The following is a 72089-nucleotide window of genomic DNA, read 5'->3' on the forward strand; positions in this document are numbered from 1 at the left end:
GGAACACGGGTCCCACAAGGGTGGAGGGCGCGCCCCCCTGCATCGTGGCCGCCTCGTTGACTGCTTGACGTCCACTCCAAGTCTCTTGGGTCATGTTTGTTCCAAAAAAACGCTCCCGAAGGTTTCATTCCATTTGGACTCCGTTTGATATTCCTTTTCGGCAAAACTCTAAAATAGGCAAAAAACAACAATTTGGGTTGGGCCTCCGGTTAATAGGTTAGTCCCAAAATATAATAAAAATGTAAAACTAAGCCCAATAACATTCAAAATAGATAATATAATAGCATGGGGCAATAAAAAATTATAGATACGTTGGAGAGTATCATAATGCAATAAGAATGATGACATGATATAGACAAGATCCGTTTATCTATTGCGTAGATATAGATCCCAACTTTTTATCCTTAGTAGCAACGATACATACGTGTCGGTTCCCTTTCTGTCACTAGGATCAACCACCGTAAGATCGAACCCACTACCGGGCACCTCTTCCCATTGCAAGATAAATAGGTCAGGTTGGCCAAACAAAATCCAAATATCGGAGAAGAAATACGAGGCCATAAGACATCATGCTTATAAGAGATCAAAGAAACTCAAATAACTTTCATGGATATAAAAAGATATGGCTGATCATAAACTCAAAGTTTATCAGATCCCAACAAACACACAGCAAAAAGAGTTACATCATATGTATCTCCAAGAGACCATTGTATTGAGAATCAAGAGAGAGAGATGAAGCCATCTAGCTACTAACTACGGACCCGAAGGTCTACAAAGAATTACTGACGCATGATCGGAGAGGCACCAATGGAGGTGGTGAACCCCATCCGAGATGGTGTCTAGATTGGATCTGTTGGTTCTGGACTCTCCAGCGGCTGGATGAATATTTTGTCGACTATCCTAGGGTTTCTGGAATATTTGGGTATTATAGAGCAAAGAGGCGGTCCGGGGGCACCCGAGGTGGGCACAACCCACTAGGGTGCGCCTGGGCCTTCTGGCACGCCCTGGTGGGTTGTCCCCTCCTCAGGACTCCCCCCGGTTCAACCGGGGCCCAACTTATTCCTTCTGGTCCATAATAAATCTTCGTAAAGTTTCATGGCATTGGGACTCCGTTTGATATTGATTTTCTTTGATGTAAAAAATACGGAAAAAATAGGAACTGGCACTTGGCACTATGTCAATAGGTTAGTACTAAAAATGATATAAAATGACTATAAAATGATATAAAACATCCAAGATTGATAATATAACAACATGAAACAATCAAAAATTATAGATACGTTGGAGACGTATCAGCATCCCCAAGCTTAACTCCTACTCGTCCTCGAGTAGGCAAGTGATAAAAACAGAATTTTTGATGTGGAGTGCTGCTTATCATGTCATGTCATATTCTTTTGTTTATAGCATGGACAATTGGACTTTTATGTGATTCAAAGAAATACTCTAGTTTTGACATAATAATTTAGATACTCAAGCATATCAACAAGCAACCATGTCTTTCAAAATATCAATGTTAAAATAATTTATCCCTACAAAATCATATAGTCTTGTCATGCTCTATCTTCTTAACACAAAGTATTTATCATGCACAACCCCGATGACAAGCCGAGCAATTGGTTCGTACTTTTTAACGCGCTTTAGATTTTTCAACTCCTACGCAATACATGAGCGCAAGCCATGGATATAGAACTACGGGTGGAATAGAGTATGATGATAGGGGTAAATATAGAGAATACAAAACGGTAAGAAAGTCTCACATCGATGCGGCTAACCAACGGGCTATGGAGATGCCCATCAGTTGATATCAACGTGAGGAGTAGGGATTGCCATGCAACAAATGCACTAAGATCTATAAGTGTATGAAAGCTCAATATGAAAACTAAGTGGGTGTGCATCTAATCCTATAATGAAAAATTCCCACTAGTATATGAAAGTGACAACATAGGAGACTCTCCGTATGAAAAACATGGTGCTACTTTGAAGCACAAGTGTGGTAAAGGATACTAGCAATGCCCCTTCTCACTTTGTTTATTATTATTATTTATTTTCCTTTTTTTCTTTTTTTTCTTTCCTTTTTTCCTTTTTTCTTTTTTCTTTTTCTTTTCTTTTTTTTCTTCTCTCATTGTCCGGTGTCTCATCCCGACTCGTGGGGGAATCATAGTCTTCATCATCCTTTCCTCACTGGGGCACTGCTCTAAAAATGCATAATGATGATCATCACAGTTCTATTTACTTATAACTCAAAAGAAATAAAAATTACAACTCGATACCTATGACAAAATATGACTCTATATGAATGTCTTTGGCAATGATCTAGCGTAACATGTATGAAAAATGATGAATGGTGGCTGAGCCACAAACACTATGTCAGCTATATGATCATGCAAAGCAATATGACAATGCAATGTCAAGTCGTCAAACGGAAGCGGTGAAGTTGCATGGCAACATATCTTGGAATGACCATGGAAAAGCCATAATAGGTAGGTATGGTGGTTGTTTTGAGGAAGATACAATGAGGCTTATGTGTGATAGAGCGTATCATATCACGGGGTTTGGATGCACCTGCGAAGTTTGCACCATGTCTCAATGTGAGAAAGGGAAATGCACGGTACCGTAGAGGCTAGAAAATTGTGAAAAGGTAAGAGTGTGTATAATCCATGGACTCACAATAGTCATAAAGAACTCATATACTTATTGCAAAAGTTTATTAGCCCTCGAAGCAAAGTACTACTACGCATGCCCCTAGGGGGATAGATTGGTAGAAAAAGACCATCGCTCGTCCCCGTCCGCCACTCATAAGGAAGACAATCAAAAATAAATCATGCTCCAACATCATAGCATAACGAGAGACTATACGTGCATGCTTCGGGAATCACAAACCTTAACACCAATATTCCTACTAGAGCATAATTACTCATCAACATAACTCACATATCACATCTTCATATCTCAAAACTATTACTAAGAATGAAGTTATTTTGTCCAATGATCTTCATGACATTTTTATTTTCTTTATCCTTCTTGGATATCTATCACTTTGGGACTAATTCTCATCCGTTGCTTTTCATAAGCTCAAACAAATATAAGTGAAGATCATGAGCATAATATTTCTTTCTCTCAAAATAATTGAAGTGAAGCAAGAGAGAATTTCTTCAAAATTTTACTAACTCTCAAATAAATCTAAGTGAAGCAAGAGAGCATTTCTTCAAAAATACTAAGCACACCATGCTCAAAAAGATATAAGTGAAGCACTAGAGCAAGTCCTAGCTCATAAAAGATTTAAGTGAAGCATAGAGAGCAATTCTAACAAGTCATGACATAATTTTGGCTCTCTCAAATAGGTGTGTCCAGCAAGGATTGATGACTTAAAACACAAAATAAAACAAGCAAAGACTCATATCATACAAGAGTCTCCAAGAAAAACACATATCATGTGACGAATAAAAATATAGTCTCGAGTAAAATACCGATAGTTGTTGGAGGAAAGTGGGGATGCCACTCGGGGGCATCCCCAAGCTTAGTTGGTTGCTAATTTTTGTATAATAGCTTGGGATGCCAGGGCATCCCCAATCTTAGACTCTTCCTTCCTTCCTTCATCCATCGTAAGATAACCCAAAACTTGAAAACTTCAATCACACAAAACTCAACAAAACCTTCATAAGATCCGTTAGTATAAGAATAATAAACCACTACTATAAGTGCTATATAAAACCAGTTCATATTTTGTTATTGTATTATATCTACTACATTCCAACTTTTCTATGGCAAAAACTCATCAAAGAAAGCCATTGAGCCATCAAAATAAGCACACAACACAAAGAAAACATAATCTGTCAAAACAGACCAGTCTGTAGTAATCTGACTATTTCGAATACTTATGTAACTCAAAAAATTCTGAAAAATTAGGACTACCTGAAAAATTTGTATATTGATCTACTGCAAGTGGAATGGGTATTTTAGCGTTCTCTGGTAAAAATTGAAAATTAATTTCGTGAGCATAAAAGTTACTGTTTTTTCAGCAAGATCAAACAACTATCTCCCAAGAAGATCCTAAAGGATTTACTTGGCACAAACACTAGTTAATACATAAAAAAATCATAACAGTAGCATAATTGTGCTGACACACAGGAACAGGAAGCAAAAAGCGAAAATAAAATTTATTCATTGGGTTGCCTCCCAACAAGCGCTATAGTTTTACGCCCTTAGCTAGGCAGAAGATTTCAATGATGCTCACACAAAAGATAATAGTTGAAATGAAGAGAGCATCATGAAGAACATGACAAACACATTTAAGTCTAACATACTTCCTATGCATAGGAATTTTATAAGCAAACAAATCATCAAGACAAGAAACATCTAACATATGCAAAGAAGAGGAATAAAATGCTGACGATCTCAACATAACGAGAGGTAATTCAGTAACATGAAAATTTCTATAACCATATTTCCCCCTCTCATAATAATTACATGTAGGATCATAATCAAATTGAATAATATAACTATCACATAAAATATTCTCTTCATGAACCACATGCATGCAAAGTTGACACTCTTCCAAAATAGTGGGATTATCATCAAATAAAGTCATGACCACTCCAAGCCCACCTTTATCAAATATTTCACAAGATTCAACACTCTCCAAATATGTGGGATTATTTTTAGCTAAATTTGACACTCTTCCAAACCCACTTTCAATATTATTGCAAACATATTCATCATTTGGCTTAAATAAATTTTCAAGATCATAAGAAGAATCACCCCATGTCGGTGTACTAGAATAGGGGTATCCTAGTACCCCGAACTTGTGCACGGGCAGTTGCAGCACCCCGCGGCAAGGCTTGCCAGGCGAACGCCAAGATCCTCCGTGGTTCCCTTGGAGCCATTCAAGAACAAAGTATTTAAGCTCATGAGACAAGGCCCCGGCAAGAGGAGCTTGCCGGGAAGGCCAACCAAGACACTCCAAGGAACTTGCAACGACGCGCCACGTGCTCCGGCAAGGCAACAAGGCCCCGGCAAGAGGAGCTTGCTGGGAAGACCAACCACTCGAGGCCCGATGAGCGACAAGCTTCTGGACCCGACAAGATAACAGCAGCGGCAAGGCGCTTGCCGCGGCAGGTGGCCACTCTGTGCCCACGCTCCAGCGCATCCACCAATGTGTCGCTCTGGGGGCCTCTCCAGGCGCGCGTGGCGGGAGGCTGTGCAGCCAGCGGTGCGCAGTGGCATGCGAAGCTGACAAGATCGCCATCGTGGCGAACGGTGGCGCCCCTAACGGTCCTTTTCTGCACTGTTTGGGCGACTCAGATGGGCATTTAATGCCCTTGTCCCCTGCCGTCAGGGTTAGGTAGGGTGCACTATACAAGTAACTGTACCAACCACCTCACTTTTTACATTTGTACCCTTATCTGCGTTGCCACCTGTCGGTGACCCCTTTAGCGTATAAAAGGAGGCCCATGCGCAACGTAGGGGGGGTTCGACTGGTTCGGAACCCAGAAAAACACTACGCTCTCTCTCTAGAGCAAGAACACAAGATAATCAAACAAGCAGCAGTAGGAGTGTTATCTCTCCGGAGAGCTCCGAAGCTGGGTAAACTGCTCGTGTGCTTCGTCTCGATCTGCTCTTCGTGTGATCTCCGCCCCCCGCCGAACCGAAAGGGGCTCGGTCCGCCGGCCCCATAGATGTTCGTGGATCAGTTTCCCCGACAACCCAATCATGATCATTGCAAAAAGTAGTAGACATAGCAAAATTAGCATCCCCAAGCTTGGGTTTTGCATATTATTAGCACAATTGACTTTAATAGAATTTATAGTAAAATCATTTTGCATACTATCATGAATCACTTCATAAATTTCTTCATCACAATTTTCAGATTCATGAATCTCAAGCAAAACTTCATAAAGATAGTCTAGTGCACTCAACTCACTAGCAATTGGTTCAACATGATTGGATATTTTAAAAAGATTAGCAAGTGGATGGGGATCCATATCAATAGATTTTTAGCAAGCGAACATGCAAGCATGTAGAAGGCACATGACAACACAAGCAAACAAAAGATCTGACGAGAAAAAGGCAAATAAAAAAGAGGGAGAATAAAACGACAAATTTTTGTGAAGTGGGGGAGAGGAAAACGAGAGGCAAATGGCAAATAATGTAAATTGCAAGGAGATCAAATTTGTGATTAGGAACCTAGTTATGAAGAAGATCCTCCCCGGCAATGGTGCCAGAAATTCCTTTTGATTGCTCTCTGGCTATAGCACCAGAAAAGCTCATGTCTGCTAGGACTACGTCGGTATTTCCCCAAAGAGGAAGGGATGATGCAACACAATGACGGCAGGTATTTCCCTCAGTGAAGAAACCAAGGTTATCGAACCATTAGGTGGACCAAGCAACACAATGTGAACAACACCTGCACACAAATAACAACACCTCGCAACCCGACGTGTTAAAGGGGTTGTTAATCCGTTTCTGGTAACGATGCCAGAAAATTGTAGTAGATTGAAATAATAGATCGCAAATAAAATAAAGTGCAGCAAAGTATTTTTGTATTTTTAGTTTAATAGATCTGGAAAAAAATGCAAAGGAAAAGTAGATCGCAAGCAAATATATGAGGAAGAAGACCCGGGGGGCGTAGGTTTCACTAGTGGCTTCTCTCGAGAAAGATAGCAAACGGCGGGTAAACAAATTACTGTTGGGAAATTGATAGAACCTTAAATAATTATGATGATATCCAGGCAATGATCATTACATAGGCATCACATCCAAGATTAGTAGACCGACTCCTGCCTGCATCTACTACTATTACTCCACACATCGACCGCTATCCAGCATGCACCTAGTGTATTAAGTTCATGGGAAAACGGAGTAATGCAATAAGAACGATGACATGATATAGATAAGATCTGTTTATCTATTGCATAGATGTAGATCCCATCTTTGTATCCTTAGTAGCAATGATACATACGTGTCGGTTCCCTTTCTGTCACTAGGATCAAGCACCGTAAGATCGAACCCACTATTGGGCACCTCTTCCCATTGCAAGATAAATAGATCAAGTTGGCCAAACAAAACCCAAATATCGGAGAAGAAATACAAGGCTATAAGAGATCATGCATATAAGACATCAAAGAAACTCAAATAACTTTCATGGATATGAAAAGATATGACTGATCATAAACTCAAAGTTCATCAGATCCCAACAAACACACCGCAAAAAGAGTTACATCATATGGATCTCCAAGAGACCATTGTATTGAGAATCAAGAGAGAGAGATGAAGCCATCTAGCTACTAACTACGGAGCCGAAGGTCTACAAAGAACTACTCACGCATCATCGGAGAGGCACCAATGGAGGTGGTGAACCCCATCCGATATGGTGTCTAGATTGGATCTGGTGGTTTTGGACTCTGCGGCAGCTGGATGAATATTTCGTCGACTCCCCTAGGGTTTCTGGAATATTTGGGTATTTATAGAGCAAAGAGGTGGTCCGGGGGCACCCGAGCTGGGCACAACCCACCAGGGCATGCCTGGGTCTCCTGGCACGCCCTGGTGGGTTGTCCCCTCCTTGGGACTCCCCTAGGTGCAACCAGGGCGCAACTTGTTCCTTCTGGTCCATAAAAAATCTTCGTAAAGTTTCGTGGCATTTGGACTCCGTTTGATATTGATTTTTAGTTATGTAAAAAACACGGAAAAAACAGGAACTGGCACTTGGCACCATGTCAATAGGTTAGTACCAAAAAATGATATAAAATGACTATAAAATGATTATAAAACATCCAAGATTGATAATATAATAGCATGAAACAATCAAAAAATTATAGATACGTTAGAGACGTATCAGCATCCCCAAGCTTAACTCCTACTCATTGTCGAGTAGGTAAGTGATAAAAACAGAATTTTTCATGTGGAGTGCTTCCTATCATGTCATATCATATTCTTTTCTTTATAGCATGGACAATTGGACTTTTATGTGATTCAAAGCAATAGTCTAGTTTTGACATAATAATTTAGATACTCAAGCATATCAATAAGCAACCATGTCTTTAAAAATATCAATGCTAAAATAAGTTATCCCTACAAAATCGTATAGTCTTGTCATGCTCTGTTTTCTTAACATAAATTATTATCATGCACAACCCCGATGAAAAGCCGAGCAATTGGTTCGTAGTTTTTAACGCGCTTCAGCTTTTTCAACTCTTATGCAATACATGAGCGCAAGCCATGGATATAGCACTACCGGTGGAATAGAGCATGATGATAGGGGTAAATATAGAGAAGACAAAAAGGTAAGGAAGTCTCACATTGATGCGGCTAACCAACAGGCTATGGAGATGCCCATGAGTCGATATCAATGTGAGGAGTAGGGATTGCCATGCAATGAATGCACTAAGAGCTATAAGTGTATGAAATCTCAATATGAAAACTAAGTGGGTGTTCATCTAATCCTATAATGAAAAATTCCCACTAGTATATGAAAGTGACAACATAGGAGACTCTCCATATGAAACACATGGTGCTACTTTGAAGCACAAGTGTGGTAAAGGATACTAGCAATGCCCCTTCTCTCTTTGTTTATTATTTTTCTTTTTGTTTTTTGTTTTTTATTTTTTCCCTTTTCTTTCTTTCCTTTTTTTCTTTCTTCTTTTCTCGTTTTTTTCTTTTTTCTTTTTTATCTGTTCTCTTTTTCTTTTCTTTTTCTCTTGTCTCATTGTCCAGAGTCTCATGCCGACTTGTGGGGGAATCATAGTCTCCATCATCCTTTCCTCACTGGGGCAGTACTCTAAAAATGCATAATGTTGATCATCACACTTCTATTTACTTATAACTCAAAAGAAATAAAAATTACAACTCGATACCTATGACAAAATATGACTCTATATGAATGCCTCTGGCAATGATCTAGTGTAACATGTATGAAAAATGATGAACGGTGGCTGAGACACAAACACTATGTTAGCTATATGATCATGCAAAGAAATTTGATAATGAATGATCAAGTCATCAAACGGAAGTGGTGAAGTTGAATGGCAATATATCTCAGAATGGCCATGGAAAAGCCTTAATAGGTAGGTATGGTGGCTGTTTTGAGGAAGATATAATGAGGCTAGAAAGGGCAATGCACGGTACCGTAGAGGCTAGAAAATTGCAAAAATGTAAGAGTGTGTATAATCCATGGACTCACATTAGTCATAAAGAACTCATATACTTATTGCAAAAGTTTATTAGCCCTCGAAGCAAAGTACTACTACGCATGCCCCTAGGGGTATAGATTGGTAGGAAAAGACCATCGCTCGTCCCCGACCGCCACTCATAAGGAAGAAAATCAAAAATAAATCATGCTACAACATCATAGCATAACGAGAGACTATACATGCATGCTTCGGGAATCACAAACCTTAACACCAATATTCCTACTAGAGCATAATTACTCATCAACATAACTCACATATCACATCATCATATCTCAAAACTATTACTAAGAATCAAGTTTTTTTTTGTCCAATGATCTTCTTAACATTTTTAATTTCTTTATCCTTCTTGGATATCTATCACTTTGGTACTAATTTTCATGTGTTGCTTTTCATAAGCTCAAACAAATATAAGTGAAGATCATAATCATAATATTTATTTCTCTCAAAATAATTTAAGTGAAGCAAGAGAAAATTTCTTCAAAATTTTACTAACTCTCAAATAAATCTAAGTGAAGCAAGAGAGCATTTCTTAAAAAATACTAAGCACACCATGCTCAAAAAGATATAAGTGAAGCACTAGAGCAAGTCCAAGCTCATAAAAGATTTAAGTGGAGCATGGAGAGCAATTCTAACAAGTCATGACATAATTTTGGCTCTCTCAAATAGGTGTGTCCAGCAAGGATTGATGACTTAAAACACAAAATAAAACAAGCAAAGACTCATATCATACAAGACGCTCCAAGAAAAACACATATCAAAAGGTAAGAAAGTCTCATATCGATGCGGCTAACCAACGGGCTATGGAGATGCCCATTAGTCAATATCAACGTGAGGAGTAGGGATTTCCATGCAACAAATGCACTAAGAGCTATAAGTGTACGAAAGCTCAATATGAAAACTAAGTGGGTGTGCATCTAATCCTATAATGATAAAGCACTAGGGGTGCAAGATTGAACCCAAAGCTAAGCACTTCTCCCATTGCAAGAAAAACCAATCTAGTTGGCCAAACCAAATAAATAGTTCGAAGAGACTTGCAAAGATATCAAATCATGCATACAAGAATTCAGAGAAGATTGTAATAATATTCATAGATAAGCTGATCAAAAATCCACAATTCATCAGATCTCGGCAAACACACCGCAAAAGAGTATTACATCAAACAGATCTCCAAGACCATCGAGGAGAACTCTGTATTGAGAATCAAAGAGAGAGAGAAAGCCATACTGCCACTAGCTATGGACCCGTAGGTCTGTGGTAAACTACTCACGCTTCATCGGAGAGGCAATGGTGTTGATGTACAAGCCCTCCGTGATCGAATCCCCCTCCGGCAGGATGCCGGAAAAGGCCCCTAGATGGGATCACACGGGTACAGAAGGTTGCGGTGGTGGAAAAGTGGTTTCTTGGCTGTCCTGGAAGCTTTTGGGATATAAGAGTATATATAGGGGGAAGATCTAGGTCATGAGGTCACCGAGGAGCCCACATGGTTGGGGGCGCGCCTCACCCCCTTGGGCGCTCCCTCCACCCTTGTGGCCACCTCGTGGCTCTTCTGACTTTCACTCCAAGTCTCCCGGGTGTCTTCTGGTCCAAGAAAAATCACCGCGAAGGTTTTATTCTGTTTGGACTCCATTCGGTATTCCGCTTATGTGAAACTCTAAAACAATGAAAAAAACAAAAACTGGCACTGGGCTCTAGGTTAATAGGTTAGTCCCAAAAATCTTATAAAATAGCATATTAATGCATATAAAACATCCAAAATAGATAATATAATAGCATGGAGCAATCAAAAATTATAGATATGTTGGAAACGTATCAGTGATCAACAAATATAAATCCCAAGTGGCTCAGAGAATAGAGCTATGCTCCTCGGCAACGGCGCCAGAAAAAGGTCTTGATAACCCACAAGTATAGGGGATCAAAACAGTTTTCGAGGGTAGAGTATTCAACCCAAATTTATTGATTTGACAGAAGGGGAGCCAAAGAATATTCATGAGTATTAGCAGTTGCTACCTCCTGAGCATGGTTGGTTTTCCCTTGAATAGGAAAGGGTGATGCAGCAAAGTAGCATAAGTATTTCCCTTAGTTTTGAGAACCAAGGTATCAATCTAGTAGGAGACAACGCACAAGTCACCTAGCACCTGCACAAACAATCAAGAACATTGCAACCAACGCGATAAAGGGGTTGTCAATTGCTACCTCTTGAGTATGCGTTGGTTTTCCCTTGAAGAGGAAAGGGTGATGCAGCAAAGTAGCTTAAGTATTTCCCTCAGTTTTGAGAACCAAGGTGTCAATCCAGTAGGAGACAACACTCAAGTCACCTAGTACCTGCATAAACAATCAAGAACCTTGCGACCAACGCGATAAAGGGGTTGTCAATCCCTTCACGTCCACTTACAAAAATGAGATCTGATAAAGATAATAAGATAAATATTTTTGGTATTTTTGTTGTATATATTGGAATGTAAAGATTGAAAAATAATAAAACGAGATGCGATGTAAATAAAAGAGATGCAATATAATAAGAAAGAGACCCGGGGGGCATAGGTTTCACTAGTGGCTTCTTTCGAGATAGCATAAATTACGGTGGGTGAACAAATTACTGCCGAGCAATTGATAGAAGAGTGCATAGTTATGAGAATATATAGGCAATGATTATGATTATAGGCATAACGTCCGTGTCGAGTAGATCGAAATGATTCTGCATGTACTACTATTACTCCACACATCGACCGCTATCCAGCATGCATCTAGAGTATTAAGTTCATAAGAATAGAGTAACGCACTAGCCAAGATGACATGATGTAGAGGGATAAAGTCAAGAAATATGATATAAATCCCATCATTTTATCCCCGATGGCAAAAATACAATGCGTGCCTTGCTGCCCCTACTGTCACTGGGAAAGGACACCGCAGGATTGAACCCAAAGCTAAGGACTTCTCCCATTGCAAGAAAGATCAATCTAGTAGGCCAAATGAAACTGATAATTCAAAGAGATTTACAAAGATAACAAATCATGCATATAAGAATCCAGAGAAGAACCAAATAATATTCATAGATAATCTTGATCATAGATCCAAAATTCATCGGATCTCGGCAAACACACCGCAAAAGAATATTACATCGAAAAGATATCTAAGAACATCTAGGAGAACTTTGTATTGAGAATCAAAGAGAGAGAAGAAGCCATCTAGTTAATAACTATGGACCCAAAGGTTTGTGGTAAACTACTCACGCTTCATCGGAGAGGCTATGGTGTTGATGTAGAAGCCCTCCGTGATCGATCCCCCCTCCGGCAAATCGCCAGAAAAGGCCCCAGATGGGATCTCACGGGTACGGAAGGTTGCGGTGGTGGAAAAGTGGTTTCGTGACTCTCCTGGATGTTTTAGGGTACAAGAGTATATATAGGCGAAAGTACGTCGGTGGAGCCCCGTGAGGCCCACGAGAGTGGGGGCGCGCCCTCCTACCTCATGGCCACCTTGTGGACTTCCAGACTTCCACTCCAAGTCTCCTGGATTGCGTTTGTTCCAAGAAAGATCCTCGCGAAGGTTTCGTTCCACTTGGTTTCCGTTTGATATTCCTTTTCTGTGAAACACTAAAATAGGCAAAAAAACAGAAACTGGCACCGGGCCTCCGGTTAATAGGTTAGTCCCAAAAATAATATAAAAGAGCATATTAAAGCCCATTAAACATCCAAAACAGATAATATAATATCACGGAACAACCAAAAATTATAGATCTGTTGGAGACGTCTTAGCCACCCCAAGCTAATTCATACTCGTCCTCGAGTAGGTAAATGATAAAAACAGAATTTTTGATGTGGAATGCTACCTAACATAATCATCAATGTAATTTTCTTTATTGTGGCATGAATGTTTATATCCGAAAGATTCAAGACAAAAGTTTAATATTGACATAAAAATAATAATACTTCAAGCATACTAATAAAGTAATCGTGTCTTCTCAAAATAACATGGCCAAATAAAGCTATCCCTACAAAATCATATAGTCTGGCTATGCTCTATCTTCATCATGATACGTCTCCATCGTATCTATAATTTTTGATTGTTCCATGCCAATATTATACAACTTTCATATACTTTTGGCAACTTTTTATACTATATTTGGGACTAACATATAGATCCAGTGCCCAGTCCCAGTTCCTGTTTGTTGCATGTTTTTTGTTTCGCAAAAAATCCACATCGAACAGAGTCTAAACGGGATAAAAACCGACAGAGATTTTTTTTGGAATATATGTGAATTTTGGGAACTGGAATCAATGCCAGACGATGCTCGAGGGGGCCACGAGGCAGGGGGCGCACCCCTGACCCTCGTGGACACCCCGTAAGACAGTTAGTGCCCTTCTTTCGCCGCAAGAAAGCTAATATCTGGATAAAAATCATGTTCAAATTTCAATCCAATCGGAGTTACGGATCTCCGAAAATATAAGAAACGGTGAAAGGCGAGATTTGGGAAGGCAGAAACAGAGAGAGACACATATCCAATCTCGGAGGGGCTCTTGCCCCTCCCATGCCATGGAGACCAAGGACCATAGGGGAAACCCTTCTCCCATCTACGGAGAAGGTCAAGGAAGAATAAGAAGAAGGGGGCTCTCTCCCCCTCTCTCCCGGTGGCGCCGGAACACCGTCGGGGCCATCATCACGACAATGATCTACACCAACAACTTCACTGCCATCATCACCAACTCTTTCCCCCACTATGCAGCGGTGTAACCCCTCTTTTACCCGCTGTAATGTCTACTTAAACATGGTGCTCAATGCTATATATTATTTCCCAATGATGTATGGCTATCCTATGATGTTTGAGTAGATCTATTTTGTCCTATGGGTTAATTGATGATCGTGATTGGTTTGAGTTGCATGTTTTATTATTGGTGCTGTCCTATGGTGCTCTCAGTGTCGCACAAGTGTGAGGGATCCGTGATGTAGGGTTTGCAATATGTTCATGATTTGCTTATGGTGGGTGGCGTGAGTGACAGAAGCACATACCCGAGTAAGTAGGTTGTTTTTGTATGGGAATAAAGAGGACTTGATACTTTAATGCTATGGTTGGGTTTACCTTAATAATATTTAGTAGTTGTGGATGCTTGCTAGAGTTCCAATCATAAGTGCATATGATCCAAGAAGATAAAGTGTGTTAGCTTATGCCTCTCCCTCAAATAAAATTGCAATAATGATTACTGGTCTAGTTATCGATTGCCTAGGAACAAATAACTTTCTTGTGTGACAACAAGCTCTCTACTAAAACTAACTTAGTTGTGTCTTCATCTAAACAGCCCCTACTTTTTATGTACGCGCTCTTTATTATCTTGCAAACCTATCCAACAACACCTACAAAGCACTTCTAGTTTCATACTTGTTCTAGGTAAAGCGAACGTTAAGCATGCTTAGAGTTGTATCAGTGGTCGATAGAACTTGAGGGAATATTTGTTCTACCTTTAGCTCCTCGTTGGGTTCGACACTCTTACTTATCGAAACAGGCTACAATTGATCCCCTATACTTGTGGGTTATCAAGACCTTTTTCTCATGCCGTTGCCGAGGAGTTATAGTGTGGGGTGAATATTCTCTTGTCTTCTTGTTTGCTTTATCACTAAGTAGTTTTTATTTTGTGCTCTTGTTTTTAATCTTTAGTTATTGGTAGTGTCGGGGATATACCCCGCGGTATAAACCGCCGGATGTATGACCCGGCTAGAGCTTGGTGACTCACTGGCGACCCGCTTGGATCTGGCGGTTTACGATTCATCGGAGACCCGGCGGGTGGGTCAGGTGGACGACAAGGCCCAAGGCCCAGTAGGCCGGTTCATGTGATGGTGGACCGACTTTAAAGGAAAGCATAAAGAATATTCCCTTACAAGGGAAGCAAGACTATGACTCCACTTGTAATAAAGTAATCCTAATCCTACTAGGACTAGTCATGTAAACCGCCCCTTCAACATATATAAGGAGGGGCAGGGCAGCCCAAAAGGGACAAACAATAATCTCTAGGGCTAGACATAACAAAGGGGAGCTATCTTATGCGGCGTCTCCCTCATGAGTATAATGAGATCTAGCCACAAACAACATGTAGGGTTGTTACGGATGATGTTTCCCGAGGCCCGAAGCTATCTAAATCATTGTCTTATTTGTTAATCCTCCACGCGTCTCTCGATTCCGACCAACCCCTCTCAAGCTACCACATAGATGCGTTGGCCTCACGACTAAGTCCTCACACTAGGACATCTGCCGTGACAAAGCCACGACAGTTGGCGCCCACCGTGGGGCTTGCGCACGGTGGTGTTGAGTTCTTGAAGGGATTTCTCTCAGGGATCGAGAAGCTCACAATCAATTGAACAAAGAAAAAGTTCAAGAGATTAGGGTGTATGTCGGCGAAACCGACTGGATTTCAGTCGAGGAACGCCATGAGCCGGCGGAACAGCAGCCGCGTGTGAAGAGATTATTTTCATACAGCCGGGGACCTAACATCGCCATCGTTCCTTGCCTGGGTGTTTTCTGTAGAATTAACAGAAACTCGCCGAGATAGATGCATCCAATCTGAGGATAGACCAAAATCAAGTCCAAAGTGTTGTTTCCAATCAGAATTGGCATACACGATGATTCATAGTTTAATCAAACAATTCATAAGGGGCCACTTTCCTCCCCTGAAGTAGAGGGTCAGCTGTATCTTGAAAAATATGGAAAGAAAAGCCAGCTGCCTCATCAATTCCCGACCTATTCCATCACCACAGCTCTGAGCGCGACCCGGGCTGCTATGACCCTAGCGCAGCCTCGATCCGTCGGTGCCTCGTTGACCGTCTACCATCGTGCTGGCCGCCTCCACCTCCGCTGGCTCGCCCCAATGGCCTAGCTTCGCGTACGACTTCAAGTCGTTGTCGTCTTGGTCGCCAAGCGCCCTGGCTTATGCTCCAAGCCGTTGACACCCATGGTTCCAAAGTTCGCGTCGGCCTCCAATGCATCTTTACTGAGACGCCTGTGAGCCGCCCCGGCCACCGTCGCCTCAGTCTTGTTCCTCCCCAGTCGTGTCTAAGCCATTGCCGACCTGTATCACCAAGCTACTGTTCCCCGTCCGGGCCGAGCCGCCCATGCATCACCGAGCCGCCAAAGTCACTGCCGCTGCTTCGGCCGGTTCGGGCCTCTGGCTTTGGCTTGCCACCCGGTTGCGGTGCCGTTGTCCGAGGGCCCGTCCGCCGCTGTCCCGCCTTGAGCCGCCCTCACGGGGGCTCGCGCCCGGGGCTCTGAGCCACTGTGTCGTGCCCCTGTTGGTTTTAGCCGCTACTGGGGGCCCTTCGTCAAACGGTGCCTTGCCGCTTTTGCTTCTTCGCCGAGCTGCCCTGGCCCTGCCTCCGGGCTGCTGCTGTGGATCAACGGCCGGTTCGACCCCCGCATGGCCTCTGTTTCTCGGTCATCGCTGCAGATTCGAAGCACCTCTGCCGCTATTATTCCTTCAAGATCCCTCGGCTCTGGGTCACTTTGCCATCACACACTGCTGCTAGTTGCCGTCATCTTCTTCACCGAGCTGACCCGGTCGCGCCCCGTGATTTGGTGGTGCTGCCTCTCCTGCACCGCCTCACGCGGTTCTGCACCAACGGGTCATGACCCGTGGCTCTGTCGGTAAGCCGACCTCCTCTACGTAGAGCCGGCATCGCTACCTGCCGTGCTAGACTCCATCCCTACTTGTTTCTGCTGAGCCGCCGTGCCCGCGTCTAAGTTGTCCGCAGAATCCGTTTTTAAGCACTCCCGCTGCAGCTGTTTACCAAAGCAGAAAAGAAAGAACAAGGAGAAGGAGAGCGAATCCGAGACATGAATATGGTATGGCAGGAGGTGTCTCTGTGGACGGGGACATTTCGGTCAGGCGCATGCATGGAAAACAGAGAATGCAAAAGATCTCCACTACATTGTTTATTGGCACACAAGTCTCAAAATTTGACAATCACTAGAACCACTAGATGGTGGTACGAGAACTCCATGAAACCAGAGTACCACCAGTTGGTGACAATCGTTATGTATGACCAAAGTAAACCTGGCCAAAACCATTTGGTCAGAAGAAATACAGAGAAGAAGAGAGCAGCTGGGTTGGTTAAAGCAACTACGACCCGAAGAAGAACGAGGACTCGATTTTGCCGTAACTATGGTCGTACCACGCCAGCATATCTCCGCTACCGGGTCTCGCCTCATTGACCCGCCGGTGCGCCTTCTCGGTTTGGCCGCACCCGGATTCTCTTTGGCGCCCATGCGCCTGTGACGCACACACCGGTGGCTTCGCTGCCGGTTTTTGCACATACGTGGAGACCAAGTGCGCGTTAACGGCCGCACCCACATACCTGCGAAAAATACAAGGTGCTATTTACCCTATTTATTTTTCAGTACATATTGCTACCTCTTGAGCAGTGCGTTGGTTTTACCTTGAAGAGGTAAGGGTGATGCAGCAGAGCAGCGTAAGTATTTCCCTCAGTTTTTGAGAACCAAGGTATCAATCCAGTAGGAGGCCACGCCCGAGTCCCTCGCACCTACACAAACAAATAAACTCCTCGCAACCAACGCGATACAGAACCAGAAAACAGATCTTTCATGACAAGATTCAGCAAAGCAGCATTAATTTCACAAGATTTGACATCGGTAAGAGGAGCAATCGGAGTGCTAATAAAATCATTGTTGTTGGTATTGGTAAAGTCACATAATTTGGTATTATCTTGAGCCATCATGACAAGCAAGCAATCCAACACACAAGCAAACAAGAAACAAGCAAAAAGAGGCGAATAGAGAAAGAGAGGGAGGATGGGGAGAGAGGGCGAATAAAATGGTAAGGGTGAAGTGGGGGAGAGGAAAATGAGAGGCAAATGGCAAATAATGTAATGCGGGAGATAAGGGTTTGTGATGGGTACTTGGTATGTTTACTTTTGTGTAGACTCCCCGACAATGGCGCCAGAAATCCTTCTTGCTACCTCTTGAGCACTGCGTTGGTTTTCCCTTGAAGAGGAAAGGGTGATGCAATAGAGCAGCGTAAGTATTTCCCTCAGTTTTTGAGAACCGAGGTATCAATTCAGTAGGAGGCCATGCACGAGTCCCTTGCACCTACACAAACAAATAAGCTCCTCGCAACCAACGCAATAAAGGTGTTGTCAATCCCTTCAGGTCACCTACAAGAGTGAGATTTGATAGATATGATAAGATAACATTTTTGGTATTTTTATGATAAAGAGAAATAAAGATGCAAGTAAAATAAATGGCAAAGGAAATAACTAAGTATTGAAAGATTAATATAATGGAAAATAGACCCGGGGGCCATAGGTTTCACTAGAGGCTTCTCTCGAGAGCATAAGTATTACCGTGGGTGAACAAATTACTGTTTAGCAATTGACAGAATTGAGCATAGTTATGAGAATATCTAGGTATGATCATGTATATAGGCATCACGTCCGAGACAAGTAGACCGACTCCTGCCTGCATCTACTACTATTACTCCACACATCGACCGCTATCCAGCATGCATCTAGAGTATTAAGTTCAAGAGAATAGAGTAACGCTTTAAGCAAGATGACATGATGTAGAGGGATAAACTCATGCAATATGATATAAACCCCATCTTGTTATCCTCAATGGCAACAATACAATACGTGCCTTGCTGCCCCTACTGTCACTGGGAACGGACACCACAAGATTGAACCAAAGCTAAGCACTTCTCCCATTGCAAGAAAGATCAATCTAGTAGGCCAAACCAAACTGATAATTCGAAGAGACTTGCAAAGATAACCAATCATACATAAAAGAATTCAGAGAAGATTCAAATATTGTTCATAGATGAACTTGATCATAAACCCACAATTCATCGTTCTCAACAAACACACCGCAAAAGAATATTACATCGAATAGATCTCCACAAGAGAGGGGGAGAACTTTGTATTGAGATCCAAAAAGAGAGAAGAAGCCATCTAGCTAATAACTATGGACCCGTAGGTTTGAAGTAAACTACTCACACTTCATCGGAGAGGCTATGGTGCTTATGTATAAGCCCTCCGTGATCGATACCCCCTCCGGCGGAGCTCCGGAAAAGGCCCCAAGATGGGATCTCATGGATATAAAAAGTTATGGCGGTGGAATTAGTGTTTTGGCTCCGTATCTGGTAGTTTGGGGGTACGTAGGTATATATAGGAGGAAGGAGTACGTCGGTGGAGAAACATGGGCCCCACAACGGTGGAGGGCGCGTCTAGGGGGGTAGGCGCCCCCCTACCTTGTGCCTTCCTGGTTGATTGCTTGACGTAGGGTCCAAGTCCTCTGGATCATATTCGTTCCGAAAATCACGTTCCCGAAGGTTTCATTCCGTTTGGACTCCGTTTGATATTCATTTTTTGCGAAACTCTGAAATAGGCAAAATACAGCAATTCTGGGCTGGGCCTCAGGTTAATAGGTTAGTCCCAAAAATAATATAAAAGTGTATAATAAAGCCCAATAATGTCCAAAACAGGATATAATATAGCATGGAACAATCAAAAATTATAGATACGTTGGAGAGGTATCACATATTAATTTATCCAAGCAAAACTACTTCGCCCTGCTATATTTTTTATGTGGGAGAATTATTCATTACAAAAGTGGCATTATACCGCGGAGATGGAGGCACGCTGACATCATTCAACACAGGTGGTCGTTGTTACTCAACGGACTCCCGCACCGGCTTACAAACGCCGTGGCCGTTTCTCGCGACCGCACCGTCTTACAATGTCGCGGCCGACTCTCCCACCATGCCGGCTTACAACGCTGCGGCCGACTCTCCCTCGTGCTGGCTTACAACGCCGCGGCTGACTCATCTACCTGCTCCCGTGGCCGACTCGGCCATGATTGATTTTAGCTTCACAAAGGCGATTAGCAACTCCGCGGTGGACAATTACTGGCTTAGCGTATTAGGTGAAATCCAACCAGTATATTTTTATATTAAATATTGCTTTCTTTAAAAGAGCAATTACTATGGCTTGCAAGTTCTCCCATGCAGGACTCAAACCGGTATATATCACGGTCAACTGTGGAGAATCTAAGGTCATCTCATTGAGTCGTCTTAAAGACTCGAGGGCTACATGGACATAGCTCAATAAATGTTGCCAGTTTAAAGGCCGTCCGGAAAAATTCTTGTTTAAGAAGAATTTATCTCTCGCAAATCTCGAGTTCTCAGGAAAAATTAAAGGGGCCAAAGAGAGTCTGCTGCAAGGAACAACTCAAACATAGGTACCCTGCTTCAAAAGACCATTGGGGGTTGATTGTATTTGAATCTAGCTTAACCCCTTTTGTGTCCGACTTTGATCGTATTCGAATCAGAGTCATTAAAAAAGTCTCAAGCTCATTTGGGGGCTTCTTGTTCAAACATAGGTCGTATTCGAACCAAAGAGAACATAGCTGTCAGTACCCTCTTGATCGACGCAATGCCAAACCCATTAGGGGGCTTCTTGATCGTATTCGAATCATTGCTTAACCCCTTTTGGGTCTGACTTTGATCGTATTCGAATCAGAGTCGTTAAAAACTCTCAAGGTCATTTGGGGGCTTCCTGTTCAAACATAGGTCGTATTCGAACCAAAGAGAACATAGTTGTCTGTACCCTCTTGATCGGCGCGACGCCAAAACCATTAGGGGGCTTCATGATCGTATTCGAATCCTAGCTTAACCCCTTTTGGTCCGGTTTACTGATCGTGTCCGAATCAGAAGCCTCATTTTTTCTCTGTTTGGCTTAAGTTTTTTGAAAACAATCTTTGGTTTTGTCTTGAGACCTTTTTGTTCATATCTGAAGCATATATGTGGTTTTGATTAACCCGACTTGACTTTGGATGATAAAGTCACCATATATGACAATCATAAACATTTGGAGGTTTTGGCTTCTAAAGATTGGGTTATCACCCTTACTGCATAGGTATCCTAAACCGGCAGTACGATTCAATATCACAAGAACTGGTTTTCCAAACCGGATTATATTATTCAAATCTGTAATAGCCAACATGGTTAGATTTTTATTATCGTTATCAATAGCCAATATTATGATGGAGGTCTTCAAAGTCGCTTCAGCGTAATGTTTATTATTTTATTAATGGACATGATTTATTTTTACAATGGAGGGAATAGTCCCGAGTCGTTGCAGGCTTACGACCCGGCACTTGGGGGCTACATTATTAAAATTGAGATAACATCAAATATGCAAGTCCCATGTCACTGCCAGCATGCACCATGGCACTTGGGGGCTAATGTAAAGTCATTTTTTGATCAACTTATTAAAGACCCGACTCATCCCGTTGTAATGAGCTGGCCCTTGGGGGCTACCAATTGCTCCTGTCGAAAATTCAAGGTACACAAGCCTTAATCCATTATATTGAAAGATCCACTACTCAGTTGGTAGAGTACAAAGCTCTTAACCTTGGGGACGCGGGTTCAAGCCCCATGGTGGAGATTACATCATATGATGTTATTATCAATGAATCATATACAAAGTTCCAGCTCAGTAATATCTTACTGAGCCGGCCCTTGGGGGCTACACGTTGCTGCTCAAGTTTACATGATCATATTTACAAAGTCCCTACTCATTATTGCACAATGACCCGGCCCTTGGGGGCTACACTGGTTGAAATTTTTATGAGCATAAGGCAATTACAAGTCCCAGGTTGCTGCAAGCATGACAACTCAACACTTGGGGGCTACAAGTGATATTCATATAAGGGAGGAATAACTTCAAATTCTCAGTTTTGAGCAAATCAGGTATTATATTATTATCGAAGAAATCTACAAAGTTTATGACCTGGTGTCATCATAAGATTAACCCGGCATCAGCAACAATTACATGACCCGGCATCATTTGTTTATAACCCGACAATTTTTCCCAATCATAAATCAGCAAGATCTACATCTTTAAGTCGGCTGAATATCAGTCGAATATTTGAAGACCAATATTTTTGTCAAGTCAGAGCATTGAAGGCCGACTCAAATGGATTATTTCTTATAATATTTCTTTAAAAGAGCCAATGTCAGCAAATGGATTATGAAGCTGGCCTATTGACCCGGATTTTCCAGGAGAAAATGTCCAGGACTTAAGGATGATCAGGTGCCAACTTACAAGAATATTTAACCCGGAGCACAACATGTCAAATTTGTTCTTGTGTTTATGTTGCAGATCAGTTTAACATGGATAAATCCAAATTAAACTGGGGGCTAATATCGAGGATATACCCCACGGTATAAACCGCCGGATGTATGACCCGGCTAGAGCTTGGCGACTCACTGGCGACCCGCTTGGACCTAGTGGTTTACGATTTATCGGAGACCCGGCGGGCTGGTTAGATGGACGACAAGGCCCAAGGGCAAGTAGGCCGGTTCATGTGATGGTGGGCCGGCTTTAAAGGAAAGCATAAAGAATATTCCCTTACAAAGGAAGCAAGACTAGGACTCCATTTGTAATAGAGTAATCCTAATCCTACTAGGACTAGTCATGTAAACCGCCCCTTCAACATATATAAGGAGGGGCAGGGCACCCCAAGAGGGACAAGCAATAATCTCTAGGGCTAGACATAACAAAGGGGAGCCGGCTTATGCGGCGTCTCCCTCATGAGCATAATGAGATCTAGCCACAAACAGCATGTAGGGCTGTTACCGGATGATGTTTCCCAGGGCCCGAAGCTGTCTTAATCCTTGTCTTGTATGTTGATCCACCACGCGTCTCTCGATTCCGACCAACCCCTCTCAAGCTACCACATAGATGTGTTGGGCTCACAACTAAGTCCTCACACTAGGACATCTGCAGTGACAAATCCACGACAGGTAGGAAACGCAAAATAGCAAAAATTAGTTGTACCTACTACACCAATGATTAAAGAACCACTCAAAATCTATCACACTCCTGAAGCTTTTTACTTGGATCATCTTCGATCCCTATGTCCTCGTGCTGAAACCCCAACTAGCTTAGTTGAGGGCAAATCTTTAGATGAGCATGCTTGTTATGTGCGACACCGCATATTTGAAAAAAGGAAACTTTTACTGGATCAATGTAACATCCCAAATTTCCAATTTCGAATATTATACACTAGATCATCATTGCATATCATATTTTATTGTATTTTGGTTGATCCTAGAAATTCTACGCGACTCAAGGACCCTCGGAGAGACTTGGGGATTTCATTATTTTCATATTTGAGTTTTCTCAAATTTTGAAAATAGGATCATTTGATTTTATTTATTTTATCTTCAATTATTTCTATCATCAAAATATGAGAGAGGGAATAAAATGACTTTCCCAAAACAAAGAAATATTGAGGATTTAATAATAAAATCAAATAAGATTTATTTTGGTTTTATTTGCTATTTTATTTGAATTTAGGAAAAATGCACGTTTTTCAAAATTGCATTTAGGCCCCAAATAAATGCTCATCCAATGCGGCTTGATTTTAGAAGCCGGGGAAAATTTATTTCGGGATTTTTGGAGTCCGTTTAGTATTCCTTTTGTTTTTTTATGAGTGTAATGTTTAAAAAAAAAGTCGAACAGACCTACCGGGCCGTGTCCGACCAGGACACCTGGCCCGGCCGGCCTTTATAAGCCGGGGGAGCCCAGCCCGAGCCGCCCCAAACCCTAGCTGCCCGAGCCGCCAAACCCTAGCGCCGCCGCCGCCCGCGCCGCCGCTGGACCCGCACGCCGAGGTTGCCCCACCGCCGTTTTTTAGAAAAACCGTTCGATTTTTCCGTTGGTTTTTTAGATCCATTTTTGTTAGATCGGTTTTTATTTCCGGTTCAGTTAATTAGCGAGCATTCGCTCGTTCGTTCATTTTAACGAACGCGTTCATCGTTTAGATCCAGATAACGAACGTTCGTTCGTTAATCTGTTCGTCGCTTTTCTTTTCTCGGATTAAATCCGCGATTTTTCTGATCGTGATTCCTGATCCGATTTTCGTTCTAGTATAACTTTCCGCTCGTTTATCGGAATCAGGCGATTCAAGCGCCTAAAGTTTCGTCTCGAAACCCTCTTTCTGTTTAACCAACTCAAACAAGTTTTTGCCTCTGTAAAAATTTCCCTAGATCCAGAATAGTAAACGAAGCCTGTTTCTTTTGCCATTTGTCTTTCATTGCTTCGTTTGATTTGGTTCTTTTTGCCAACCGGAGTTCTTAAGTTGAACTTTCTGGTTAGATCTCTTATTTGAGTTTTACCTGTGCATTAGTTGAGTACTTATTGTATGCTTGTTTGTTTGCGATAGAGTACCCAGAGTGCTCCACTTGCTACTTCGAATCGCTAGGTTTCCCGGATCATCAGCAAGGCAAGTAACACTTTGATCATACCTCCTACTACCCAGTTTTTATTGCATTAGATCAATCCTCACACATTGCATGATTAGGATCTAATTAAATTGTGGGTTTGGGAAGTAGATGAGGTAGTACCTTTTACCTGTTATTATCAAACCTTTGGGAGTTACTTCTACGTTTGCTTATTATGCCATGCTATGCTAGTATACATGGATTGGGTGAGTGAAATCCATGACAGATGTGAGTTTGTTAAATCAATGGTTTTATCTAAGGTGACAACTTAAATACACATCTGGGTGGATTGAGGCACCTGGGTATTCCAGCGATTGCCTATTTTCTTTTGGACCGCCACCCAGGCTCAAAGGGATCATGAGATTATTCATGCTAGAAACTTCCGTGTGCAGCCACAAGCTACTATGGGCTCTAGCATAGTTGACTAAGTTGTGCGAACTCTTACAGTGGTAGACTAGCAGATGTAGGGGAAAGTAGGTGTAACGGTCTACCCGGTCGTAAGGTGTTAGCGCTTCTGAAAGACTATGTCTCGGTCATCCGTTTCTCAAACACCATGTAGTGCGAGAATCCCAACGAAGGAGATCGAGTCTTGTGGGGAAAAGTGTGCAAACCTCTGCAGAGTGTATAAACTAATCATGGTTAGCCGTGTTCCCGGTTATGGACATCTTGAGTATCTAGTACTTGGATTATCATGTGAATCTCATCACGTTGCTCTAATTAATTTGTTGGGCTTTAATGTTGATGTTTAATTGGGATTGAGAGCGTGTCTACACTCTTAATGTTTAACAACCACCATGATAGTTAAGTAAAAAAAATTCCTTTGCAGTAGGGAAAATTGGCTTTACACAAAATTGTAACCATAGAGCTTTCCACCAGCCAAATATGCATGTAGTATAGCATTACTCTTTCATTGCTCTCTATGTGTTACATTGCCAGCATATTCCATGTGCTGACCCGTTTCGGGCTGCAAAGTTCATGTTGCAGACTTTTCAGACGACGAGTAAGGTGCCTTTTAGGTCGTGGTTCTATACTCAGTGATGCCGTTGGAGTTGATGGACTCACTTATCTTCCAAGCCTTCCGCTGTTATCGTTATTAGATGGCCTTAAGCCATATTTATTGTAATAAGTTCTCTTTTGAGACACTCGATGTAATAAGTGTGTGATTGCTGCTCTGTTATAAATCCTTCAAGTACTGTGTGGTGTCAGCATTACTGATCCAGGGATGACACCTGAGCACAGAGATTGGACCGTTTGAGGTCTGGTCGCTACAAGATGGTATCAGAGCACACGCTGACTGTAGGACACGACCAGTAAGTTAAAGCCCTAGATCACTACTCACTCTCTTCGCATTCTGACTTCTCATTTGTTCTACTCTTTTAGGATGGCGGATGCAAGGAACAAGTTCACGCAACCGGATGAAGATACACCCTTTGGACGTCACTTGAAGGAAGTCACTAGATACCTGAACATATGAGTACCAACCTTCATCGGGACCTACAATGCCACTTTACCTGAAGAAGAGCGCTGGATGATTCAAGTTCAAGTTCCAGGAAGGACGTTCATGCCAGTCACTGAACCCATAGAGTTTTCTTTTGATGCACCAACCTGGAGTCTAGGAAAGAGCATGGCAGCTCACATCGTCATGGGACACAATGGAGAAGTTTACCGCAATGATCTCAAGGATACTATCTACCAGATTTGTGGGCGCCAAGATGAGCACTGGGAGATGATCAGCACCAGGAAGGATAGATCAATTGCAGCTTTTATCCAGGTGTTAAACCAGCACATTCGAGGTCAGGAGAACCAGATGCGTGCCAACATGATAGATCTGAAGAAGGCGAGGACAAGAATCAAGGAACTGGAGGAAGAACTCAAGGCTACACGTGAAGATTATGAAGAGGAAATCAAAGTATTAGTGGAGAAGAATGACGAACTGATCAAGAAGATTGCAATATTTATGGGAGGCCCTACACCAGTAGAAGAAGACGAAGAAGCCAAGGAGATTCGCCCGGAAGACTACATCATCATCGACGACACCGACTCGGATCCAGATGATGACTATGTTGATGAAGCTGGAGCAGATATCATGGAGTCTGCAACCGAAGAATATTTCTAGTAGACCACCCCAACAGTAGTAGTAGTCCACCATGTAAATATAGTAGTCCGAGCACTTTTGCAATAGTTAGATCGATTGTATGCCCTTGTTTGATTGAATGAAGTGAATTGTTTGCTTTTGCCTCATGTGCATATGGGTAGTGTTTTCTCTCTAGACCCCTCTCTATTCTTAAATGTCATCTTTTCTAAACCCTCAGATGCCTCCGAGACGTGACCCCGGATTTACCTTCCCATCGGAACTCACCCAGTTGATCCAGCAGCAGAACACATTGATGGAGTTGCTAGTCCAGAATCAGAATCAGGGGAACAACAACAACAACCCACCACCACCACCACCACCACTTGTTGATCACTTAGCCCGTTTTCTTAGGCTGAATCCGCCGGTGTTTTCCAGTAGCACCGAGCCAATAGTAGCAGATAATTGGCTCCGCGAGACAGCAAGGGAGTTGACCACAGTAGGATGCACAGATGCGGAAAAGGTGAAGTTTGCCGCACACCAGCTTGATGGACCCGCAGCATCATGGTGGGAGAATTTCACCGCCACTTTCCCTATTGACACTGTCACATGGGACCAGTTCCAGCAGGCTTTCTGTACTGCCCATGTTTCAGCAGGAGCTATGGCCATGAAGAAGCGAGAGTTTCGCAACTTGCGCCAAGGAGGACGGACAGTTGGCCAGTATGTGGAGGACTTTAGTAAGTTAGCACGTTATGCCCTGGATGATGTTGCTACGGATGCATCTAAGCAGGAGAAGTTTCTGGAAGGACTGAATGATGAGTTGAGCATGCAGTTGATGGTAGCAACTTTCAATAACTACCAGGAGTTGGTAGATCATGCTCTCATGATTGAAGGGAAGCAGTAGCAGATTGAGAACCGCAAGAGGAAGTATGGACAAGGGAAGTACAATTCAGGAGCTCAGTAGAAGCCATGTTTTACCCCTAGACCGGGAGGACATTTTCAGCATACCCATGTAGGAGGTAGCTCGCACAATCACAATGGCACCAAGAATGGTAATGGGAATGGAGGAAGCAATGGCCAAAACCGCACCAACCCATCAATCCTAGCCAAGAGAGTCCTGAGCCAAGTCACTTGTTTCAAGTGCCAGAAGACCGAACATTATGCCAATGAATGTCCTGAATCCCAGAATGGAAATGGCAATGGAAGCTCTGGGAAGAAGCCAAACCCTTTCAACAGGGTACAGGTGAACCACGTTAACGTGTAGGAGGTTGAACAGCAGCCGGATGCAGTAATCGGTAAGTTTTTGGTTAATTCATTTACTGCACTCGTTCTTTTTGATACTGGTGCATCGCATTCATACATATCAAGGGGATTTGTGGATAAGTATAACCTGCCCACCAAAGTTCTTAGAACCCCTATGTTAGTAAGCTCGCCAGGAGCGGAGTATATGGCTAGCAAGGGATGTTTTCAAGTGCCATTGAGTATAGGTAGGCATGTGTTTCCCTCGGATTTAATCATTTTGGAATCACAAGGTTTGGATGTAATCCTGGGTATGGATTGGCTGTCGATGTATGGAGGAAACATCGATTGCGCCAGTAAGTCAATTTTGCTTACCACCCCAGAAGGAAGAATGATCAAGTATGTATCCCGGCATGTGCCAAAGAGGACTCAAGTAAATTTCTTAACAGGAGTTGTGCAGGAGGAAGTACCAGTAGTGAAGGATTTCTCAGATGTATTTCCAGAGGAGTTGCCAGGCATGCCACCGGATAGAGATATTGAGTTTTTGATTGAGCTTTTGTCAGGCACAGGGCCAATATCTAAGAGACCATATAGGATGCCCACAAAGGATTTGGAAGAGATTAAGAAGCAGATTAAGGAGTTACTGGATAAAGGTTATATTCGCCCAAGTTCTTCGCCTTGGGGATCGCCAGTACTACTAGTGGAAAAGAAGGATGGATCGTTAAGGATGGTTGTTGATTATCGAGGATTGAATGAAGTAACCATCAAGAACAAGTACCCACTATCGATGATCAATGATCTGTTTGATGGATTGCAAGGAGCTAAGGTAGTTTCCAAGATCGATCTGCGATCAGGATACCATCAGTTGAAGATTCGAGAACAGGATATACATAAGACAGCTTTTACCACCAGGTATGGATTGTACGAGTATACGGTTATGTCATTTGGTCTGACTAACGCACCTGCCTATTTTATGAACATGATGTACGAAGTGTTTATGGAGTTGTTGGATAAGTTCGTCGTGGTGTTCATTGATGATATCCTGGTATACTCAAAAAATGAAAAGGAGCATAAGGAGCATTTGCGTTTGGTACTTGGTAAGCTCAAAGAACATCAGTTATATGCCAAGTTTAGCAAATGTGAGTTTTGGTTGAAGGAAGTTGGATTTCTCGGACACATTATATCCGGAGAAGGTATAACAGTAGATCCCACCAAGATTGACACTATGACAAATTGGGAAGCGCTAACAACAGTTGGAGAGATCCGGAGTTTTCTTGGACTCGCAAGATACTACCGGAGGTTTATTGAAAATTTCTTGAAGATTGCAAAGCCTATGACGGAGTTGTTGAAGAAGGATACCAAGTTCATATGGACTAAGGAATGTGAGGCCAGTTTCCAGGAGTTGAAGAAATGTTTGGTTACATCACCAGTGTTGATTCTGCCAGATCAGACCAAGGATTATGAGGTGTATTGCGATGCTTCACGTCGAGGACTTGGAGCAGTGCTTATGCAGGAAGCAAGAGTTGTTTCATATGCCTCATGATAGCTTAAGCCTCATGAGTTGAATTATGCTACGCATGATTTGGAGTTAGCAGCCGTAGTGCATGCATTGAAAACCTGGAGACACTTTCTCATTGGAAACCATTGTGAGGTATACACGGATCACAAGAGTTTGAAGTATATTTTCACGCAGAAGGAGTTGAATCTCAGGCAAAGGAGATGGTTGGAGCTCATCAAGGATTATGATATGAGATTGCATTATCACCCCGGAAAGGCTAACGTAGTAGCTGATGCGTTGAGCCGTAAAAGCCATGTCAACACTTTAATGACGGGAGATTTACCAAGAGAGTTAGCCAAAAATCTTCGTGAGATATGTTTAGAGATAGTCCCGAGAGGCTATGTAGCAACATTGGAGATTCAGTCTACTTTGATGGATAAGATCAGAGAAGCCCAGAAGACTGACAAGGATATTGCTTCTATTAAGGAGAAAATAAGCAAAGGAAAAGCTAAAGGATTTCGTGAGGATGAGCACAATACCTTATGGTTTGAAGACCGTGTTTATGTGCCCAATGACCCGGAGATCAGGAAGTTGATTCTGCAAGAGGCCCATGATTCACCATATTCGATTCACCCAGGAAATACCAAGATGTATTTGGATTTGAAGGATACTTTCTGGTGGACCGGAATGAAGAAGGATATTGCGGAGTACATAGCAGTTTGTGATGTATGTCAGAGAGTAAAGGCAGAACATCAGAAGCCAGCAGGATTGCTACAACCATTGCCGATACCCGAATGGAAGTGGGATAAGTTAGGCATGGATTTTATCACAGGATTGCCCAGAAATCGTTTAGGCTACGACTCGATATGGGTTGTAGTTGATCGTTTGACAAAGGTAGCTCATTTCATCCCAATTAAGACTACCTATACTAGTGCCAAGTTGGCAAAGATATACATGACCAGGATCGTATGTCTGCATGGAGTTCCAAGGAGCATTGTGTCAGATAGAGGAACCCAGTTTACCTCAAAGTTCTGGAATCAACTGCATGAAACTTTGGGTACTAGGCTAGAGTTTAGTACAGCTTTCCATCCGCAGACAGATGGACAGACCGAGAGAGTCAATCATATTTTGGAGGATATGCTGAGAGCTTGTGCGCTAGATTACGGATCTAGTTGGGACGAGAATTTGCCATACGCAGAGTTCTCTTACAACAACAGTTATCAATCCAGTTTGAAGATGGCCCCTTTTGAAGCTTTGTACGGAAGAAGGTGCAGAACACCATTGTCATGGGATGAAATTGGAGACCGACAGTTGTTTGGACCGAATCTGATTAAGGAGTCTAGATAGAAAGTGAAATTGATTCGCAATAGGCTCAAGGTAGCCCAATCCAGGCAGAAGAGCTACGCAGATTCTAAACGCAAGGAGACAGTTTACGAAGTCAGAGACCGAGTTTATCTTCGAGTATCTCCACTTCGAGGAGTTAAGCATTTTGAAGTTAAGGGAAAATTAGCGCCACGTTTTGTACGCCCATACAAGGTTTTGGAGCATATGGGAGAAGTAGCTTATAAGTTGGAATTGCCCGAAGGATTGTGAGGAGTTCATATTTTATTGCATATCATATTTTATTGCATTTTGGTTGATCCTAGAAATTCTACGCGACTTAAGGACCCTCGAAGAGAGTTGGGGATTTCGTTATTTTTATATTTGAGTTTTTCAAATTTTGAAAATAGGATCATTTGATTTTATTTATTTTATCTTCAATTATTTCTATTATCAAACTATGAGAGAGGGAATAAAATGACTTTCCAAAAGCAAAGAAATATTGAGGATTTAATAATAAAATCAAATAAGATTTATTTTGGTTTTATTTGCTATTTTATTTGAATTTAGGAAAAATGCACGTTTTTCAAAATTGCATTTAGGCCCCAAATAAATGCTCATCCTGTGCGGCTTGATTTTAGAAGCCGGGGAAAATTTATTTCGGGATTTTTGGAGTCCGTTTAGTATTCCTTTTGTTTTTTTTCTGAGCGTAATGTTTAAAAAAAAAGTCGAACTGATCTACCGGGCCGTGTCCGACCAGGACACCTGGCCCGGCCGGCCTTTATAAGCCGGGGGAGCCCAGCCAGAGCCACCCCAAACCCTAGCCGCCCGAGATGCCCAACCCTAGTGCCACTGCCGCCACCGCCCGCCGCCCGCGCTGCCGCCGCCCACCGCCGGACCCGCACGCCGAGGTTGCCCCGCCATCGTTTTTTAGAAAAACCGTTCGGTTTTTCCTTCGGTTTTTCGTTGGTTTTTTAAGATCCGTTTTTTCGTTAGATCGGTTTTTATTTCCGGGGAGCCCAGCCCGAGCCGCCCCAAACCCTAGCCGCCCGAGCTGCCCAACCCTAGCGCCGCCGCCGCCCCCCGCCGCCCGCGCCGCCGCTGGCAGACCCGCACGTCGAGGTTGCCCCGCTGCCGTTTTTTTAGAAAAACCGTTCGGTTTTTCCGTCGGTTTTTCGTCGGTTATTTTAGATCCGTTTTTTTCGTTAGATCGGTTTTTATTTTCGGTTTAGTTAATTAACGAGCGTTCGCTTGTTCGTTCGTTTTAACGAATGCGTTCATCGTTTAGATCCAGATAATGAACGTTCATTCGTTAATCTGTTTGTCGCTTTTCTTTTCTCAGATTAAATCCGCGATTCTTCTGATCGTGATTCCTAATCCGGTTTTCGTTCTAGTATAACTTTTCGCTCGTTTATCGGAATCAGGTGATTCAAGCGCCTGGAGTTTCGTCTCGAAACCCTCTTTCCGTTTAATCAACTCAAACAAGTTTTTTCCACTATAAAAATTGCCCTAAATCCATAATAGTAAACGAAGCCTGTTTCTTTTGCCGTTTGTCTTTCGTGGCTTCGTTCGATTTGGTTTTTTTTGCCAACCGGAGTTCTTAAGTTGAACTTTCTGGTCAGATCCCTTATTTGAGTTTTACCAGTGCATTAGTTGAGTACTTATTGTATGCTTGTTTGTTTGCGATAGAGTACCTGGAGTGAGACGCTTGCTACTTCGAATCGCTAGGTTTCCCGGTTCATCAGCAAGGCAAGTAACACTTTGATCATACCTCCTACTACCCAGTTTTTATTGCATTAGATCAATCCTCACACGTTGCATGATTAGGATCTAATTAAATTATGGGTTTGGGAAGTAGATGAGGTAGTATCTATTACCTGTTATTATCAAACCTTTGGGAGTTACATCTACGTTTGCTTATTATGCCATGCTATGCTAGTAGACGTGGATTGGGTGAGTGAAATCCATGACAGATGTGAGTTTGTTAAATCAATGGTTTTATCTAAGGTGGCAACTTAAATACACATCTGGGTGGATTGAGGCACCTGGGTATTCCAGTGATTGCCTGTTTTCTTTTGGACCGCCACCCAGGCTCAAAGGGATCATGAGATTATTCATGCTAGAAACTTCCATGTGCAGCCACAAGCTACTATGGGCTCTAGCATAGTTGACTAAGTTGTGCGAACACTTGCAGTGGTAGACTAGCAGATGTAGGGGAAAGTAGGTGTAACGGTCTACCCGATCATAAGGTGTTAGCGCTTCTGAAAGACTATGTCTCAGTCATCCGTTTCTCAAACACCATGTAGTGCGAGAATCCCAACGGAGGAGATCGAGTCTTGTGGGCAAAAGTGCGCAAACCTCTACAGAGTGTATAAACTAATCATGGTTAGTTGTGTCCCCGGTTATGGACATCTTGAGTATCTAATACTTGGATTATCATGTGAATCTCATCATGTTACTCTAATTAATTTGTTGGGTTTTAAAGTTGATGTTTAATTGGGATTGAGAGCGTGTCTACACTCTCAATGTTTAACAACCACCATGATAGTTAAGTAAAATTTATTCCTTTGTAGTAGGGAAAAATTGGCTTTACGCAAAATTGTAACCATAGAGCTTTCCACCAGCCAAATATGCATGTAGTATAGCATTACTCTCTCATTGCTCTCTATGTGTTACATTGCCAGCATATTCCATGTGCTGACCCGTTTCGGGCTGCAACGTTCATGTTGCAGACTTTTTAGATGACGAGTAAGGTGCCTTTTAGGTCGTGGTTCTATACTTAGTGATGCCGTTGGAGTTGATGGCCTCACTTATCTTCCAAGCCTTCCGCTGTTATCGTTATTAGATGGCCTTAAGCCATATTTATTGTAATAAGTTCTCTTTTGAGACACTCGAAGTAATAAGTGTGTGATTGCTACTCTGTTATAAATCCTTCAAGTACTGTGTGGTGTCAGCATTACTGATCCAGGGATGACACCTGAGCACAGAGATTGGACCGTTTGAGGTCTGGTCGGTACAATCAAATTCATCGTTTGCAATGTTATGCTTGGAATTTATGTGAAGTATATGATTTTACTTGTTGTTCTGAAGACCCTAAGAAACACCTTCCCTACCAATGTGAGTTTAGTGATAATGGAATCGTATCTTCGTATACTAAGGGTGTTTATAATTACTATGATGTTCAACAAATTGAAGAATTTGTTGCCTTCAGAGGTACTTGTGAAATTGATCTTTTATTGAAGAGTGTGATGCTACTCTCTACAAATCTGAAAATTTGGCCATACTTAAATATTGCTATGATAATTATGCTTCTAATCCTTATATTAAACCATATATTGAGGACTCCTCCACTATCTAAGAAGAGACTAATATTTTGCAGGAGTCTATGGAAGAAGAAATTAATGACATTGTGAGCTCATTGGATGAAAAGATGATGAGGAGAGCGAAGAACAAAAGGAGGAAGAGCGCATTAGCTACCCGTGTCCACCTTCTAATGAGAGTAACTCTTCAACTCATACATTGTTTAATTTCCCTTTGTGCTTACCATAGGATTATTGCTATGATGATTGTTATGATCCCGTTGATTCTTTTGAAATATCCCTTTTTGATGATGCTTGTTATGCTTGTGGCCAAGATGCCAATATGAATGATGCTTATGGAGATGAACTTGCTATAGTTCCTTATGTTAAACATGAAATTGTTGCTATTGCACCCATGCATGATAGTCCTATTATCTTTTTGGATTCTCCTGACTATACTATATCGGAGAAGTTTGCCCTTATTAAGGATTATATTGATGGGTTGCATTTCACCACTACACATAATGATTTTGATAAATATAATATGCATGTGCGTGCTGCTCCTACTTGCAATTATTATGAGAGAGGAACTACATCTCCGCCTCTCTATGTTTCCAATATGATAAAATTGCAAGGAACTTCTTATGCTATGCATTGGCCTTTACTTTGTGTGCATGAATTGTTCTTTTATGACATGATGATGCATAGGAAGAGAGTTAGACTTCGTCATTACATAATATATGTTGCTTTGTGCTCACTACTAAATGCCAGATCATTGCTAATTCAAATTGGCTTTGATATACCTTGGGATCCTGATGGATTCATTACTTGAGCACCTTATGCCTAGCTTAATGGATTTAAAGAAAGCGCTGCCAGGGAGACAACCCGGAAGTTTTAGAGAGTAATTTATTTCTGTTGTGTGCTTTTATAAAGTTTAAAAACAAAAAAATAAAGAGGGGAACCTAAAACTTTTTAAAAAAGAAAAGGGAAAGTGAGAAAGACGAGCATTGTTAAAGTGAGAGCTAGCCTTGAACTTTGTTCATGCCCATAGAAACTTTGTGAGCCTTGATTACAGAAACTTTACAACAAAAATACTTATCCACTTGAACAAATCCATTGTATCATAAAAATAATGTGCCAAGATTTGCCTTTAGGATGTTTACATTGCTTGTTGGTTTGTGTGGTGCAAGACAGAAACTTTGGCTGTAGTGCGCGATTTTACATTTTTTACTGGAACGTCAAACGGTTATGAAACTTTTTGCAATATCTTTATATACAAATTTTTTATTTTTGCTAATTTTGGCAGAATTTTGGAGTATAAGAGGTATTGTGAATGTTCAGATAACTACAGACTGTCTTGTTTAAGACAGATTCCGTTTTTGATGCATAGTTTGCTTGTTTTGATGAAACTATCGATTTCTATCAATGGATTAAGCCATGGAAAAGTTATATTACTGTAGCTACAATGAAAAAACAAAATATGAATTGGTTTGCAACAGTACTTAGAGTAGTGATTTGCTTTATTATACAAACGGATCTTACCGAGTTTTCTGTTGAGTTTTGTGCGGATGAAGTGTTCGAAGATCGAGGAGGTCTCGATGTGAGGAGAAGGAGGAGAGGCAAGAGCTCAAGCTTGGGGATGCCCAAGGCACCCCAAGTAAATATTCAAGGTGACTCAAGCGTCTAAGCTTGGGGATGTCCCGGAAGGCATCCCATCTTTCTTCAACAAATATCAGTATGTTTTCGGATTCGTTTCGTTCATGCGATATGTGCAAATCTTGGAGCGTCTTTTGCATTTAGTTTTCACTTTTCTTTTATGAACCATGCTGGTATGAGATAGTCCTTGGTTGATTTATAGAATGCTCATTGCACTTCACTTATATCTTTTGAGTATGGCTTTATAAAATGCTTCATGTGCTTCACTTATATCATTTGAAGTTTGGATTGCTTGTTTCCCTACACATAGAAAACCGCAATTTGTAGAATGCTCTTTTGCTTCACTTATATTTGCTAGAGCATGGGAATATCTTTTGTAGAAAGAATTAAACTCTCTTTCTTCACTTATATCTATTTAGAGAGATGACAGGAACTGTTCATTCACATGGTTAGTCATAAAATCCTACATAAAACTTGTAGATCACTGAATATGATATGTTTGATTCCTTGCAATAGTTTTGCGATATAAAGATGGTGATATTAGAGTCATGCTAGTGGGTAGTTGTGGATTTTAGAAATACTTGTGCTGAAGTTTGTGATTCCCGTAGCATGCATGTATGGTGAAGTGTTATGTGATGAAGTCGGAGCATGATTTATTTATTGATTGTCTTCCTTATGAGTGGCGGTCGGGGACGAGCGATGGTCTTTTCCTACCGATCTATCCCCATAGGAGCATGTGCTTAGTACTTTGTTTCGATGACTAATAGACTTTCGCAATAAGTATGTGAGTTCTTTATGACTAATGTTGAGTCCATGGATTATACGTACTCTCACCCTTCCATCATTGCTAGCCTCTTCGGTACCGTGCATTGCCCTTTCTCACCTTGAGAGTTGGTGCAAATTTCACCGGTGCATCCAAACCCCGTGATACAATACGCTCTATCACACATAAGCCTCCCTATATCTTCCTCAAAACAACCACCATACCTACCTATTATGGCATTTCCATAGCCATTCCGAGATATATTGCCATGCAACTTCCATCATCATCATATACATGACTTGAGCATTTATCATCATATTGCTTTGCATGATCGTAAGACAGCTAGCATGATGTTTTCATGGCTTGTCCATTTTTTTATATCTTTGCTATGCTAGATCATTGCACATCCTGGTACACCGCCGGAGGCATTCATATAGAGTCATAGCTTTGTACTAGACATTGAGTTGTAATATTGAGTTGTAAGTAAACAAAAGTGTGATGATCATCATTATTAGAGCATTGCCCCAGTGAGGAAAGGATGATGGAGACTATGATTCCCCCACAAGTCGGGATGAGACTCCGAACTTTTAAAAAAAAGAGGCCAAAGAAGCCCAAATAAAAAAAGAGGCCAAAGAAGCCCACCAAAAAAGAAAAAAAGAGAGAAAAATAGAGAAGGGGCAGTGCTACTACCCTTTTACCACACTTGTGCTTCATAGTAGCACCATGTTCTTCATATAGAGAGTCTCTTGAGTTATTACTTTCACATACTAGTGCGAATTTTCATTATAGAACTTGGATTGTATATTTCGATGATGGGCTTCCTCAAATGCCCGAGGTCTTCATGAGAAAGCAAGTTGGATGCACACCCACTTAGTTTCTAGTTTGAGCTTTCATACACTTATAGCTCTTAGTGCACCCGTTGCATGGCAATCCCTACTCCTCACATTGACATCAATTGATGGTCATCTCCATAGCCCGTTGATTAGCCGCGTCGATGTGAGACTTTCTCCTTTTTGTCTTCTCCACACAACCTCCGCGATCATATTCTATTCCACCCATAGTGCTATGTCCATGGCTCATGCTCATGTATTGCGTGAAAGTTGAAAAGGTTTGAGAATGTCAAAAGTATGAAACAATTGCTTTACTTGTCATCGGGGTTGTGCATGATTTGAATATTTTGTGTGGTGAAGATGGAGTATAGCCAGACCATATGATTTTTTAGGGATAACTTTCTTTGGCCATGTTATTTTGAAAAGACATGATTGCTTTATTAGTATGCTTGAAGTATTATTGTCTTAATGTTAAATGATAGACTATTGCTTTGAATCACCCGTGTCTTAATATTCATGCCATGATTAGATTACATGATAAAGATTATGCTAGGTAGCATTCCACATCAAAATTATCTTTTTATCATTTACCTACTCAAGGACGAGCAGGAATTAAGCTTGGGGATGCTGATACGTCTCCGTCGTATCTATAATTTTTGATTGTTCCATGCCAATATTATACAACTTTCATATACTTTTGGCAAATTTTTATACTATTTTTGGGACTAACATATTAATCCAGTGCCCAGTGCTAGTTCCTGTTTGTTGCATGTTTTTTGTTTCGCAGAAAATCCATATCAAACGGAGTCCAAACGGGATAAAAAGTGACAGAGATTTTTTTGGAATAATGTGAATTTTGGGAAGTGGAATCAACGCGAGACGATGCCTGAGGGGGGCACGAGGCAGGGGGGCGCCCCCTGACCCTCGTGGACACCCCGTAAGGCGTTTGGTGCCCTTCTTTCGCCGCAAGAAAGCTAATATCTGGATAAAAATTGTGTTCAAATTTCAATCCAATCGGAGTTACGGATCTCCGGGAATATAAGAAACGGTGAAAGGCCAGATCTGGGAAGACAGAAACAGAGAGACAAATCTAATCTCGGAGGGGCTCTTGCCCCTCCCATGCCATGGAGACCAAGGACCAGAGGGGAAACCCTTCTCCCATCTAGGGAGAAGGTCAAGGAAGAAGAAGAAGAAGAAGAAGAAAGGGGGCTCTCTCCCCCTCTCGCCCGGTGGCGCCAGAACGCCGTCGGGGCCATCATCGCAACAATGATCTACACCAACAACTTCACCTTCGTCATCACCAACTCTTTTCCCCTCTATGCAGTGGTGTAACCCCTCTTTTACCCGCTGTGATCTCTACTTAAACATGGTTCTCAACGCTATATATTATTTGCCAATGATGTATGGCTATCCTATGATGTTTGAGTAGATCCGTTTTGTCCTATGGTTTAATTAATGATCGTGATTGGTTTGAGTTGCATGTTTCATTTTTGGTGTTGTCCTATGGTGCCCCTTCTCTCTTTTTCTCTCATTTTTTTTATTTGGGCCTTTCTCTTTTTTATGGCCTCTTTTTTTTCTTTTTTCTTTTTTTCGTCCGGAGTCTCATCCCGACTTGTGGGGAATCATAGTCTCCATCTTCCTTTCCTCACATGGGACAATGCTCTAATAATGACGATCATCACACTTTATTTCCTTACAACTCGATACTTAGCACAAAATATGACTCTATGTGAATGCCTCTGGCGGTGTACCGGGATATGCAATGATTCAAGAGTGACATGTATGAAAAATTATGAATGGTGGCTTTGCCACAAATACGATGTCAACTACATGATCATGCAAAGCAATATGACAATGACGAAGCGTGTCATAATAAACGGAACGGTGGAAAGTTACATGGCAATATATCTCGGAATTACTATGGAAATGCCATAATAGGTAGGTATGGTGGCTGTTTTGAGGAAGGTAAATGGTGGGTTTATGGTACTGGCGAAAGTTGCGCGGTACTAGAGAGGCTAGCAATTGTGGAAGGGTGAGAGTGCGTATAATCCAGGACACAACATTAGCCATAAAGAACTCACATACTTATTGCAAAAATCTATTAGTTATCGAAACGAAGTACTACGTGCATGCTCCTAGGGGGATAGATTGGTAGGAAAAGACCATCGCTCGTCCCCGACCGCCACTCATAAGGAAGACAATCAAAAAATAAATCATGCTCCGAGTTCATCACATAACGTTCAGCATACGTGCATGCTACGGGAATCACAAACTTTAACACAAGTATCTCTCAAATTCACAACTACTCAACTAGCATGACTCTAATATCACCATCTTCATATCTCAAAACAATCATAAGGAATCAAACATCTCATAGTATTCAATGCACTTTATATGAAAGTTTTTATTATACCCATCTTGGATGCTCATCATATTAGGACTAATTTTATAGCCAAAGCAAATTACCATGCTGTTCTAAAAGACTCTCAAAATAATATAAGTGAAGCATGAGATATCAATAATTTCTATAAAATAAAACCACCACCATGCTCTAAAAAGATATAAGTGAAGTACTAGAGCAAAATTATCTAGCTCAAAGGATATAAGTGAAGCACATAGAGTATTCTAATAACTTCCGATTCATGCGTGTCTCTCCCAAAAGGTGTGTACATCAAGGATGATTGTGGTAAACTAAAAATAAAAGACTCAAATCATACAAGACGCTCCAAGCAAAACACATATCATGTGGTGAATATAAATATAGCCTCAAGTAAAGTTATCGATAGACGAAGACGAAAGAGGGGATGCCTTCCGGGGCATCCCCAAGCTTAGGCTTTTGGTTGTCCTTGAATTTTACCTTGGGGTGCCTTGGGCATACCCAGGCTTAGGCTCTTGCCACTCCTTGTTCCAAAATCCATCAAATAATTACCCATAAACTTGAAAACTTCACAACACAAAACTTCAACAGAAAATCTCATGAGCTCCGTTAGTATAAGAAAATAAACCACCACTTTAAGGTACTGTAATGAACTCATTATTTATTTATATTGGTGTTAAACCTAATGTATTCCAACTTCTCTATGGTTCATACCCCCCAATACTAGCCATAGATTCATCAAAATAAGCAAATAACACGCGAAAAACAGAACAGTTTGTAGCAATCTGTAACTTTCGAATACTTCCGTAACTCCAAAAATTCTGAAAATTAGGACGACCAGGATAATTTGCATATTGATCTAGTGTAGTTGGAATTGCTATTTTATCGCTCTCTGGTTAAAACATAAAATTGTTTTCGTGAGCACATACTTTCTGTTTTTATCAGCAAGATCGAACAACAATCAGCTAAGAAGATCCTAAAGGCTTCACTTGGCACAAACACTAATTAAAACAAAAAAACACAATAGTAACAGAGGCTAGATGAATTATTTAATACTAAATAGGAACAAAGCAAAGAACAAAAATAAAATTGGCTTGCCTCCCAACAAGCGCTATCATTTAACGCCCCTAGCTAGGCATAAAAACAAGAATAGATCTAGGTATTGTCATCTCTGGTTTGCAATCAATAAGTGGCTCTCATAATAGATTCAGAAGGCAATTTAATTTTCTTCCTAGGAAAGTATTACATGCCTTTCCTTAACGGAAATTGGAATCTAATATTTCCTTCTTTCATGTCAATAATTGCACCAATCGTTCTAAGGAAAGGTCTACCAAGAATAATAGGACATGTAGGATTGCAATATATATCAAGAACAATGAAATCTATGGGCACATAATTCCTATTTGCAACAATAAGAACATCATTAATCCTTCCCATAAGAACATGCAAATTTAAAGAACAATCATCAATTTCACGGAAACGTAGCACATCACACAAAGTTTTTGGAATTGTGGAAACACTAGCACCCAAATCACACAAAGCATAGCATTCATAATCTTTAATCTTAATTTTAATAGTATGTTCCCACTCATCATAAAGTTTTCTAGGGATAGGAACTTCTAGTTCAAGTTTTTCTTCATAGGATTGCATTAAAGCATCAATGATATGCTTAGTAAAAGCTTTATTTTGATTATAAGCATGAGGAGAATTTAACACGGATTACAACAAGGAAATACAATCTATCAAAGAGCAATTATCATAATTAAATTCCTTGAAATCCAAAATAGTGGGTTCATTGCTATGTAAAGTTTTGACCTCTTCAATCCCACTTCTATTAATTTTTGTATCAAGATCTAAAAACTCTGAATCATTGGGACGCCTTTTAACTAAAGTTGACTCATCGCCAGTCCCATCTTTATCAAGATTCATATTGGAAAACAAAGATTTAATAGGAGTCACGTCAATCACTTTTAGATCTTCATCATTATTATCATGAAAACTAGAAGAACACGCTTTCACAAAGCAATCTTTTTAGCACGCATCCTAGCGGTTCTTTCTTTGCACTCATCAATGGAAATTATCATGGCTTTGAGAGACTCATTGATATCATGTTTAGGTGGAATAGATCTAAGTTTGAAAGAATCAATATCAAGAGAAATTCTATCCACGTTCCTATCCAACTCATCAATCTTAAGCATTTTTTCTTAAACCAAAGCGTTGAAATTCTTTTGCAAACTCATAAATTCTTTAACACTAATCTCAAAATCAGAGGGCATCTTATTAAAATTTCCATAAGAGTTGTTGTAGGAATTACCATAATTATTAGAGGAATTACTTGGAAACGGACTAGAATTAAAGTTTCCTCTATACGCGTTGTTACCAAAATTGTTCCTACCAACAAAATTCACATCCATAGATTCACTATTATTCTCAATCAAAGTGGAAAAGGCATATCATTAGGATCAGAAGAAAAACTTTTATTAGCAAACAATTTCATAAGTTCATCCATCTTTCCACTCAAAACATTAATCTCTTCAATCGCATGAACTTTTTTACTAGTGGATCTTTCGGTGTGCCATTGAGAATAATTAACCATAATATTGTATAGGAGTTTAGTAGCTTCTCATAAAGTGATTTCCATAAAAGTGCCTCCCGCGGCCGATTCTAAAAGATTTCTAGAAGCAAAATTCAATCCGGCATAATTTTTTTATATAATCATCCACAAATTCAAACCATGTGTAGGGCAATTACGTATCAGTAATTTCATCCTCTCCCAAGCTTGTGCAACATGCTCATGATCAAGTTGCTTAAAAATCATTATATCGTTCCTAAGAGAGAATATCTTAGCGGGAGGGAAATACTTAGAGATAAAAGCATCTTTGCACTTATTCCATGAACCAATACTATTTTTAGGCAAAGAAGAGAACCAAGTTTTAGCAGATCTCTAAGAAAAAACAGAAATAGCTTCAATTTAACAATATCATTATCCACATCTTTCTTATTTTGCATATCACACACAAATCAACAAAGTTGTTTAGATGGGTAGCTGCATCTTCACTAGGAAGGCCAGAAAATGGATCTTCCATAACAAAATTCAACAAAGCGGTATTAATTTCACAAGACTCAGCATCGGTAGTAGGAGCAATCAGAGTGCTAATAAAATCATTGTTGTTGGTATTGGAAAAGTCATACAATTTGGTATTATCTTGAGCCATCGTGACAAATAATCAATCAAACACACAAGCACACAAGAAGCAAGCAAAAAGAGACGAACGAAAAAGGGGCGAATAAAAGGCAAAGGTTTTTGAAAATCATTTTAGAAGTGGGGGAGCGGAAAATGAGAGGCGACTGGCAAATAATGTAATGTGAGGGAGAAGAGTTTATGATGGGTACTCGGTATGTCTTGACTTGGCATAGATCTCCCCGGCAACGGCGCCCAAAATCCTTCTTGCTACCTCTTGAGCATGCGTTGGTTTTCCTTTGAAGAGGAAAGGGTGATGCAGCAAACTACCGTAAGTATTTCCCTCAGTTTTGAGAACCAAGGTATCTATCCAGTGGGAGACAATGCACAAGTCACCTAGTACCTGCACAAACAATCAAGAACCTTGCAACCAACGCGAAAAAGGGGTTGTCAATCCCTTCATAGTCACTCGCAAAAGTGAGATGTGATAAAGATAGTAAAGTAAATATTTTTGGTATTTTTGTTGTATAGATTGGAAAGTAAAGATTGCAAAATAGTAAACGAGATGTGATGTAAATAAAAGAGATGAAATATAATAAGAAAGAGACCCCGGGGCCATAGGTTTCACTTGTGGCTTCTCTCAAGATAGCATGTATTATGGCGGGTGAACAAATTACTGCCGAGCAATTGATAGAAAAGCGCATAGTTATGAGAATATCTAAGGCAATGGTCATGAATATAGGCATCACGTCCGTGTCAAGTAGACCAAAATGATTCTGCATCTACTACTATTACTCCACACATCAACCGCTATCCAGCATGCATCTAGAGTATTAAGGTCATAAGAATAGAGTAACGCATTAAGCAAGATGACATGATGTAGAGGGATAAACTCAAACAATATGATATAAACCCCATCTTTATCCTCGATGGCAACAATACAATACGTGCCTTGCTGCCCCCCTACTGGGAAAGGACACCGCAAGATTGAACTCAAAGCTAAGCACTTCTCCCATTGCAAGAAAGATCTATCTAGTAGGCCAAACTAAACCGATAATTCGAAGAGACTTGCAAAGATATCAAATAATGCATATAAGAATTCAGAGAAGAACCAAATAATATTCATAGATAATCTTGTTCATAAACCCACAATTCATCGGATCTCAGCAAACACACCGCAAAAAGAGTATTACATTGAATAGATCTCCAAGAACATGGAGGAGAACTTTGTATTGAGAATCAAAGAGAGAGAAGAAGCCATCTAGCTAATAACTATGGACCCGAGGATCTGTGGTAAACTACTCACGCTTCATCGGAGAGGCTACGGTGTTGATGTAGAAAGCCCTCCGTGATCGATTCCCCCTCCGGCAGATCACCGGAAAAGGCCCCAAGATGGAATATCATGGGTACAGAAGGTTGTGGTAGTGGAAAAGTGGTTTCGTGGCTCTCTGTGATCGGTGGAGCTATGAGGGGCCCACGAGGGTGGGGGCGCGCCCTCCTGCCTCGTGGCGTTCCAGACTTCAACTCCAAGTCTTCTTGTTTGCTTTCGGTCCAAGAAGGATCATCGCAAAGGTTTCATTCTGTTTGGATTCCGTTTGGTATTCCTTCTCTGCGAAACTCTAAAATAGGCAAAAAATGAAACTAGCACTAGGCCTTCGGTTAATAGTTTAGTCCCAAAAATAATATAAAAGAGCATATTAAAGCCCATTAAACATCCAAAACAGATAATATAATAGCATGGAACAATCAAAAATTATAGATACGTTTGAGACGTATCAGCAGCTCAGTTATCAATTCAACCACACCTGAAAGATTTAATATCGCAACAAAGTATTTAGTAGCAAAGTAATATGTAAGTAACATTAACGGTGACAAAAGTAATAGTAGTAGTTTTGTAGTGATTGTAACAGCAGTAGCAATGAAAGTAACTTAGCAAAGATCAATATGTGAAAAGATCGTAGGCAATGGATCGACAATGATATTTGTGTTGGATGATATTCTTCATGTAGCAGACATAACCTTGGGTGAAACAGAACTAGCTCCAATTCATCAATATAATGTAGGCATGTATTACGTATATAGTCATACATGCTTATGGAAAAGAACTTGCATGGCATTTTTTGTCCTACCCTCCCGTGGCAGTGGGGTCCAAATGGAAACTAAGGGATATTAAGGCCTCCTTTTGATAGAGAACCAGAACAAAGCATTAGCACTTAGTGAATACATGAACTCCTCAAACTACGGTAATCACCGGAAAGAATACCAATCATTGTCACCTTGGGGTATGCGGATCATAATTCGTAATAGGTGTTTACAACTTGCAAGATAGGATCAAGAACACAAATAGATTCATGAAAACATAATAGGTTCAGATCTGAAATCGTGGCACTCTGGCCCTAGTGACAAGCATTAAGCATAGCAAAGTCATAGCAACATCAATCTCAGAACATACTGGATAATAGGGATCAAACCCTAACAAAACTAACTCGATTATATGATAAATCTCATCCAACCCATCACCGTCTAGCAAGCCTACGATGGAATTACTCACGCACGGTGGTGAGCATCATGAAATTGGTGATGGAGGAAGGCTGGTGATGATGATGGTGACAAATCCCCCTCTCCGGAGCCCCAAACGGACTCCAGATCAGTCCTCCCAATGAAGAACAAGAGCCGACAGTGTTTTCATATCAGAAAACACGATGAATGCTTCTCCCTGATTTTTTCTCCCTGAATAGGATTATATAGAGTTGGAATTAGGGTCGGAGGTGGTCCAGGGGGCCACTACTGCAGGATGCTGCTAACGCGACACTACGATCAGAGACCCTTTGACGAAACTGTGTGCAATGCAATAATCACAAAGAGTGGTGTAAAAAACCGTCAAAAAAGTTGCAAAACATTTGCGATGGAGGATGCATCAAACACGGTTCAGATTTTAGTTGCGTGTGCAATGCAGGGCATACGGTTCAGTTCAATGAACTGTTTGCGATGAGGAGGACTAAAAGAAACGGGCAGCCAGATGAAGGTGTGTGCGATATACAACATGCGGTTCACTCGGATGAACTGTTTGTGATTAGGCAACACAAAAGAAATGGTCAGTCAGATCAAGGTGTGTGCGGTATATTGCATACGGCTCACTCGGATGAACTGTTTTCGATTAGGCAATGCAACAGAAATGGTTCCACCAGATAAAGGTGTGTGCAATGGAGGGCATATAGTTCATTACGATAAACTATTTGTGTTGAGCCAAGAGAACTGAAATGTTCCACATAAACAAGATGTGTGTAATACGCGGCAAACATCCAATTACATAGGTGGCTAATACACACATGACATTTCCACACACCAAAGTAAACTATTACATGCATAATTAATTAGCATAAACGATCATCTGATTATCATCTACTTCTTATGCTAGCTCAATGTTCCTTCTATGCTAAGTTTCCATTAATTGATGGCATTTTACGAACACGCCGCCATTTCCTCACCGGTTTCCCGACACCCAGCGATATTGCGCATAAACCTAGGCGGCGTGTGATGCACAGAGGCAACAAGCGTAGCCTGTAGCATATCCACCTTTTCCAAGCATGCCAACCCACCAAAGTGTTGCCTCTGCCATCAACCTCATCAATGAGGAAAATGAGCAGGCGCCACAGGCCATCGAGGCCGAGGCGCTCCCTAACAATGTGATGGACGATGCCGTGATGCGCGTCATCGCCAGGGTTGAGCAGACCTGTGGCACATGGCGCTTTAGTGCCGCGGATCAAGATAGGCATGTCAGCGCCAACAGGCTGCAGCTCGCCGCAAAACATGATCGATGGCGCGCCGCAGAGCAAGCTAGGTGCGTCCATGCCGATAAGCTGTGGCTCGCCGCACGGTGAGACCATTGGAGCGCCGTAGAGCGAGAGGCGCGACGCGCTGCATAGCAAGAGCAGACCATTGGCACTTGCCTACTGTCGACACGTCGTCGCAGCTGGGTACACGCCCCGTCAGTACCCCCATTCCTCGCCAGGAGTGGGCAGAGGCCCTCTGCGCCATACTTGCACTAGAGGTCGGCCGCGCCGTACTTGCACCGGACGCCCGTCGCGCCGTTCGCATGGGTCGCATCGTTCGCCTTGTCAGCGGCCCACTCGATGCCAATGCGCTAGTCGGTAGGCTCGACCGCCTCCTTGGCCCAGGTGTCCACCTGGGTGCAGTAGAGGAACATGGCCGTCGCATCCTCGAGCTGGTGATCTCCGATGAAATAACCAACTTGGAGCTCGAGATCGCGCTCCAGATGAACCGCGAGCGTGTCCACCGCTTGGAAGAACGCCTACATGAGTTCAGGCAGAGCCAAGAGCTATCGTAGGCAAGGGCTGCTGGTCATGGTCTCATGGACGCGTTTTATTTTATTGAGTCGTTTCGACGTGGATAACAATGTATTCACAACAATCATAGTATTGCTCTGTTTATTGCTCTGTTTCAATGTGTGTACTCTATTTTCCATTCTTATATGTATACGCTTTCCATTATGTATATGTGGATGATAACAACTAGATTCAAATTAGTATACAAAAACAGATAGAAAATGGAATTCATAATATATATATTAATTGTTCATTAGTTCACCACAGAATATATATAATATCATCACATATACATGATGATACTTAACTACTAGGTACAATGCATAAAATTGAAAACGAACAATACTAAAACTAATAATTCCTCCTGATGTGCGACGTCTTCCCAGCGCAGAGGCAGTACTCCACCTCCTCCACCTCGCAGCGCTTGACATACCAATCTGCCTCTTGCGGGTGGACGAGCGCGGACGATCTTGCCATTTCGTTGGGCGCCCATTGGAGCTCCTTGTCGGTGGCACACTGGAGCTTATCATCCCACCTTCACGCAGCGATGAGGCGCCGAGTGCCTTTGACCTTCCTTGCAAAGTACCCATCGTCATACACCTCCTCCGCACGACGACGCCCCCGCCCCCAAAGCTCCACCTTCTCCTTTTCCCAGGCGGCATCACGGGCTTCACATGTCGCCTGGTACCTGGCTTCCTCCTCCGCCATCTCCTTCCTGAACGCCACTTGCCTGGCTTTCTCAGCCGGTGGCAGTGACTTCCATAGACAAAGATTGTACTAGCCCCAAAACCAATCCAAAGTTGGGTGGTCCAGCGCAACCTCGTCCGGCGGCACGTAGGGGTCCTCCTCGTCGCTGCTCTTCAACTGAGCATCCTCGGGGGACGGTGACTCCTCGTCGGCGCCTGGGTAGATCGGCGGCACCATGGCAGAGCTTAGACAGAGAGAGAGAGAGAGAGAGAGAGAGAGAGAGAGAGTGAGGGGAGGATGTAGATGAGAATGCAGGCAGGATGACTTGAGCAAGGTAGTATTTATTGGCGGCCAGAATCCATATCGACGGGAACAGTACACACGCCGGTCGCCGGAATTTATGAATATTGTAGTTTGAATTACACACGATTCCCGCATTAGAATCTATGTGTGAACATAATAGCTGATGGTTTCCAATACAGAACCGTGTCTGATTAATAATCCCCGCCATTCAACTTCCAAACCTCGAGGTGCGAAATAGAATGCCAATCGTGTGGGGGCCGGTTGTCTTGCCAGATCTTTACAATTTCTTTTTTGAACACCAGCTATTTACATCATCTGAAGATTTCTTAACTCGCACACAAGTACACAAAATATGATTTTCCAAACCGTTATGGTTAGCCATTGCATGTAGATGTAGTTCAAATATGAATTGCGGTCATTAAATGGCTAGAAAATCACTTAAATGTCTTTAAAAGGTCAAATGACCCCTGAAATTTTCCGAATTTTCACATTACCTTGAGGGCGGCGCCGAGGACAAGGATGAGGACGCAGTTGACTTCAGCAGGGGGGACACAGAGTCCACCAACGCGGCATGTTGCCAGGACAAGTCAATGATGTCTCATCTCACACCGGCGATGCATAGGCCGGCGCGGCAGCGGATTTGTCAAAATTATGTATACTTAGGCTTTGTTTTTAATGCTGGTCTTTTGTTAGAGCAATGTTTAGGTCAATTGGCTCTATTTAATTACTAAAATTTCTCGATTCAGTAAGTGTGGTCTGTGTGTTGTACACTCTTTTGTGTGCCCAAATTAGCAAGCAATGTTAAATTATGCAATGACGTACCCGAGGAAATTTCCACGAAAATTTGAATTATCAAACTCATCCCATGCGCGTAAAGCAGAAGAATCGTTTGTGAAGCACACAATTGTTCAAAGTGAATGGTGTCCGGTGGCACCGCGCGCAAAGTTCCCCTCCACATTTATCTACCACCGCCCCTCCCCCTTTCCCCACACCATTTCCTCCCCGACCACAAGTCACATTTCCCCTGTTTCCTCCTTCCTTCCTTCCTAAGCTATATTTTCTTCCTCGCTTGCTTCCTCGCTCTCGCCGTCTCGCATTCTACCGTTGGGGTCGCCATGGTCTTCTTCAAAGACCTCTCCAGCGGTTCCTCCTCCAACGACGACTCCTTCATCACCCGGGTATGCCTCTTCTCTCTGTCGGGCTATAACTTGGAATGAAGGATTTTTACCCGGCGGTCGATTTGAGTCATTTCTTCCTCTTGTAGCTCCCTAGGACCATCAATGGCAATGAATGGAGCAGGGTGGCTGAAGATTTATCTGCTCATTGTCACCATCAATCTCCATGCGTGAAGCTAGTTGCGTTTGAACCCGTGGACAGTGGGAGAAGTTTCTGGCATGTGCAGAGAAGGTTAGACCCTCTTTCATTGTTACAAATCATTTGTTACATGTAATTCACGCACTGTCACGATCCCAACCCATTCATACCACACCTTCGACCAAACGCATCCTAAGACAGTGTCACAGTTTGTACCTAGTATCTAAAATTGTTGCCATCTCATTAGCGGTGCCATTAGAAAATTATTTGGCACCGCTTCAGCAGTTTGTGTAGCCAACTTTGGTCCACACATCCGAGCAGCCAAGCAGTAAAATACTAAATCTTTATGGCACGAAGGAACTGGGCATCGGAGCAACTAGGTGCTCCGGAGTCCGGGTCCCTGATTTTTTCCACTGCATCGGCTCGCTAGTGCAGGGCACCGGTGCGAGATGTAGCAACAGTTGTCTTTACACTAGTTTTGGCATACATAGTGGGTGGCCTTAGTGCTATTAGTTCTATGTTACTAAATTTGTGCATGTACACACCTCTTAGTATCAATTTGCTGTCATCCAAACGCTGTCGCTATGCTGTTGCAGTTATATTTACCTTCCTCATAAAATGTTCAATTTGTTATTTATTATACATAAGTAAGAACTTGTAGCATTGTTGTAGTTAATTATAGCTTCTGATGTTTCAGAATTTGGTTGTTTCTCAGTAGCAATTAATTCATTTGCACATTGATATTTTTGAGAAGATATGTCATAATTAACATGTTTCTTCAATTTTTCAAAATAAGCATTGGTGATTTTCTATGTTGCTATAAACCCATTTCCCCTATAATTGTTAGTGATCAAGTTTTAAATATTATAGGATGAATGAAATTGTTCTTACTTGGAGTGGGTTGATCAAGAGTGGCCACAATCTTTGAAGATGTGCCTAGTGAAGCTCTGGAGCATGTATGAGGAAGAGAACAGAGGTAGGCTTAGAGAAAGTGTTGTCAATGCTGAAGAATATTTGAAGATGCGGGATAAAAAGAGGAAGGGGGAGAATGAGCTCAGATTTTTTAAATCAGACTTTGCTAAGATGGTGTTGGCGAAGGGGGAGGCACTTTCCCAGTTGGCCAGTGCAAAACAGGTTCTTACTAAACTGAAAATAGAGGTGGATAAGACGATCTTGGATGATCTTGATTAGGGAAATGAATATATTGTTCTAATATTGTTCTTATGAAGTTGAACTAGCTATATGTTGTACTGTGCTATTTTCAGGTAGCTATCGTACTGTGATGTTAAAATATATTTATGTGCCTGATATGAAATTGGCAAACAACTGTTCGATATGAAATGTGAATTTGCGTAATACTGGAATTATTAATTGTAAACTAATAAACCTGCTAAATGTGTCATGGAACTTTGCAAACAGTTCTAGCAGTAAAAGCGCTTGTGACGGATGCCCAATGCCACAGAGTTTTCTTCATCAAATCGTGTGTGATGTAGTTGATAAAAGCAAATGGTTAACCAAGGCAGAGCGTGTGTGATTTACATATGAACAGAAATGTTTTCCCTCGATTGACTGCGTGGGATGTACATTCGAACGGAAACATTTTCCTAGATTGACTGTGTGGGAAGTACATTCAAACGGAAACATTTTCCCTGGATTGACTATGTGGGATGTACATACGAACAGGAACATTTTCCCTAGATTGACTATGTGGGATGTACATGCGAACGGAAACATATTCCTTGGATTTACTGTGTGTGATATACATACGGGCGGAAATGTGTTTCTGGGATTCACCGTGTGGGATGTACATACAAACGGAAATGATTGAGTTTCCATGCCTCGCCCGATCGCACACGAGATCATTTTGCCCCAGCCTGTTGAAGGAAATATGCCCTAGATGCAATAATAAATTTGTTATTTATATTTCCTTATATCATGATAAATGTTTATTATTCATACTAGAATTGTATTAACCGAAAACTTAGTTCATGTGTGAATACGTAGACAAATAGAGTGTCCCTAGTATGCCTCTACTTGACTAGCTCGTTAATCAAAGATGGTTAAGTTTCCTGAGCATAGACATGTGTTGTCATTTGATGAATGGGACCACATCATTAGAGAATGATGTGATGGACAAGACCCATCCGTTAGCTTAGCATAATGATCGTTTAGTTTTATTGCTATTGCTTTCTTCATGACTTATACATATTCCTCTGACTATGAGATTATGCAACTCCTAAGTACCGGAGGAACACCTTGTGTGCTATAAAATGTCACTACGTAACTGGGTGATTATAAAGATTCTCTATAGGTGTCTCCAAAGGTGTTTGTTGAGTTGGCATAGATCAAGATTAGGATTTGTCACTCCGTGTACCGGAGAGGTATCTCTGGGCCCTCTTGGTAATGCACATCACTATAAGCCTTGCAAGCAATGTGACTAATGAGTTTGTTGCGGGAAGATGTATTACGGAACGAGTAAAGAGACTTGCCGGTAACGATATTGAACTAGGTATGAAGATACCGACGATCGAATCTTGGGCAAGTAACATACTGATCACAAAGGGAATGACGTATATTGTTATGCGGTTTGGCCGATAAAGATCTTCGTAGAATATGTAGGAGCCAATATGAGCATCCAGGTTCCGCTATTGGTTATTGACCGGAGATGTGTGTCGGTCATGTCTACATAGTTGTCGGACCCATAGGGTCCGCACGCTTAACGTTCGATGACGATTTGTATTATGAGTTATGTGTTTTGGTGACCAAATTATGTTCAGAGTCCCAGATGAGATCACAGACATGAAGAGGAGTCTCGAAATGGTCGATAGGTAAAGATTGATATATTGGGAGGTTATATACGGTCATCGGAATGGTTACGATAAGGTTGAGGGATTTTTTGGAGTACCGGGAGGCTACCGGAACCCCCCGGGAAAGTTAATGGGCCTAATGGGCCATAGTGGAGGAGAGTAGGAAGGCCAGTGGAGGAGGAGCATAGCCTCCTTGCCTATAACACCCACGATGCGGCTATATCTCCCACGTGTCGGAGCACGACTTAGAGGCATAACCGCATGGTAGGCATGTCACAAGAGGGGTAATCTTTACACATCCCATGTATTGAATAAGAAAGGGATAAAGAGTTGGATTACAATCGCCACTTCACACAATACATAAATATAGCCTTACATCAACCAGAATACAAACAAGGTCCGACTACAGAACCAAATAAAGAAAGACAACCCCAATTGCATAGATCCCCGATCGACCCGACTGGGCTCCACTACTGATCAACTGGAAACGAAACAACACAACGAACACGATCTTCATCGAGCTCCCACTTGAGCTCAGTTGCGTCATCTGCACTGGTATCATCGGCACCTGCAACTGTTTGGAAGTATCTGTGAGCCACGAGGACTCAGCAATCTCACACCCTCACGATCAAGACTATTTAAGCTTATGGGTAGGAAAGGGTAGTGAGGTGGAACTGCAGCAAGCACTAGCATATATGGTGGCTAACTTACGCAAAAGAGAGAAAGAAGAGAAGCAATGCACAGACATGAAACTACAAGTGATCAAGAATTGATCTGAAACTACTTACGTTCAAACATAACACAAGAACCGTGATCACTTCCCGGACTCCGCCGGAAAGAGACCATCACGGCTACACACGCGGTTGATGCATTTTAGTTAAAGTTAAGTGTCAAGTTCTCTACAACGGACATTAACAAATTCCCATCTGCCCATAACCGTGGGCAGAGCTTTCAAAAGTTCAAACCCTGCAGGGGTGTCCCAACTTAGCCCATCACAAGCTCTTACGGTCAACGAAGGATATTCCTTCTCCAAGGAAGACCCGATCAGACTTGGAATCTTGGTTACAAGACATTTCGACAATGGTAAAACAAGACCAGCAAGACCACCCGCTGTGCCGACAAATCCCGATAGGAGCTGCACATATCTCGTTCTTAGGGCACACCAGATAAGCTAAGCGTACAGGAACCAACGTAACCCAAGTTGCCAAGGGACGGCCCTACACGGTGCTCTAGTTTGGTCCAACACTCAAAGGAGCACTGGCCCGGGGGTTTAAAATAAAGATGAACCTCGGGCTCCGGAAACCCAAGGGAAAAAGGCTTAGGTGGCAAATGGTAAAACCAAGGTTGGGCCTTGCTGGAGGAGTTTTATTCAAGGCGAACTGTCAAGGGGTTCCCATTATAACCCAACCGCGTAAGGAACGCAAAATCAAGGAACATAACACCGGTATGACGGAAACTAGGGCGGCAAGAGTGGAACAAAACACCAGGCATAAAGCCGAGCCTTCCACCCTTTACCAAGTATATAGGTGCATTAAAATAGACAAGATATAATAATGATATCCCAACAATTAACATGTTCCAACAAGGAACAAACTCCAATCTTCACCTGCAACTAGCAACGCTATAAGAGGGGCTGAGCAAAGCGGTAACATAGCCAAACAACGGTTTGCTAGGACAAGGTGGGTTAGAGGTTTGACATGCCAATATGGGAGGCATGATAAGCAAGTGGTAGGTATCATAGCATAGGCATAGCAATAGAGCGAGCATCTAGCAAGCAAAGATAGAAGTGATTTCGAGGGTATGGTCATCTTGCCTGCAAAGTTCTCCGAGTTGATGTTGACTTGATCCTCGCAAACGTACTCAACGGGCTCCTCGATCACGTACTCGTCTCTCGTCTCTACCCAAAGCAATAACACAATCAACCACGTGCAATGCACAAGCAACAATGATGCAAGACATGGCATGATATGCGGGATGCGATATGCGATGCCTATGCATGTTTCGGAAAATAAAGATTGAACCTGGCCTCAACTTGGAAAACCAAGAGTGCCACTAGAAAGAGGAGTTGATTTTGGTCGAAATCGATATAAGGATCACCGGAATCGGATGCACGGTTTGCAAATGACAAGCAAAACAAATATGGCACTGATCTGCGATTAACAGCACGAGACCATCTAAATGCATCAAGAACAACAAGCTACTGCACTCTAACATAGAAAAAAATACATGGCAGGGATCCACTCAAGATGCTTGATAAAAGGTGAACACTGAGCTATGGCTAATTCACTCAATAGCAGGTTCAAACAAGCATGGCAAAAGTGCAAAAGATATCAGGCTACAGACTTAGTGGAAATAACATGTCAGGAATTTAACATCAGGAAGCAAAGTTTAGAGCACGATAACAACATGCTACGGGAACATATCATGGGAAAGCAAGGCATGGCATGAAGCTACTCAAAGCATACATCAAAAGTCCCTTACTGACCATAAGCCAAAAGGGATCAGAAAATACAATGGCATCCATGTGAGCATAGCTACTTTCGTTAACAGATTCAGACTTAGTAGAAAACTAGAACATGGCAAAACAGATTCACGTAGGCAAGTTTACGAGCTCGATGCACTCACCACAAGGCATTGCATGACAAACTAAGCATACACCCAGCAAGTAGACATGGCATAGAAGCTAAACATGGCAAGAACAACCTCATAGCATGCATGGATCAACTACAACAACCTCGGCAAAAATGCTTAACACGTAAACATTCCGCCAGGAACATTTTATAGCAAAAGTAGAGCTCGATTGAGTCAAGCTAGGGTGCTCCATAATTGCAAACAAAGACATGGATGGATAGAGCACAACAATATCTAAAAATGATCCTTACTGAACATGCTCAAAAGAGGCATGGATCACTCTGTAGCAACATGAATACATGGCATAAAAATATTAATAGGACAAAGACTTGGAAGATTTCTATGTCCCTGAAATCAGCAACATTACGAGGGCTACTTTGCACGCTTGTGCTAGTCACTACAGAGATCACAAAAATACATGGCATACACCCCTGTAAAGATGGCATGGCATACTACAAAACACATGTAGGGCTCAAGTTCATAGAAGGCACACATTAATCATGGCAAAAAAGACAAATGTCCAATCTGTGATAATAAACTGAAACTAACATTGCATAGCACTCTTGCAACAACATTTAGGGCATCAAGATGAGCTCAAATGAACATAGTGCAATGGAATGAAATGAAGTACTCGCCGAGATGAACAATTTTATATGCTACACGCCCAAAATGGAGCTACGGATGCAGAGATATGGCATGATGAAATATGCTAAAAATTACTGAAACGGGGCAAAAGTCAACCCTAGGGTTTCGTCCAGATCTGGATCCGGTGGCACATGGATCGAGGTTGGCCGGAGAGTCGCACGCGGATCCGGCGGCATAGCAATAGAGCGAACAACTAGCAAGCAAAGATAGAAGTGACTTTGAGGGTATGGTCATCTTGCCTGAAATCCCGCAAGGAAGAAGAACGAGTCCATGAAGAAGACAAACAGACGAAGTCGAACGAATCCTCACAAACACGACGTTATCGGAACTAACCCGAAGAAGCAACACCGGAAAGAAGCAAACAACATAGTAAACAACCATCACATAATCATGGCATGATGCACAACCAAGTATGATGCATGTCCGGTTTAATGAGGCATGGCATGGCAAAGTGCACAAACAATACTACTAATTAAGTGGAGCTCAATATGCAACGAGTTGCATATTGACGAAACACCACATCAATTATTTGGTTCGGTCTCGTTTATGTACCCCAACAATATTAAATGTTGATTAACATGGCAAGGGGTGAAGCACAACAAAACTACCTATCTAGGTAAGTTTAAATGAGGCCCGAAACAACGAACAACAATTCCGGTAAATCCCCATATGCATATTTTAGGTTTGGCACTGTTCTGACCTAAACACAATTTTAGAGTTATTAAACATGCAAAACAAGTACACCATGTTAAACTAGGCATTTTTCTACCCCATTTACATATAAAGTTTGTTAGGTTTGGAGCTACGGTTATTTAGTTATGAATTAAAGCATTTTAACATGGCAATTAAGCAAAAACATGCAAACAGAGGTTTAAACATTTCAAACATGCATGAAAGTTGGATATTGTGAAACTACACAAAATTTTAAGCATTTGACATATATAAGTTGTTTTAATCCGATGCATGGTTGTGGAGATATTAAATGCATGACCTAGAGGGACTTTTCTGCAAAATTGAAAATCCTGGAAAAAATAGCTAAATTCGCCCCGAGGGAAAAAATGCTAAATGGGCCGGATCTGTCTAGCCCAACAGTGGAAGGGGGCGCAGCAGTGGCTCACCATGTGCCTGGCCCAGCTCGGTGGGAGGATGACAGGCAGGCTGGCTGGTTGAGGAGGCCTGCTGGAGCGCTGGGCCTCGGGTGGGTCGCGGCCCACGGGGCGCAGAAGCACCTCGTCCTCCTCCCTGACCCCACTTGATCGAGGGAAGGCAGGGGCGGCGATGACCGGCGATGGGAATGGCGGAGCAGCGCAGAGAGGGCCGGCAGACATGGGGGAGGGACGGATCTGGCAGGAGGGCGCCCGGATCCGGCCGCAGGAGGGGCCGGCGAGGTACAGCGGGGCGGATCCGAGCTCTGGCGGCGGCATCCATGGCGCAGGGAGAGAGAGGTTAGAGAGAGTTGACCAGAGGAAGAAAACGGGGCAGGGCGGCGATTCTGCTCACCAGGTCGGCGATGGCGCTCGCCGGCGCAGTGACGCGGCTTCCGGCGATCCGGCAACGACACGACGATGACGGGATCGGGCAGAGGCGACAGGAGGAGGGAGCGGGGGCGCTCGGATAGGTCGGGCGCTTGCGGCGGCAGGGTCGGCCCGGTTAGGCCCATGGCGGGGCACCGATGGGCTGCGGGCGGGCCTGGCGCGGGGACGGCGTGAGAGGGACATGTGGCGGCGCGGGAGAGGCCACAAGGGACGCCTGGCGGCGGCACGGCCACTCGCGGCTTGCCAAGTGGCGGGGAGAGGTGGCCGGCGGCTGATCCGAGGAAGGAGGCGGCGGCTGGATGCGGAAATTGAGGAGGGGGTAGGTCGGAGGCCAAAATGGCTAGGGAGACGTCTATAAATAGAAAGAGGGCTAGGGTTAGGAGTTTAGAGGGGTTTGAGGCCGTTTCGGAGCCGTTCGATCGCCATCGAATGGACCGGAGCGGAGGAGGGTAGGTAGGAGGGCTAGATGGTCTGTGTAGATGGGCTAGGCTCAGAAGAGAGAAGAGTTGGCAGCCCGGCATGGGTTTTCGAAGACCAAAAAACGTCTGACGATTTGACCGACTATACTGCCGCTATATATTTAACGGTTGGGCTATCAAACGAGCTCCGAATGCGATGAAACTTGGCAGGCGGCCTACTGACAACAAAACAACACTGCACGCCAACTTTCAACCCATTCCGAGAACATTTTTATGCCACTTATAAAAATACTATTTCATACGTGTGGCGGGCGCGTGCAAGTGTGTCTGGGCTCAGAACGGACAACGGACGGAACTGGGGGAACCCGGACGGATGCAAGTTTTGAAAACATGATGATGCAATGCACATGATGACATGGCCAGACGCGACACGCAAGCAAATGACAAGGCAACAACAACGAATAACAGGAAGACACCTAGCGCAATGGTCTCGGGGCGTCACATTGCCCAATCCGAATTGGACAAGGGGAGGGGGCACGGCCCCCACTTTCCTTCTCCTTCTCCCTCCTTTCCCCTTTCCCCCTCTCCGTTGGAAGGAAAGGGGGGCAAATCCTACTAGGAACGGAGTCCTAGTAGGACTCCCCCCTCTTGGTGCGCCCCCCTTGGGTTAGCCTCCTCCTCCTCCCTCCATTATATACGTGCGCAGGGGGCACCCCAAAGGCACAATAGTTGTTTCTTAGCCGTGTGCGGTGCACCCCTCCAAAGTTTACTACTCCTCCGGTCATAGCGTCGTAGTGCTTAGGCGAAGCCCTGCGTGGATCACATCACCATCACCGTCACCACGCCGTCATGCTATCGGAACTCTCCCTCGGCCCTCTACTGGATCAAGAGATCGAGGGACGTCATCGAGCTGAACGTGTGCTGAACACGGAGGTGTCGTACGTTTGGTACATGGATCGGTTGGATCGTGAAGACGTTCGACTATATCAACCGCGTTAACCTAACGCTTCCGCTTTCGGTCTACGAGGGTACGTGGACACACTCTCCACGTCTCGTTGCTATGCATCTCCTAGATAGATCTTGCATGATCGTAGGAAATTTTTTGAAATTGCATGCTACATTCCCCTACACATGTGTCCCAGGAGGGCCTATCCCCGACGGTTTCTTGGTCATGTGGGAAGGACCCCCTATCGCCCACACTCACTTGGTGACGGTTCCAAATGCCGTCGCGGAAAGGGGTTAAAAACCGTTTGTGTAGCACCGACGCATACTAGTGGGCCCGCAAGCCCTTTAGGCGCGCCCCGGGGGGCGCCCCCCAGGCTTGTGGCCTCTGGGTGCAACCCCTCTGGTTAATTCTTGCGCCAGTATTTTTTACATATTCCACAAAAATTCTCCATAAATTTTTAGGTCAATCCGAGAACTTTTATTTCTGTAGAAAAATAACACCATGGAAATTCTAATGAAAACAGCGTCAGTCTGGGAATCTGGGTTAGTTCCATTCAAATCATGCAAATTAGAGGCCAAACAAGGGCAAAAGTGTTTGGAAAAGTAGATATGATGGAGACGTATCACCAGCTCACGCGATAGTCAGCGCGCTGCATCACGTGCATCCCATGCACCCGGTCCTTCGATGGTGCAGGATTCACAGCTATTTCATGGTGCTTGAGGGAGTCCTGGATTAGGGGGTCTCTGGACAGCCGGACTATATCCTTTGGTCGGACTGTTGGACTATGAAGATACAAGATTGAAGACTTCGTTCCGTGTCCAGATGGGACTCTACTTGGCGTGGAAGGCAAGCTAGGAAATACGGATATGTATATCTCCTCCTTTGTAACCGACCTTGTGTAACCCTAGCCCCCTCCGGTGTCATATAAACAGGAGGATTTTAGTCCGTAGGACAACATACAATCATACCATAGGCTAGCTTTTAGGGTTTAGCCTTTCCGATCCCGTGGTAGATCAACTCTTGTACTACTCATATCATCAAGAATAAATCAAGCAGGGCGTAGGGTTTTACCTCCATCAAGAGGGCCCGAACCTGGGTAAAACATCGTGTCCCCTGCCTCCTATTACCATCCGCCTTAGACGCACAGTTCGGGACCCCCTACCCGAGATCTGCCAGTTTTGACACTGACATTGGTGCTTTCATTGAGAGTTCCTCTGTGTCGTTACCGTTAGGCTTGATGGCTCCTCCGATCATCGATAGCGATGCAGTCCGGGGTGAGACTTTTCTCCCCGGTCAGATCTTTGTATTTGGCGGCTTCGCACTGTAGGCCAACTCGCTTGGCCATCTGGAGCAGATCGAGAGTTAGCCCCTGGCCACCAGGTCAGGTTTGGAAGCTTAAACTACACGGCCGACATCCGCGGAGACTTGATCTTCGACGGATTCGAGCCCCTGCCAAGTGCGCCACACGGTCTCGATGAGCATGATTTAGCTCTGCCATCGGACAATGTTCAGGAGATCGCACCGGCAACCGCTCTGACCCTCAATTCAGAGCCAATCATGCCATCCATGGACGGGTGGATAGAACCCGCCACGGAGGCCGTACTCTTAGCGGCGATCGAGCTGAGGATCGACCTTACCCTTCACGGGAGCCGTGACGCCGAACTACCGGATTCTTCCCCGGCCACGGACTCCGAACCGCCTGCGCCCGTGCCTATCGAATCCAACTGGGTGCCGATCATGGAGTTTACCTTCGCGGATATCTTTCAGCACTCGCCCTTCGGCGACATACTGAACTCATTAAGGTCTCTCTCCCTGTCAGGAGAGTCCTGGCCGAACCATGTCCGGCAGGATTGGGATGCAGATGACGAAGAAATTCGCCGCCCACTCACCACCCACTTAGTAGCCACTGTCGACGATTTAACCGACATGCTCGACTTCGACTCCGAAGACATCGACGGCATGGACGACGATGCAGGAGGCGAACAAGAACCATTGCCCACAGGGCACTAGACAACCACCTCATCATATGACATATATATGGTGGATACACCCAAAGAAGGCAATGACGACGGGACAACGGAGGATGACCCCTCCAAGAAGCAACCCAAGCACCAACGTCAGCGGCGCCGCTCTAAGTACCGCCAAGGCAAAAGTGGTGATACTGGCACCGGAGATAATAGCACTCCGGACAGTGCCGAAGACAACAACAATCCCCTCCAGCAAGATTTAGAGCAGGAGGATGCAGAAGCCAGCCCTCCCGAGAGAGTGGCAGATGGAGAGGCGGAGGTTGATCATTACATGCATCCCTCCGAAGACGAGGCAAGCCTCGGCGATGACGAATTCGTCGTGCCTGAGGATCCCGTCGAACAAGAGGCTTCAAGCGCTGGCTTATAGCCACGGCAAATAGCCATAAGAAAAAGCAGCAGCAGCTTCAAGCTGATCAGCATTTACTAGCTGACAAATGGACTGAAGTCCTTGCGGTCGAGGAATATAAACTCGAACGCCCCTCCAAGAGTTACCCAAAGTGTAGGTTGCTACCCCAACTAGAAGAGGAAGTACCAAAACCTACATCTCCAGCGTATGACGCGGCTGATCGGCCACCCCGTGGTCGCGACAGAGAGGCACTTCAGCCAAAAGCTCAGCCCGCACCCCGACGCCACTCAAATAAAAATGTCAGGGCATGGGAAAATATGCCAGACCTGCAAGACGTATTGGAGGACAAAGCAAAACACGCAAGATCGATCTACGAATCAAGAGGGCGCGCCACTATGCGAGATGATAACCGTCACGCCGGATACAGTAAAAGTAAATCCGGCCGGGCCGAATACAGCGGACAAGACTCATTTGAGCTGTGTCGTGATATAGCTCAGTACAGAGGCGCCGCACACCCCCTATTCTTCACAGACGAAGTAATGGATCACCAGATCCCAGAGGGTTTCAAACCCGTAAACATTGAATCATACGATGGCACAACAGATCCTGCGGTATGGATCGAGGACTTCCTCCTGCACATCCACATGGCCCGCGGTGACAATCTACACGCCATCAAATATCTCCCACTCAAACCCAAAGGACCAGCTCGGCATTGGCTCAATAGCCTGCCAGCAGAATCCATTAGCTGTTGGGAAGATCTAGAAGCCGCATTCCTCGACAACTTCCAGGGCACTTATGTGCGACCACCAGATGCCGATGACTTGAGTCACATAATTCAGCAGCCAGAGGAATCGGCCAGGCAATTCTGGACATGGTTCCTAACAAAGAAAAATCAAATCGTCAACTGTCCGGATGCAGAGGCCCTAGCAGCTTTTAAGCAAAACATCCGTGACGAGTGGCTCGCCCGGCACCTTGGCCAGGAAAAGCCGAAATCTATGGCAGCCCTCACGACACTCATGACCCGCTTTTATGCGGGAGAGGACAGCTGGCTAGCTCACAGCAATAACATATCAAAGAACCATGGTACTTCGGATACCAAGGACGACAATGGCAGGTCACGTCGCGACAAACATAAGTGCCGCATCAACAACGACAATACCGAGGATACGGCAGTCAATGCCCGATGAAAGGCTCTAAACTCGGTCAGCGGAAAAAGCCATTCAAAAGAAGCACTCTGGGCCCGTCCAGTTTGGACCGTATACTCGATCGCTCGTGTCAAATACACGGCACCCCCGACAAGCCATCCAACCACACCAACAGGGATTGTTGGGTGTTCAAGCAGGCCGGCAAGATAAATGCCGAAAACAAAGATAAGGGGTCACATAGAGATGATGAGGAGGAGCCCCGGCAGCCGAACACCGGAGGACAAAGAGGTTTCCCCCATAAGTGCGGACGGTGAACATGATATATGCAACCCACATCCCCAAGAGGGAGCGGAAGCGTGCGCTCAGGGACGTATGTGCGTTGGAGCCAGTCGCCCCAAAGTTCAACCCATGGTCCTCCTATCCGATCACCTTCGATCGCAGGGACCACCCCACTAGTATCCGTCATGGCGGATTCGCCGCACTGGTCCTAGACCAAATCATTGAGGGATTTCACCTCACTCGAGTCCTTATGGATGGCGGTAGGAGCCTGAACCTGCTTTATCAGGACACAGTGCACAAAATGGGCATAGACCCCTCAAGGATCAAACCCACAAAAACGACCTTTAAAGGTGTTATACCAGGTGTAGAGGCCCATTGCATAGGCTCAGTCACACTAGAAGTGGTCTTCGGATCCCCGGATAACTTCCGAAGCGAGGAGTTAATCTTCGATATAGCCCCGTTCCGCAGTGGCTATCATGCACTGCTCGGGCGAACCACATTTGCGAGATTCAATGCGGTACCACACTATGCATATCTCAAGCTCAAGATGCCAGGACCTCGGGGGGTCATCACAGTCAATGGAAACACAGAGCGCTCTCTCCGCACGGAGGAGCACACTGCGGCCCTCGCAGCAAAAGCGCAAAGCAGCCTCTTAAGGCAATCCACCAGCTCGGCGATTCAAGACCCGGACACCTTCAAGCGCGCCCGGAGTAATCGCAACAAGACCGCCTCGCACGTTCCGAGCTCGCATAGCAATGCATCCCCCACCCCAGCCCCAGCCAAACGGCTAAACCCGTGCCCCGCATACATAATTACGCATTGAAAATACCATGGGCACAGGTGGGGAGGGGGCACGACTACGGCACACCCCAAGACGTGGCTCAACCGCACTAGGGGCTTCCCGCCTTATTATTTTTTCTCTCTTTCAGGACTTTACTCTCTGGAAACACCGTCCGGCAGTATGTTTGACGGACACACGATACAACAACCAAGGAGGCAGAAAGCTACGTCGCATCATGGAATCCCCAGGTGGTCTCTGATAATGAGTGAAATACCTTCTTTCAATAACATTCCTCAGCTTGTCCTTGGAAGGGACATGTCAAATAGTCCCACTTTTTGCTTATCGCACTACTTGTATCATTTTGCTTTAACGCACCTTTTTGAATAAACAATGCATCGCACTAGTCTATTATTGCATTCTCTATTCTTCTTTTCATATATACATACATGTTCATTCATGACATTCAGCACCCGTACACTCTGGTACGGCCAATACGCCAGGGGCTTAAAAGTACCCCATAATACGATGTTAGAAGTCTGAACACTTTCGACAGTGCGGCACCCTGAACTTATAGCATTATATGCATCAGCTCCGAATCATGTCTTGGGTCAATAGTTGGGTTTGCCCGGCTCCCATGTTTTGGTACCTTACGTTCCGCTATATCGGCTAAGGTAGCACTGGGAGAACTACTACGATTGTGCCCTGGTTCTGCTGGGCTAAGCACCTTAGTATAGAAAGCTAAAACTGACTGTCATGATAAGGCGAGAGATTGGTCGCTGTTCGAGAGGTTTCGAGTCCCTAAAGACTTATGCCGCTTTGAGCGAGGAGTCGGCTCTGTCCGGCTTAAGGCGTGTATAGCGCCCCGAATTCAACCATCCGAATACTAGGGGCTTCGCCGAAATTTAAAATTATAGAATTCTATGGCTAAGTGAGAGAGATAAAGCATTATAGTCCGATTGCCTTGTTCGTTGTGGTGAGCACCTCCCTCGAAGGACCCAAAAATGGGAACAAGAGTGCTCAGGTTTATCCCGAACACCCCAGCACTTGTGGCATGGGGGCAGAAGCCGACGACTAGCCATCTCTCAGATTTGATAAACAGCCGAACAGAAGGTAATATTTTAAATTCAAACAAGCGTTGCATAGCACATATGAACAAGTTTTCATAATACAGGATCAAATGAGCAAGTTCATTCAAAAATTACATCTTTCGCACACTCGTCCGCTACAAGACGGGCACCCTTCAGGACACCTTCATAATACATCTCGGGGTGGCGATGCTCCTTGCCCTGCGGCGGCCCCTCCTTCACCAGCTTCATGGCGTCCATCTTGGCCCGGTGCACCTTCGCATGGGCGAAAGCCCAGCGTGCACCTTCGATGCAGACAGACCGCTTGATGACTTCCAGCTGTGGGCAGGCATCCACAAGCCGCCTCACCAGGCCGAAGTAGCTGTTGGGAAGGGCGTCGCCAGGCCACATCCGGACTATAAAGCCCTTTATGGCCTGTTCGGCCGCCTTGTGCAGCTCGACTAGTTGCTTCAGCTGGTCGCTTAGAGGCATCGGGTGTTCGGTCCCAGTATACTAAGACCAGAACAACTTCTTCGTTGAGCTTCCCTCCTCGGCCTGGTAAAACCTTGCGGCATCCGACATGCTGCGGGGAAAATCTGCGAATGCTCCTGCAGAGCTCTGGATTTGGGTAAGTAACAAGTAATTTACTCTCACATGCTTGCTTTGCATATTGAATGCCTTACCCACCACTATCTTCCTCATCGCCTCAATATCCTGGAGGGCCTTTTGGGCTTCAGCCTTTGCATTCTTTGCGCTCTCGAGGGCGGCGGCAAGCTCGGACTCTCGTGTCTTCGAGTCAAGCTCCAAAGCCTCGTGTTTCTTCACGAGAGCCTGGAGCTCTTGCTGCTCCTCGCCCACCTGTGCCTCTTGCCTTTCCCGCTCGGTGCGCTCCTTGGCCGCTTTGTTTTCGGCCTCGGACAGCGCTTGCTTCAGGGTTGCCACTTCGGTCGTGGCCCTGGCACATTCATGATGATCCTGTCATTTTGCAATCGCATCTTTTTTGCATATATATATCTATAGACGAAGTATTACTCACCTTTGTTCTCCTCGAGCTGCCTCTTGGCAAGGCCGAGCTCTTTTTCGGACCCCTCGAGGTCCTGCTTCAGTGCGGCGACCTCCGCAGTCAGTGCGGGAGAGGTCAGCAGCGAAGCCTGCATACGCATATAGACATACTTATATTAGACTCCTGCAGATATTATTTGATCCTCTATTCGGCTTTTCCTTGTGAACACCAAACAGAGCATCAGGGGCTACTGTCTATGCGTTAATATTTTTCCTATATTTCAAACACTTACCAAAAAGCTTGTTAGAAGGCTGGCACAGGCTTCAGTCAGTCCGCTCTTGGCGAACTGAACCTTCTTGATCACCGCACTCATAATAGTGCGGTGCTCTTCGTCTATGGAAGCACCGCGAAGCGCTCCCAGCAGGTTGTCCGGTGCCTCTGGATGAACAGAGGTCACCGGCACGGGCGTCTTGCCCCTTTTGGAAGGAGGCCGCCTGCCCGAGTCCGGAACCACTGGAGGTTCTGGCGCGGTGTTCGGCTGAGAGCCGAACTCGGAGCCCTCGGGAGCCTTACTCCCTTTGCTCCCGTACTCCGGAAGGTCGCCTTGAGGCGCCTCCGGGACTGTCTCCCCTCGACCCGGCGCCTCTTGAGACAATACCTCGGTATTGTCCGTAGGGCAAGGGGAGGAGGCGGTCGGAAGTGGATCGCTATCAATATCCGACTAGTCCAAGGAGCCGTCCGATGAAGATACGTCGATACAGGCTCGGGGCGGTCTGCATAATCATATTCGGCGTTAGGAGAAGCAGTGCGGCAAAGGTATGCTATGAGTTACTCTGGTATCCGAATACTTACGACTTCGCCAAGGGCTTGGCCCTGAGCAGCCACTCGTCTTCGCCTTCGGCGGTGGTGGTGGAGCAGTCCGGAAGGAGAGTCCTTCCCTTCTTGGACCCTTCGCCCCCCCTCCCCGGTTGGGGCGGTTTTCCTTTTCTTGTCTCCCCCTGCTGGGGGAGCATCTTCATCTTCCTCCTCGCCTTCGTGGGAGGAGTGTGTCACGGAGTCATCGGACGATGAGTCCGATACCACCTGGCGCCGGGAACTCTTTCGGGTTCCCTTGGCCTTCTTCTTGGTCTTTTCCGGTACCTTGTAAGGAGCCGGAGACAGCATCTCCGTCAGGAGAGCGTCCGCATTATCTTGGGGCAGAGGGGCCGGACAATTAATCTGCCCCGACGTCTCCACCCAGTCCTGTCAAAGGCATGGAGCTCAGACCCCGCACATGGTTAAGCTATGGGAAATAAATATCCTACCAGATGTATGGAACTCACCGAATTCGCAGGGCGCTTCGCACTTAGCCCGCGGTCCTCGGTAAGAGAAGGAGGGACCTCGGCGCCCTTGAACACACTACTAGGGAAAGGCCTACTAGTGGCGCACCAGTTTGCCTACTAATGGTGCACTACTGGTGCGCCACTAGTACCACACCACTAGTATTTTTTTACTAATGGCGCACCACTGGTGCGCCATTAGTATCTGGTATGCTAATGGCGCACCACGCCGTGCGCCATTAGTATAGGCCACCATGCGCCATTAGTATCTGGCATACTAATGGCGCACTGTGGGGTGATGCGCCATTAGTATGAATATTAGGTTTTTTTTACTTTTCTGAATTTTGCACAGGTTACAAAATATATTATTGGACAGAATATAGACAGCATCCCACAGCAAGAGCAGATTCATCGAATACAATAGAAGATTAGTTTCCGAATACAATTCATCATATTAGTCTCCGAATTCAAAAGACCGAACAAAGATAGAACATTACAAGTCTTGAGACCACGAGTAGCGAGTTTGTCGGAAGTAATACTAAGATAGAACATTACAAGTCTCGAACCAACCCTGCTTAATTGTTCTTAGCATATGATCATCAGTATTAGGCAGGACCTAAATACCCTATTTAAGGTAAAATAGCATAAAACAATATAGACCCTGACTCTCCATTATGGAGAATGGAGATCATCCTGTCTCCAATTCTTGCGCTTCGCTTCCTTTTGCTTCCAAGAACCTCCTTACGACTGTCCATACATTTTTTCCATCCTTTGATTTTCATGTCTCCACTTCTTTTAGAAATCTCGTATGGACAGTTGAGATTCGTAGGATGACCTGGCTTTGTATGTTCAAAACATTAAGACTACCTTTCTGATACATCAAATGAGGCACACAATTCTCTGGGATTATCTGTTGAAAACATAGTAATAACTTCATAGTTAGCAATGATGTACTAGTTTTAGAAGTATGCAAAAGATGCACGGATGTCGTAATAGTAAAAATCTTACCAGGGTATCTCCATGGTAGTTACCATAGTTGAACACATGCACTAGTGGCACGTATTTACCATAATGTTGAGGAGTTTGATTGTGGATATTGTAATTCTCAATGTCAGTACAAAATCCGACCAGATGATTTTTCTCCTTGTAAGTTGTTAATTCGGAGCCATCGGTGTAGTGGGTTTTGTCTACCATCTCCCGCACATTCTTTGAACAATAAAAATAAGCTGTCAATGGAAATAAGTTGTCAACTATTTTGAAATAAACAATATAAATTAGCTAATAACTATGTTTGAGAAACTCACATAGCGGTAGAACTGGAGGCGTATCAACAAGGACCCAAATGTCCATATTGTCTTGGTCGATGTCAGGATTACCAAGATCCATGGTGATAAGCATACCCTCATCAAAACCATACATCTTGCAAAATGCTTCCCAATTTTTGCAACCAAAATGGGTTACGCTCTCAGAATTATACAGATTTACTTCAAAGTCCACATCGTGATGAGTCCTTAGGTGAATTTTCTTTGTTTCAGAAATTTCATGGTCTTCAAAATCCATCCTCTCCAAGACATAGTGTCTTGCATGGCATGGGATAAGCTATACTCGAATTGTAAAAGATGAAAATTACACGTTGAAATAGTTGAAGTCATGCTTAATTATGAAAATAACACTTGTCGTCGTTGTGTACCGTTTCAACTTCGAAGGTCTCCTCGAGCTTAATGCTGAAGCGCCGATCATCGTCCAGGTGAGGCATGTCAAACAGACCTCGATCGTCGTGGCACCAGTCGCACTCCCCCGGGAGACTTTCGTCGTCCGATGACGATGACGACATATCCTACGTTCATAATTCAAAACTACATCATTTAGGGTTTGTCGACACCGAGGCATCCTAAAAGCTAAGCTTTTATCATTTAGGGTTTGTCGACGCCGAGGCACCCTAAAAGCCTAGGCTTTCATCATTTAGATTCTTATCGACACCGAGGCACCCTAAAAGCCAAGGTTTTATCATTTAGGGTTTGTCGACGTTGAGGCACCATAAAAGCCTAAGCTTTCATCATTTAGGTTCTTATCGACACCGAGGCACCCTAAAACCTATGGTTTAATGCAGCAAGAATAAAGGGGCAGTTGATCCTACTTAATTAAGTACTAAGATACCCCGGCCCATGCATTAGTTGCAAGTACCCCATATGTCCTATTTTTAGCAAAGTCATGCTAAAATTCACGGAAAATTTCAGCATGACCTTTGCTGAAAATAGGACATATGGAGTACCCGAATTTGCCGGAACGGAAGTTAATCGACATTCCGGCAAACTCAATGGCCTCTCGGGGTACCTGCAAAATCATTATCCCCATGTAATGAAGTCGCCAATGGGTCATTTCAGAAGATCACAAGTAGCATCATCACAAGTACAACATCATCACAAGTAGCATCATCAGAAGATCACAAGTAACACACTTTGGTCTTCTAGTTACAAAACAAAACTGACATAATTCTAGATGTCATAATCAGATCAAAATTTCAAACCACACACTTACTTTTAACTATAAACAAAACTGACTTGCTGTTAATGAACAGTGGCTAAATATATATAAAACTCCATTGCAAATGTGCCATGTCAATAAAACAACTCATGGAAGTAACTACTAGCAGCATGTCATTATCATGGCAGTCCACTATATATTTTTATGACAAAATACATCATTATCAGGGCACATTATGGCCATTTTCTTACATGATGCTAATTGTACCTAACTGAATTTTTGACAGTAGGGCACATTATGGCCATTAGAAGGTTATCCACCTTTGTGAAATTCTGAAGATGCCAAACTACAGTCACCTCAAATCTGTCCTTTGCAAGGTTGACAAGGCAGAATGGCATTACCTCAAACATCATTCGGGAAGCTTGAGGAGGGGTGGTAGTGGAGAGGAGGAACTAATCTGGGACGGCAGTGGAGAGGGCGGCGAGGAGGAGGGGTGGTGACCTTCACGGAGGATCTCTCAACCTCTTTGGAGGAGGGGACCTGCTTCCAAAAGCAAGAAAAACACAATTAATGTGGCTGGCAATCTTACTGCCCAAAATCCACACATGGAGGCTGCTAAATTGAAGATAAAATACAGTTAACGGGAGGCAAACGAGGAGGAGGACTTACCCTTGTCTTTGCCTATGAGCGGCGCCTTTGGGTCACGCCGCCGTCGGGGCCGGGGGCGCAGGGCGCGGGGACGTGAGCAGCGGAGGGGGGAAGGTCCGTAGCCCAGCGTCAGCGGCGGCGCCGCCGCCGTCGTTCACCAAGACGGAGGGGATAGCAGGGCAGGACCCGACCGACACGCCGGCGAGGGAGTCGGAGGCGGAGGAGAGTAGGTCGGAGCGCAGTGTCGGCGGCCAAAAGGGGGAGGGCAGGCGGCGTCGGCGGCCAAAACCCTAACGTTGGCGGCGAAATGGAGGAGGGTGGCGGCGGGTGGGGCACGAGACCGAAGGCGACAGACGGGCAGAGGAGGAGGGGGGCTTACGGGCGGAGGAGACCGGGCGGCAGCGCAGTGGGTGGGGCGGCGGCGCAGTGGGTCGGCGGCGAGGCCCGAGACGGCGAGGCGGGACGCGGGGGTCGTCGGAGCGGCCGGGTGTGGAGCGAGGGGGGAAGTGGAGGGAGGGACGAAGGGATCGTGCGAATTAGGGGGAAGATTACTAATGGCGCACCCACTAGCGGTGCGCCATTAGCTAGGGAGAAAAACTTAGTAATGGCGCACCTGTGGACAGTGCGCCATTACTAGTTTTAACTAGTAATGGCGCACTGTCTACATGATGCGCCATTATTATGTTTGGAAAAATGAAAAAAAATTGTTACTAGTGGCGCACCATGTATCTGGTGCGCCATTAGTGTCTTCCACACTAATGGCGCACCTGCACATGGTGCGCCACTGCTATATTGTAGTGGCGCACCACATGTCAGGTGCGCCATTAGTTTCAATTCCATCTATAGCCCTTTTCCTAGTAGTGACAGCACCCTCCAGACGTCCTTGTGTGTCGTGTCGAAGAGCTCGCTTAGAGTTTGGTGCTGGGCCGGGTCGAACTCCCATAAATTGAAATCCCGTTGTTGACACGGGAGTATCCGGCGGAAGAGCATGAGCTGGACTATCTTGACAAGCTTGAGTTTCTTGCTTATCATGTTCCGGATACACTTCTGGAGTCCGTCCAGCTCCACCGATGAACCCTAGGACAGGCCCTTCTCCTTCCAGGAAGTGAGCCGCGTGGGGATTCCAGATCGAAACTTGGGGGCCGCCACCCAGTTGGTGTCGCGCGGCTCGGTGATATAGAACCACGCCGATTGCCACCCCTTTATGGTCTCCACGAAGGAGCCTTCGAGCCATATAACATTGGGCATCTTGCCCACCATGGCTCCGCCGCATTCCGCTTGTTGGCCGCCCACCACCTTCGGATGCGGAGGAAAGCCTCGCACATGACGATGAACGCCGAAATGTTGAGGATGAAATTCGGGGCCAGATCATGAAAGTCCAGCCCGTAGTAAAACATAAGGCTGGGGACAAATGGATGGAGGGGAAACCCTAGTCCACGGAGGAAGTGATGGAGGAAAACCACCCTCTCGTGAGGTTCTGGGGTAGGGACGATCTGCCCCGCAGCGGGCAGCCGATGCGCGATATCCACGGCTAAGTATCCGGCTCCGCATAGCTTTTTGATGTGTCCCTCCGTAACGGAGGAAGCCATCCACTTGCCTCCCGCTTCGGACATGTTTGGAGAAGGTTGAGGAGAAGGATGTGGACTTGGGCGTTGGAGCTCGAGTTCGCGAGAATGGATGAGCAAGGAGGAAGAAGGCGTGGGTAGAAGAAGGTTAAACCTTGTCCCTTTATAAGGGCGGACGAAACTATGCGCCCCCACTAGCCTGGTAAAACTCGCTTATCCCCCCAGCACCGTAATTGCTGGCGCGGTTGGGTTACCCACGCCCGTATTGATGAGAATCCCGTGATAATGGGGACACGGTCTCTGCTTTGACAAGACATGTCAAGAAACCGCCTCGTGTTATGTGCGGGGCTTGTTAAAGAAAAACAGTTCGAATAATCACTGGGCCATGGCATGTTATCATGTTTCCAAAACGTGTCAGCAGATTAGATTTGTGGAAATATTATTCTCTATACGGTGGTATGTGGAACTTATTTTGCAGGGTCGGACACTATCTTTGTATTCAAACTCATTATGTGGTGTATTCGGAGGAGGAACCCGCCTTGCAATGCTGAAGATAACACTGCGCGCCGGACTCATCGTCATTGAAGCCTGGTTCAGGGGCTACTGAGGGAGTCCTGGATTAGGGGGTCTCCGGACAGCCGGACTATATCCTTTGGTCGAACTGTTGGACTATGAAGATACAAGATTGAAGACTTCGTTCCGTGTCCGGATGGGGCTCTACTTGGCGTGGAAGGCAAGCTAGGCAATACGGATATGTATATCTCCTCCTTTGTAACCGACCTTGTGTAACCCTAGCCCCCTCCGGTGTGTATATAAACCGGAGGGTTTTTGTCCGTAGGACAACATACAATCATACCATAGGCTAGCTTTTAGGGTTTAGCCTTTCCGATCTCGTGGTAGATCAACTCTTGTACTACTCATATCATCAAGAATAAATCAAGAAGGACGTAGGGTTTTACCCCCATCAAGAGGGCCCAAACCTGGGTAAAACATCGTGTCCCCTGCCTCCTGTTACCATCTACCTTAGATGCATGGTTCGGGACCCCCTACTCGAGATCTGCCGGTTTTGACACCGACAATGCTGTTGCGCGAGAT

This window comes from Triticum aestivum, chromosome 3A, assembly GCF_018294505.1.
Source record: "Triticum aestivum cultivar Chinese Spring chromosome 3A, IWGSC CS RefSeq v2.1, whole genome shotgun sequence".
In the NCBI taxonomy this organism is placed as follows: Eukaryota; Viridiplantae; Streptophyta; class Magnoliopsida; order Poales; family Poaceae; genus Triticum; species Triticum aestivum.